Consider the following 71,762-nt stretch of genomic DNA (forward strand, 5'->3'; position numbering starts at 1 on the left):
CGTCTGCCGACTTCCCCTGCCGCCGTCCTCCTCGACCACACCTTCAGCGGGTGCCCTTACCACACCCGAACTAGACAAGCAGGAGTACACACAAACGGCGAGCGATCCAAACTCCTCCACAGACGTAAAGGGAGTCTCAAGTTTGCAAGTCAGCGGGCGCAAAACCCCACAGCCGAAAGGGGTTCTAACTTCTAACGTGCAGGTTGGCTTCCGGACACCGAAATCAGGGTGATGCTCACGGCATAGTGCACGGGCCCCAAGTACAAGATCTCTGCGGCCCTTTTCGCGGCTGCTTATATTGGGTTTAGCAGCATACTGGTGCCGTGTAGGCAACCATCATATGAACAACATCACACTTGAGATAAAACATAATCTGAACATCACACTCGAGACAAAATGAATTCGAAACCAACACCACAAGCGCAGGCACGTAGAACGAGCGATCAAAAGGAAGTACAAAAAAAGATTTAAAAAAAATGCAAAATGCACCAAAACGAACCCCACGCAACACATGGACAGCACTTTCAAGATCCCTGAACCTAGCCTAGTTTTTGTTGACCGCTACCGACGGCCAGTGCTCCAGGCAGGACGGTCCGTGGACCAGGAGTTCATTAACATGTTGAAAAAAAACACGGACCGTGCCACCGACAGCCCGAGCGAGGATCTTCGTGAACCACTTCGAGGGAGAGCCCTCATACACCTCGCGGCGGCGACTAGCGCCCGACAAACAATGGGAGACACGCAGCCGTCAAAACAAGAGAAACCTGCCTAAGACAGCTGCGGACTGTCTTTTGTATGATGCATTGGCAGTCTGACCGCGGCCTGACAGCAACGAGTAGCAACTTCTATCGAACTCAAAAATCCGCTAAGAATTAACAACCGAGATCACTCACATGGGGCCAGTATCCACCGCTGCAAGCTTCCAAGCAGAGGAGCCTATTATAGTACGCTTTCTACCACTCCAGTCAATCTCGTCTACATGCGAAAGCCAAAAACCCGACGAACTTCGCCCCTTCGCCGCCTGCTGCGCGCACACGGACTCGAGCAAGCTCAAGGCCTCGAGGTCTCGTGGCTCAAGCTTCTCAAGCGGGGTCGGACAGGGCGGAGCTCAGGAATGGAAGAAAATGTAAACAAAAGAGTATAATGTAGTGAACGCGAGCCAGTGTTCAGCGACATCGGAGCGAATCAGGTACCGATAATGTGTCACGTGACCTTAAACTTCTGAAGTTTCGTGGCTTGCCATGGCACGCTCACATGGAACGCTCCTGTTTATCTTATTCGTTCGTTTTAACGTCGAAGTCCACTCTGTGACAAGTTAGTGGCGCCCCCCTCCAGTCCGCCCGTCTGAGGCCGCCAGGCTCGGCGGGCAACATTGTTCACGACACGAATAAACGCCGTTGAGCGCACGTGCTCCGGTCAGACATCGTCCACCCTCACAACCAGGCTGCGTGTCGTCTCTCCTCGGCGGGTGCTTCGGCCCCCTTCGTCCACGTTCTAGAAAGATCGTGACACTGGCGACGAGGAACCGTGGCACTGGAGGCCACCAACGTGCACGGTTCGGCCCACGCCGCCGAGAGAGTCGCAACACCGCCGCCCGCTCCTGTCGCCATGCCGCTCTACGGGAGGCTCGAGCCGTTCGACGGAGATGGGTCCGCCTGGCCAGTCTACGAAGAACAAGTCCACGTGTTCTTCCGGGCGAACGACACGCCCCAGGGGAAACAACGGGACATCTTCCTGGCCAGCTGCGGGACCCGAGTCTTCAGCCTCCTGCTCGACCTCCTCAAGCCGGCCACGCCGCACGTTAAAACGCTGGGTGAGCTGCTCGCCACGCTGCGCTCGCACTTCAGCCCGGCGCCGTCCACGCTTATGGAGCGGTTCCGCTTTAACAACCGGAGCCGCCAGGACGGGGAGACCCTCGGGCAGTTCGTCGCTGCGCTACGAGGGTTAGCGAGCACCTGCGCCTTCGGCGACCAGTTGGACTCGCTACTCCGGGACCGGTTCGTCTGCGGCATCAACAACTCCGCCATGCAGACGAGACTCCTGGAGCTCCCCGACCCCTCGCTGGACGACGCGGTGAAGGCAGCGCTGGCGATGGAAGCAGCAGCGAAAGACGCCAGCGAGATAGCGCGTGCGGCCGGCTCACCGTCGACGGAAGCGGCGGTGAACAAGATGGCGACAAGGAGCGGTGCCTGCAGCCGCTGCGGTGCTGCCCACTCCCCCTCACAGTGCCAGTTCGTCCAAGCACAATGCTTTACGTGCGGGAGAACTGGGCACCTCGCACGTGTCTGCCGAGGGGGGAGGACGAACGGCGGCCAGCAGCAGCAGCAGCCTGGTTCAAGCCCGGGTTCCAGCCAAGCCCGCGGCCAGGGTGGCCGTCGCAAGAGAACGCGGCGGGGACGAGCGGCACCAGGTCCGGGTACCTCCTCGGCCAGGGTCCACGTCGTGGCCGAGGACCCGCAGATTTACGTGTGGCAGACGAGTAAGCCTTCATAGTCTGTGCCACCATACATGGTGTCTGTCGAAATCTGCGGCCACCCCATCACCATGGAGCTGGACACAGGGGCCAGCGTGTCGGTCATGCCCGGGAAGCTGTTCAAGCGGACCTTCCCCGGCGTGTCCATCGAGGCGTCTGACGTCATGCTGCGCAGCTACTCCGGGCAGCTTTCCCAGGTCCAGGGTCGGGCCCAAGTTAGCGTTCGCCTTGGCGACAGGGAGGCAATCCTTCCCCTTTACTTAACCAAGGGGTCGTCGCCGACGCTGCTGGGCCGGAACTGGATTCACTCGCTGGGTGTTCGGCTGCCGGAGTACCAAGAAGCTGCGCTGCACGTGGTGAAGGACGTCCCGAGCCTCCTGACCGACTTCCAGTCCCTGTTCCAGCCAGGGGTGGGCACCTTCGCCGGCATGACGGTCGGCATCCACGTACCCGAGGGAGCCCGGCCTCGGTTTTTCAAGCCGCGGACGCTGCCGTTCGCCCTGAAGGACGGGGTCACCCAGGAGCTGCAACGGCTGCAGCGAGAGGGAATCCTGGTGCCAGTCAAGTCTTCCGAGTGGGCTGCACCGATTGTTCCAGTCCTCAAGCGAGACGGCCGCGTCAGGATCTGCGGGGACTTCAAGGTCACCATCAACCCCGTCGCTACCGTCGAAAAGTACCCGCTGCCACGGGTAGAAGATCTCTGGTCAGCTCTGTCCGGGGGACAGAAGTTCACCAAGCTCGACCTCCGAGATGCCTACCAGCAGCTGGTGCTCCAGGATGCCGCCCGGAAGTATGTCACCATTTCGACTACTATGGGACTCTTCCAGTACACGCGCCTACCGTTCGGCGTGGCCTCAGCCCCAGCCATCTTCCAGAGAGAGATGGACAACCTCTTCAGGGGCATGAGGCACGTGGCGGTGTACTTGGACGACATCCTGGTTACCGGTACCGACGACGGGGACCACCTGCAGAACCTGCGCAAAGTCCTGACACTACTACAGGACGCCGGTCTCAAGCTGAGGCTGGACAAGTGCGTGTTCTTGACCCCCAGCGTGGAGTATCTGGGACACATCATCACCCAGGCTGGCCTGGCCCCGGCACCCCGCAAGATTGAGGCCGTGCTCAAGGCGCCGAAGCCCAAGAGCAAGAAGGAGCTTCAGAGCTACCTCGGCCTCATCAACTTCTACAGGAGGTTCCTGCCCAACTTTTCGACGCATCTAGAGCCGCTGCATCGCCTACTTCGTGATGGGCAGCAGTGGGCCTGGAAGAAGGAGCAGGACTTGGCCTTCCAGCGCAGCAAGGAGCTGGTCGTTAAGGCTCCAGTGCTGGTGCACTTCGACCCGGCCAAGCCTGTAGTCCTCACCGTGGATGCGTCGCCGTACGGGGTAGGAGCCGTCCTGTCGCACCGGGGTCAGGATGGTCAGGAACGCCCTGTGGCGTTTGCTTCTCGTCGACTACATGCGGCGGAGCAACGCTACAGCCAGCTCGACAAGGAAGGCTTGGCCCTCATCTTCGGGGTCCAGCGCTTCCATCAGTACCTGTGGGGCCGGCAGTTCGAGGCAGTCACGGACCACAAGCCGCTGCTGGGGCTGCTGGGGCCTGACAAGGCGGTCCCAGTGCAAGCATCGCCTCGTGTGGTACGCTGGGCCTTGACGCTGGCAGCCTACAGGTACAAGCTGGTCTACCGCCCTGGGAAGGGCTTGGGACCTGCTGACGCCCTGAGCCGCCTGCCCCTGCCGGAGGTGCCTGCTGCCGTTCCAGAGCCAGCTGACGTTTTCCTGCTAGAGCGGGCCTACCCGGGGGTGCTGACCAGGACTGCGGTGGCGCAGGCAACCAGCCGGGACCCGGTCCTGTCTCAGGTGGTCAAGGCGGTTGCCCGAGGGGAGGAGCTACGTCACCAGGCGTACAGCCACAAGACCGCCGAGCTGAGCTTGGAGCAAGGCTGCCTTCTGTGGGGTTCCAGGGTGGTGATTCCACAAAGTCTGCGGGCCAAGGTGCTGCAGCTGCTGCACGCGGGGCATCCTGGCATTGAAAAGACCAAAATGGTGGCACGGTCGCACGTTTGGTGGCCTGGCTTGGACCAGGACATCGTGCACCAGGTGCAAGGCTGCCAGGTCTGCCAGGAGAACCAGCGAGCCTCGCGCCATGTGGAAATCACCCCCTGGCCGTTCCCACAGAGGCCGTGGTCCCGCCTGCACGTGGACTATGCGGGACCCTTCAAGGGCCACTACTTCCTGGTGGTAGTGGACGCCTTCTCAAAGTGGGTGGAGGCACTGCCAGTCACCAGTCCCTCGGCAAGCGCGACCATTGCGGCTCTGCGGCAGGTCTTCGCGGCGCAGGGATTGCCGGACATTATCGTGTCTGATAATGGTCCCGCTTTCGCCAGCGCCGAGTACCTGGACTGGCTGCAGAGGAATGGAATCCGCCGGATGCTGGTTCCGCCGTACCACCCCGCTTCCAATGGTGCGGCCGAGCGAGTGGTCCAGACCATCAAGGACAAGCTCAAGAAGAGCCAGCCCGGGGATTTCCGTACTCAGGTGGCCCGGGTACTGTTTCAGTACCGGACCACACCGCATGAGGTCACTGGCCGTGCCCCCTGCGAGCTTCTGCTGGGCCGGATGGTCAAGACACCCTTGGACGTCTTGCACCCAGACCTCCGGTCCTCGGCGCTCCTGAAGCAGCTGAAGCAGAAGCTGGCTGCTGACCGAGGGTGCCGTCCCGGGCGTTTGCCGGAGCCGGGAGCGTCGGTGTACGCCAAGAACTTCCGTCCTGGCCCACCCTGGTCTGCCGGGCGTGTGGTTTCACCAGCGAGTGCCTCATCGCTGCTCGTCCGCATGCCCGACGGGACCACCTGGCACCGGCACGCCGACCATGTCAGGCCTCGCCTCGGGACCTGGCTTCCACCCTCGGTCGTCGCTTCAGAGGACCAGCCTGCAGGGGGCCCAACACCACCAGTAGCGGCCGGCGGAGCGCCATCCACCCCGGAGGCGACAAGCGTCGCCACTCCTGTGGCACCAGTTGGACCGGTGCCACTCCCCAATCCGGTCCCTGCAGCTCCACCGGGTGGAGCGCGACCGGTACAGGCAGCGCCCGGCGTTGCCCCACCTGGCCCATCGACTCCAGTGCCCAGGCGGAGTACGCGGCAGCGAAGGCCACCTGACCGCTACTCGCCTGGGTGATCTTCGCCGTCGACCAGCCAGGACTTGGTACGAGCTGACGCCGAGTTGGTGTCGGCCGTGTGTGTTTTTTTTATATTTATTTTGTTTTAGGAAAAACAAACTGGGGGGGAGGAGTGTGACAAGTTAGTGGCGCCCCCCTCCAGTCCGCCCGTCTGAGGCCGCCAGGCTCGGCGGGCAACATTGTTCACGACACGAATAAACGCCGTTGAGCGCACGTGCTCCGGTCAGACATCGTCCACCCTCACAACCAGGCTGCGTGTCGTCTCTCCTCGGCGGGTGCTTCGGCCCCCTTCGTCCACGTTCTAGAAAGATCGTGACACACTCCATGTGAACGAGGTACGTCATATAACCCGAATAGAGGAGGAGAAGGAAATTCGCTTGTCTTCCAGGGTCCAAGGTCCACAGCGCTGCTTGTGGCGCCCGCGCCAGACGTATCGGCCGGCCTCGTTCGTGCTGGCCCTTTTAACTTTCGCGTTGAGCAACGACCGAACTGACTGAACGCGAAAATAGCGGAACAAATCACACAGATCTGTGATGTCGGTCTTAGGTTTCCTTGCATTCGTTTTTCTTCTTTTTTAAAATATACTGGCACAGTGCTTTCTCTCGTTACATGAAACTGGCGTGAGGGTGAGGGTCATTGGAGCCAATTCAATTCCGTGGGACTCTCAGGTGTTCTTCCGTAGTGGTGGAGCGAGGAGCGACGTACCGAGCACAATGTCACGTGGTATGCTGGCACCGCTTGGATAGCTCCTAGGGTCCGCAGTGGTCCAGCGTAAGATGAAACAGACTCTAAGAGTACTTCATATTTCTTATTTTATTTCTATCATTTCGTGTTTCTTTTCCTCTTTCTCTCCGAGTTCTCCTTTCTTTTCTCTCTCTTTTTCCCTCCCCCTCTCCTCCCTCTCCAAATTATTCTTTCTATCTTGTTTTTCTATTGTCTATCTCTTTCTCCCTTTGAATTCTCCTTTCACTCTTGTTCTTTCTTGTCTTCGTCCTGCAGTTCGCTGTTGCCACGTTCTTCTTCGACTGAGAAATTACACCGATAAAAGCTTCCAACGCATCTGGGAAGTCACTCGTCCGCTCCCAGCGCACACTGAAGTCTTTGGTGAGGTGAGCCCTTCGGTGTACCAGTTTTGTTCTCTGCAAAAGCTTCTAGATGTCATTGCAACTGGACATCTAAAAGCTCAAATATCAGCATTTTTTCTTTCTTTTTTCGGGATTCTTTTTTTTTTTTGTGTGTGTGTAAATGGCTTTAACATGTAGCATTTTACCGTCCGCAAGTTTCCAGGCGGTAATGTTTCGCCGTGAAGTCCTTTTTCGATTAGTTTCATTTTCGATTGTGACAAAAACACTTCCGCTCTGTGTGAAGCGCTGATCTAACGGTGCCACGATTTAGGGGCACTGAAGTCGATTCTGAGGTCGTCCTTTTGTGGTGAAAACTCACTGTAGACGCTCTAAGCATCCTAACAAACCCGAAGTCACAATCGTGCGTAGCTTATTTCCTCGTTAGAAGCGTGTTCAAAGATCGGGACACGCCCTTTTTGGGTAGAATTTTCTTCCGAGTGAAGCGGTCGACGAAGGGCGCTTGTCGGCGAGTTGCAAGCGATGGCTTCGCCCGCGGAAAAAAATAGGAGTCTTATCCGAATGTGTACTTGTCAGTCTCTCTTCAAAACGAGTTATAATAAAATCATTCGGAATATTCACGTCATTGGTTCACACAATGTAGTCGGGGGGAAAAAGAGTCCACATGTTTTTCTATTGACCCGAGATGAATAGGCGGGTTTGTAATATAGGACTTGGTAAATGTGGGAACTAACACATTTTGAACAATATAAGATCAAAAACGACCTTTTTCAAAAATGACATTTAACGCAACCGGGTAGAATGAAACCCAGACCCATGTAACCGAGAAGACGCGCGTAAGATTTTCTCTCCATCGCAGAAAAAAATGAGAGAAAACGAAACAGCGTTCACCCCCCTCGCAGCCAGCATTAATGGGAAGATAGCCAGCATAGACGGCCAAGTGCTTTGGATGTTTGGTGCACCCAACCGAGGGTCCCCCAGTGTTTGTCGGTATTTTTCCAAAAATTGATGGTTCGTTGGCATGGTTCGCGTCTTACTTGACATATTTATGTCCTCTGGATTTCGGATCCTCAGTTTCCGCAGCCATCGCCATTGTGTGTGCGTAAGCGTTGTAGTTGGAAGAAGGGGGGAGGGGGGGTATGAGAGATAGTAGTGTATGTGCACGGGGCGCATACATTATTGGCTCTTATCCCCAACACCCCCCCCCCCCTTTTTTTCTTTTTTTTTTTCCAACTACAACGCTTACAAACTCCCCGTATACCGCGTTTCCCCCTCCGCAACGAGGAGGCCGCTACGGCGCATGCGCGCCAATGGCCTTGGCTATAGGGTTCCGGCTATCGTAGCGGGCCACGGAGGGCGTTGCGGGACGGCGAAAACGATCTAGAAAAACTCCCTAATGGCGACGGCTGCGACTGCGAAAGCTGAGGATCCGAAATTGAATTGCGCTCGAGGACCAAGAAAGAGCCAGAAAGAAGAGAGGAGAGTAAAGAAGAGAGGGCGCGCAAACGGTAGAAGGTAGACGGAAAGAGAGAGGGTGATGCAGGGGTACTTACGCGTGCACCAGGCCTTCCCCTAGAGGAGCAAGTAGTCGGATGGATGCAGAGGATGGATGGATAGATGAATACGGCGCCAGTGTTCTGCGGCAAACGGGCGGCTCCGGTGGCTTATTGCCCCCGACCGTTTAGCTTTCTTCACTATCACTTTTTTATATTTTATTTTCATGCATGAAGACACGTCAGCATGTTTATTCACGTGACTTTTATTCATAACTTTTTTTCGGGAACGTGGTACCATAAAAATTATTGCACTGAATTATTGACATACCCCACAGCGCACCAAAGGATCACAAACATAAAATAAAATTAAATATTTGATTAATTTATATGACATGAAATTATTTACACACCACGTGACATAGCAAGGCTTAACTCACCCCTCCTAGAAAGTGCTGTTGAATGTGAGATCATCGATGGTATTTCGGACCATAAGGCAGTTCTTGTTTCAAACGCGTATTCGGGACCGAATAAATGTGTTCTTTATATTACTTTTCCTGATTTTAATTATTTTGAAAATATTGAAGAGCTTGGTGCTACCAGCTATGTAAATTCCTTGGTTACGTTTTTTGAAAACTTGGTTAAAACATGTGTGCAGCGATTTGTGCCTCTTAGAACAAAATAAACTTTATTGATGGTTAACGGGTCTAGGACTTTTCGGTATTCGCGACTCCAGCGACCTATAGGGGGCGCCACCACCAAACAAACATGGCGGCTGAGTCCAGGTCGCGGCGGCTCGGCCGGGCCGCCTGAATAGGTGGCGCGTTCAATGTAACAGATTTTCTTTTGTTTAATGCCCAACTTCATAGGTATTTGAACTGTGACGGTTAAGTGTAGCCGGTGCATATAAACTTGCAAAGCATAGTTTTGTTTTGCCGGTGTTTTTTTGTTCTTTTCGTGTCAAACTTTCGTTGCGGAGATTTCGTTCAAAACCGAAACTATGGGCTCCGGATAGACGGTAATATACTAATCAGTTTGGATCATCTAAGGAAAGCGGCGATGACTATAGAATTGTTCCACAGAGAGTAACTTTTCAGCTAACTCGCATGCCTCGACCATGCGACTTATCTGTCCGCGAAATCGAGCTTTTGTGCGTATACGCGTTTACGAAACAGCTCCAGTCGTCTGTTCGGCCAACAACACAGGCTGCAGGAAAATTACGAAAATTAAGCAACCGCTTCTTGAGCCAAGGACCATGTTAACCCGCCAGCGCCCCACTAAGCAGCTGATACTCGTATTTCAATTCAGGTTTTAGTAGCAATCGGGAAGTCATTTTGACGAGCGGGTTATGTATTATATTACGTACATGGTCCCACTAAAGCGATATTAGTATATCCTTCGGGTTGAAATATGAGCTTAGTTGACTAGCTATTAGGTGAGCTGCTGAATAAAAGTATATTTGACTTGCGCAGACATACTACTTAAACTTAGCCAAATGGTTTTATAGCCGGCAGCACGGAGACAAACTGAAGAGAGTCTTCATTGAAGATCCACGCAGAACCTCTCTGCATTGAACTTTGCTTCGACCAATGTAGACTTATATTGCTGCTGGCTTCGACGTCCTCGTAATATAAATATTGGAGGCGCGATAGGTCAAAATGCCGTGACAGCATCTAACGTTGCGAGACTTGTCTCCCACGTTTTGAAAACAGATAATTTCCCTCATTCATCATTTGCAACGAGCAAGTTTTCCTGAATCAAGTAATTGCGAAATCAGTCCAACTCCTTCAGTGTGGTCCAGAGGCTTTTTCGGCGAAAAGCAGCCGAGATGAATAGCCAACGCACCGACCGGCGTGGGTGGCTCAAACTTGAAGCTAACCGAACACAACCAAACTCAAGAAAAGCAGCTATCGAACCTTCCCATTCACTTGACTGCAACATTGATGCTCCCTCCAGTATCAGTTACCAAGTAGTCGTCACTTTGAATGTGACTCGAGACAGACAAGAAATTAAAAAGTTTTGCCGTGATTCCTCCCCATCCAAGAAATTGAAACCACGCGACCGTGTGCTGTGGAGTAAACGGGCTTTCAAACACGTAGTAGAAGAAAACAATCTACTGAGGCTTCACCACACTAATGATCACTCAGGCAAACTTAAGAAATATTCGGACCTTCGTCAAATTACATCGTTCGCCACCGCGCCGACAACACGCGTCTCCGCGAAAGCCACCAAGACGCGGAGGGGCGCGGAGCGACCTGGACCGGCTGGTTCCCGGTTTTCCCGTTTGGCGGCGTCCGTTTTGCTGGAGTCGCGAATAGGGCGTTTCGGTGTATATGTTTTGGTGCGGACTTTTCGGCGGACGGACTTTTCGGTGTACGAACTTTTCGGTGCACGGACTTTTCGCTGTGGGACGTTTCGGTGCGCGGACATTACGGTGCACGGCCAATCAGAATCACGAGTCTTTTTTTCTTTTCTTCTAAACGTAATAAGCGCTATATTAGCTGAAAATTAATTTTTTTCGCACTTCGTGATCTTTTAGACTTGGACATTCATTTATGGCCACTCACTGATATACCACCTAAGTTACTTTGTTTGTCGCAGTACCATCCTACGTGAGGATTGGAGATGTTGGACTTTATGGTTCGTTTTGTCGGTGTCTCTTTTCCAACGTACGCACTAGTCGCATCAAATCTCAAATCAAATCAAATCAAATCAAATCAAACCATCAAATCTCAAATCAAATCAACAATCTCAAGCTTATTGCTATTGGGGCCTTTCCCACACAGATTGCCAATAATGAAGCCCACACCTTTACAGAAGGCGCCGAGAACGCCTGTATTATACCCAACGCGTAAACACGATGTGGTGCGTCTAGTGCGTACGTTGGAAAAGAGACACCGGAAAACGAAACATAACGTCCTACGTATCCACACTCTAAGAAAAAATGGAGGAAAAAAGTAGAAACGGCGCGTATTCCTCCTTTCTACTGACGCGCCCCCAAGCAGACACGAGAAAGAGGGAGGAACGAAACGTTTTTTCTCCTTCTCCAGGCAGACGGGAGAAAGCTTTCGCCCTCCCGACTCATCTTCATTCGTTTTCGTTTTTCGAGCACGTCGCGCACGTTGTTTCATAAATTAATGTTGAGTTTATAGAGCTTCAGCGGCAGCGAAGGCCGCCTGTAATTCCGTCTTCTGGTCCAAACGTGCATAACATTTCGGTTGCATTGACGTTTTTACCACTAATTTTATCAAACGAAGCCGCTAGAAACAGCGAAGTTTCGGAGACAGTGCCAGCAGCGCTACGTTCACTGGACTGGGTAAGATGACCGTCTTCCGATTGTGAGACCCAGGCCCACGCCGAACTACAGTAGCGGAACTGCGTCGACGTTTTCGACGTTATGGAAATCGCAGCAACTACGTCCAAGACAGGCAGGTTTTGCTGCCTGGGTGCCTTCCGTGCCGAGTTCGGTTCTGTTTTCCGATACCGAGTGCCAACCGGTGTCCAACGTGGTTTTGTATTTCTGCGTGTCAGAAACATAGCAGCAACTTCGTGATGGCATGTGTTGTGCGTTGTGAACATTTGCTAAGGCGAGGCTTTGCTAAAAAGATTGAAAAATAAAAATGCCTCAACCGGTACGCCTCGAGGGTACACCAGATTTAAAGCCAATTCAAATAAAACTGAATTCGATAGTATGATCAAGTGGGAATATTCAGGAAAAGCCAATTGGAGTTAAGATGGGATAAATGAAACCAACTATTGTAACAGCCAGTGGAACGGCCCGGGAAAACCAACGGGTACTAAATGTACCCACGTGCTCGACTCACTGTCCGGCTCCGCTAGACACGAGTGCGTCCCACAGCGGGTCCGACGGTCACTGAAGGGCAACCATGAACCACCCAGCCCCGTCGCAGTCAAGGAGGTTATAAGTAATAGGAGGGGGCACGTTGCAATATTGGTGAAGCCTAGTCATAAAAAGTTTAAACGAGGAGAGGAGAAGCGTTGTAATAGAGGTTGGGGGGGAAAGGAGAGAGCCGATTTTGTGCCCAGCGTGACCGCAGATCTCTCTGGCGATTGGTGCGCATGAAATGTCACGTGTGAGATGGATGGTTGATTGTAGAAGGACTCCTTGCAGGCTTGCGCGCGCTCCGTCCGGTAGGTTTTATCAGGACGAAGACTAGACTGTGGTGTATTCTAGTACCCCATAGCAAGACGAAGGCTAGCTTCGGTCACGTGATGTGGTCACGTTGGCATGGTAAGTGAGGAAAGTAAGGAGGAAAATGAGAAAAGGCGGGGCGTCAAGAAAGCATGGCTTGTGGAGGCTACGCGGCTGACATTATGCCCTCTCCTACCCTTCTATCCTCCTTGGTCGCAGTGATCACTTTTATATCCCTCGGCTCCCCTGGAGACCACCCCCGCAATCCTGCGGGGTGACCAAGCCCGCCATCCTGCGGGGGCGCCTCCCTACCTGGGAAGATACGAGAGGCACCACCTTTATGACAGCCTTCCCCTTGTATGGATGCCTCGTCTCGGATCACCACGAAGCGTCACACGTACTGCGTCACACGTCCCGACTCACGTCACCCACTCCACGTCCTACTCCCCACATGTCAACACGCTTCACGTCACACTTCCATTCCTTTTCAGTTCAGGTCGTCACACGTCATGCGTCCACACATCTGGGTCGTTCCGCGTCATGCGGTCTCACATCGTCCCCACGTCCCACGTCTCACGTCACACGCTGCGTTCCCCGCCTCAGGGGCTCCGTCTTCCATTGGGGTAAGCTAGGGTTTCCAGGCCATTTTTGTCCCCCCCGTCCACATAAGGAACCCCAATGCTAGGGTTCCCCATCCCAGGTGGGGGGGGGGGGGGGGGGGGGGGGGGGGGTTTCGCCAGAGCCTCCGTTGCAGCAATGAAGCTGGCAGGGCGCACCACGAGCAGGGGGAGGATGACTCCTCCACCTGCTCGTGGAGGTTGCCGCGGTTGTTGCCCACGCGGCAACAACCGCGACGGCTTGCGCCCCTGCGTTGTGAACACAAGAATTATCGCCGATGTGACTGTGCGTTCGGGTTTCAGTGGTGTAACAACAAGATGAGATGACGAAAACTGTCGGGCATTGATGCCGCTGGTCGGGCCGGGATCGGAGGGGGCGGGGTGTCGCAGGTTCACATTCCTCTTTACATTAAACTGTTTAAGACCACTGGAGAGATTAGGCACGTGCAATCGATCGATTTGTGGATAGTCATGTTGGAACGCTGGTCGGAACAGTAAGCCCCTGTCGTTCAGTGACCAATGTGACTGTCAGTTGTCTCCTCGCCAAAAGCGATTGCGCTCTGGGGAAAGGACTGGGCAGTACAAAATTATGACGGAAGGTACGTATATTTACAGTGTGGAATTTTAGCATTAAAAAAGAATAGTAGGTAAAATCGAAAAGAAGCTACGCTTTATTTGCTGTTTAAATATACTACAGTTCCTCGAGAAACTGCCTTATAAGTGGCGCGCTGGGATGAGCGCTAGAAGTTTTCGAGCTCGCCACGGCGTAGCTTCGTACACTTAACACCTGCCGCAAGTCGCGGCTTTGATTGCATTCAGGTTGATCGAAAAGCGGTATGTCTGCATGTGAAGCATCACTTCCAGCTGAGTGAATATCCGCTCTACAGGGGTTAATTCAAGACGGCAATTGCAGCCAGATAGAAAAGCAAACGCTAGAATAGGAATACAGGCTGCGACGTGCCGTACGGGGAAACAAACTAATGGCTTCGAGCCGCATTGGAGCGGCTTGATTTATTGGCTTTCAAATAATTACGGCATGATCGAGTATTTACCTTTTAATAAGAGAATCTTCCCCTGAGCCATTCAAAATACTCTCAGAGGTATGACATTCTGGAAAAATAATGAACATGCTGGGAGTATGTTTTATTGCTTAGAGAGTCACCGAGAAATTCCCTATGTTCAAAACGACCAGTATAATAGACGGCAACGCAGAGCTTGGGTGTAGTGTTCGGGTTAGTGTGCCGTTGTATGCATATGCGCTCTTTACACGTTCACCTGAACATGTACAGAGCAAGGAGGTTAGAAGTACTAGGAGGGGGCACGTTGCAATATTGGTGAAGCCTAGTCATAAAAAGTTTAAACGATTTTGTGCCCAGCGTGACCGCAGATCTCTCTGGCGATTGGTGCACGTGACAAGTCACGTGTAAGATGGATGGTTGATTGTAGAAGATCTCCTTGCAGGCCTGCGCGCGCTCCGTCCGGTAGGTTTTATCAGATCGAAGGCTAGACTGTGGTGTATTCTAGTACCCCATAGCAAGACGAAGGCTAGCTACGTTCGCGTGATCTGGTCACGTTGGCATGGTAAGTGAAGAGAGTAAGGAGGAAAATGAGAGACAGGCGAGGCGTCAAGGGAGCATGGCTTGGTGTTGGTGAGGCTACGCGGCCGACGTCATGCCCTCTCCTACCCCTCTATCCCCCTTGGCGTAATGTGTCTGCATGTGTGTATAGTAGAGGTTTCCAAAGATCCCGATGCGTAATGGTGGCCTGAGAAAATAAAAATATTTTTTGTAGAACATGAATTCGGCGGTACCTAGCGCCACCCAGGCTAGCTACTTGCAATTACTCTAGAGTAACTGTATAGGCTCTGCTTGCAGAGCCAGAGTAGCGCGTTCCTTTTCCTTTCGCCGCCATCTCCGTATTGGCGGAGGAGTGGTCACGTGGGCAGAACTGGAGCCGACCTTCGTGCGGGAAAGCGGCCTTCCAGAGTGCCGAGTTTCGGGGGAACATATTTTCCGCTTTGAGTTCGCAAAATATAGATCCTATACTAAACTTAAACGAACCGAAAGCTTCCTAAGTCATTGAACATTATGTGCGTCAGCTGGGTACAATACAACTCTGTTTTTATAACGCGAGCGATGTTTTAGGACATCCGTTTCCAAGGTATGGGAAGCAGACGACACGGACGACGATCGCGTTGCTCGCGTCTGCGGCTCTCGCGGAGTGATACGCGATACGCGACCGGCGCATCCGGCCTTCTTGGCGAGTCGGCGAGCTCTCGTCCGAAAGCGAGGGGACGGTGTTTTCGTCAGCCGCTGCGTCGTTTACCGCAATGAATTGACAACTTCACTTCACACGCGACCCGGAGGATTCGGGGGTGCGATTTTTGCAATCGAGAAGGAAACAGGAAACGACGGAAGAACGATGACGGCGCATGCGCGGCTCGTCGCCGCACGCCGCACTATTTTCCTTACGCAGCGCTCCGCAGCACGCCACAGCACGCTACTCGCGTCTGCACCTTCCCTCCTTGGCGCCTTCGCGTCCCCTGCAAAAACCGACCTTGGCTTCCCGCAGTGCTTGGCTCCAGAATGGCACCATTGCGGTACTCTGCTCCGCAAGCGGAGCATATACAGTTACTCTAAATTACTCTGCCTGACCCTGCCATCTGGTGGCAAGCGATTTAACCGATTCAACCTTCTTTCACGCTACGCGATCAAAAGCGGCTTCGAGTTTGTTCTTTTGAGAGCAACTTTTCGCGGATTTTTTTTCCATTCCTCCGTGATCTGCGATTGGCGAAGGCATTGTGACTCGAGGAACTGCAAAGGTAAGACGTAAAGGGCGCGAAGTAACTGGGTATCGGTAGTCTCCGTTTAACATCGCAGTGCTGACGACGAGAAGACTGAGTAACTGCTTTCGAAACGGAAGTTTCTGTACCTGCGGGGGGAATCTGGCTTCGGAAATAAACACAGCTCGCGGAAACCTCGTGTTAGGCTTTTATTTGCTGCTCCTCTCGTCCCGTACAAGAGTTCTCGTTAAGCCTCAAGCTCGATTTGCTCGATTCAAGGCCGCCATAATGAGATGCAGGCAACGGAGGAACTATTTGCTCCACTGCTTCAGGGACGAAAGTTTCTCCCTTTCTAAAAGAATATAGGCTACAAGACCGTTCCTCCCCGTAGGTAGGACTATCCATACCCTTTTTCCAAGAGTGCAGCCCTGCCTCAGGATGGTGCTGCGCCTGACGAAGTCACTTAGGTCGTATAGACCGTTCCATTAGGGTCATAGCAGAGAGGGTAAAAGAAAAAAAATGCACTCCCCCTCTCACCCCGGATGTCGTCCGCTCCGCCGAGTGGGCTGTAGCTAGCGTTCGGCTGGCGTGCAAGCTCTGTTTAAAATCGCGTCCTTTTGGAACTTTCAAGCGCAGATGCGCAGATTTTGATATGCCAGTTGTCGTGTAATATTATGCTAGATAAAAAGACTCACAGGGTCCAATTGCGCTGTTACCTGCGTGCAAATAAAAAAAATAGGGAAAACTGTGTCAGGTTGGTCGGTCTCTTTGGCGAAAAGTAAATCCGGTTGCTGTACCTTTTTTACTATACAAAAGTTCGTACTGGTGTGGGCCTTTAGCGACCATGAGTGGAAGTCTGAAATAATAAATAAAACGTGCTCTCCTGCCGCAATACAAGCAGTAGTTGAGGGTATAGTACTGCCGGCTGACTCAACTGCTATTTAAATAACGGAAAAAAGATATGCTAGTTGATCATTTAGCAAAATAGAGTAACAGAGAGCTATAGGCTGATTTTAGAGTAGCCACAACTATTCTAAGAACGGGAACCACTTCACAACGGCAGCTACGAGCGAGAGTTCGATGTTCCGTACAGCCCGCCACAGCCCAAAGATGGAGAACGGCAACCTCCCGGTTTGTCGTCTGCTAGCGGAGTCTGGCGCGTGCCCTCTCTCTCGTTTTACCCCGCCGAACCCGCTGAACTTCCCGGATGTGTGGAGAGGGCGCTGCGGTCGAACAAAATGGTGCCGCCCCGAGAGCGCTAAATGGAATGGTCTATATGAGTAGGTGACCGTAAATGGATGACCAAGTCTACAAATTTATGAAGTCCGAAAAAAATCGTTTCTAGCTAAAATAGTGCGTATTACTTTTGAAGAAAAAAAAAAAAGAAAAATCTCGCGTTTTTGAATGGCTGTGCACCGAAAAGTCTGTGCACCGAAATGTCCGCGCACCGAAAAGTCCCACACCCAAATGTCCGTGCACCGAAATGTCCGTGCACCGAAAAGTCCGTGCACCGAAACGCCCTACACCGAAACGTCCTACACCGATATGTCCGGATCCCTTGGTTAACACAAGAAATATTGCATCTCTCGCGTCGCGTAGGTAATTACTTAGGCGTGCCAAACGTGGCGGTAATCCTGTAATTCGGTTGCACGTGTGTGAACGGGCCTTTACACCTCAACGTTAGGTCGAGGTGTAAAAAGTAATTGGATTAGTGTTTCTTGTTGTTGTTGTTTTTTGTTCACCAAGCAGGGTGCGAACTTAATTACATTTTAACCGAATCCATTGCAGAACTGTGGGTCATCATCTGTCGCTTCGACTTTTCTCTGTACTCTGACACTCTAAGAAAAAATCGAGCCTCTGGGGAGCAACGACAGCATTTGGACCCTTGAGTTCCCATTTGCACCTCGCGGGGACCATCTGGTTGGAACTATGTGCCGTGTGCAAAACTGGGGGACCAACCGCGGTCGACTGGGACTAATTGAGAAGTGGGGAGGAGCATAAGCAGCAGTTGCTCTCGCCAGACGAGGGTGCATCTTCACCACATGGTCCCCGAAATGCGAAATGCTCGCACCATTGCCCCAACTAATTTATCATTCGTTCTGTGGTTTGCGGCCCAGCGCGGTCGTCGATTGAAGTGCTAAAGAAACTGGCAATCGCTGAAACCGCTGAAATTTTGTTCAAAGATATTGGTACGTCGAATGGCGTGCGAATGCAAATTATATCTATCGATTACATCCAATGACCGGCCGACTATCTGGGCGGGACTCTCAGATCCCATCAAGCTGCTATTAACAGCTTTTTGTCTGAGTCCCTCCATTCTCTGCAAAATAAACGAAATTGAAATTGAAACGATCTACTCACACGACGGAATTTTTTTATGGTGCTTAAGTTTTAGTATTCCGGAGGAGACGGCGAAGTGCTTTTCACGATTTCAAACTTTTCCTTACCGGCTGACTCGATCACTCTGTTTTTAAGACGGTGCACGGAAAGTTGAACCATCTGATCTGTCGCGGACGCGCGTCGAAGAACGCCGGCATGGAGATACACCTTGCTGCCAGTTCGATGTATTGCGACCGCGCTATGCCTCGTCCACGCGACGGCAGCAATCGCGCGCCGATGGAGCGCGGAGTCGCGCGGAATGGATCGCGGACGGCCAGTCCCGATTTTGCTGTCAGCTGACACACAAACCTCTCGGCGCTGCAGATGGACATCGGCGCGGTCACCGGGGCGCAAGCGCGGAAGGGCAGAGTGTTTTGTTTCCTTGGCTATGACCGTGCGGCGACAAGCAGCTCTGGAAACGGTGTCGCAGTAGCCGCTTGAATTTGAACACGGACGTGGAGTGAACGAAGTAACAAATGAGTGGCGTTTTGTAAGCGCCCAGAAAGCTCGTGTGTCGATACAAACACGGAGACACGGGTCCCTATCGTTTCATCGATAGCGTACTCTCGGATACCGGCGCCGTAGTAGGGCGCCCTTCGGGTTCGTAGCGGTAAGGTAGACTACCAAACAGACCGCTATTTCGCACGGTGACCCCTTGCTTAGCTTCACTACGCTCGGTTCAGTGGCGTTGCTGAGGTCAGTGGCACCCGGTGCATAATTCTTTGTCATTGCACCACCCCCCCCTCTTCACTGCCCAGCTGCATCCCCCCCCCCCCCCCCCCCCTAGCTCCCCCGAGCGCAGCACCCGGAACTGTCGCCCCCCCCCCCCCCCCCCCCCCCCCTCCCTCCCTCCCTCTACCCCTCCTGGTGATGCCACTGGCTCGGGGAGTTTCAATTTAATCTCATGCTCGAGTTATCGCACCGCACCTAGTCTGAACCGCCAATCATTAAGCAAACTGGGTTTAATAATGAGGGAGTGTGCCGCCGTTTCGTTAAATGAGGCCCCCGAAGCCCTCTTCACATGCTCGCAGTATGAATGCCACCGAATAGTATATTTCCAAGGCTATGTCGCAAAAAAGAAGCTGTCGATGAAACATCGCGTGTCAGGGAAATTAACTGTCGGGGAAACGTCATTCAATGAACTGAGTGACACCAGTTTTCACCCCCAGTGAGGTGGGTTACACTGTTCTCCTATGGTGTATTGGCCCCGAAACGACATCTCTATCTATCGGCGATCAAAGATGTGCGGAGGTTTCCCTCTTTAATCCCATTACTCAAGGTGGGGGAAGGTATGCCTGTGATGCATTGCCACCAACACAGGCCTAACACCTGTGCAGAAAAGGAATATTTACAGATTGCACGACGAAGACGACCCTGGTCTCAACCTTAACTGCACGACATGCGAAACCCCGGCTACATGTAAACATCTAGTCTATGAATGCAAGGTAAACAAGCCACAAAGGCACGACGCACTCCTCATCATTCCGCAAAATGCACGACTTCAAATGTATCAGGACTGGGTAACTCCAAGCAAAGACCCACGCAGGATCGAGATCCTGGACTCTTCACCCACCTACCTTAACGCAGTGAACTTCACACACCTCATCTAACCACACCCTCTCCCTCTCCATTCATCCGTAATCATCCCATCTCACCTTTATAAATAAACTTTTTTTGATCTGATAGACAGCATGATGTAAACATGCACCACCTTTTCATATTCGGTGAAGCATTCATTCCTTAGTTTTTTCTGGAGTTGATGTCTCAGGTTGAACTACATCTTTCTCACGGGTAGACTTTGCATCATCGCTTATGTCATGGAAGGTTTGTCAACCAATTAAGGAGACATTTCAAATGGGACCCCCACATCTTCTTCTTGGATATTTTAGTTGTATTATGGAAACGAGTATCTGAATGTCAAACATTACTGATGTAGCTTAATGAAATGATTTTAAAATCTTTTTTTCCCTAAACTAGCTATTAAAATTTTTCCACAAAACAACTTGCTAGAATCCAACGCAGCAAATACTGTTTCTTTTTTGTTTGACTGGCAGCCTTTGTGGCGCTGAGGCTCTGTTTCGGCTTCCAAAGCGCCGGGTCAAGGGCTCAATCACTGGATGCACTCAAGACGATTTGCCTCCTTCTATTTTACATCCTGGGTTTATCCTCAAGACGTCGCTGCATTGAGTGGAAACAAACAGTTTATTGGAGGCATCATGCAGATCGATGTAATGATGATGGTGTTGCAGTTACTTCTCAGACAATTTCAATACACTGTGCTAGTTGAAGGTATTCCCATGCCTACAAGACTAGACAGATAGTGAAGGTCACGAGCCTGACATAAAGGTTGTTCCTTTGTGACCACGATAGGAAGCAAAAATCGAGGCGTGGGCCTGCACTGACACTGGGGTCTAGGCCAAATCGTCGAAAACCAATTCGTCGAAGAGCAATTGGTTGAATCGGGCTATTCGAAGTAGGGTGCTCGTTGAGGGGCAATTTGTCAAAAAGTCCAACTTGTCACCACTCGTCTAAAGGGCCATTCAGTCGCTGCATTGCATTTAGCTCCTATCACAGAACACAGGCACATGTTAGAAATTTTATGTGCAGAAACTCCATCACCAGCAAACAAGATAAGACCAAACTCGAACTTTGATTGTCTCAAATAGTGTAGAAGGAGCTAGATGGTGACCCTTATCAGGTGCGGCGTACCATCCCATAACCAGCTACAATTCAAAAGACTGCAGCTGAAAACTGTTCATAATAAACAAAACCCGAAGGAGGACAGAAACTGGACAATGCACATTGTCCCCAAACTATGCAGAAATCTATATAACAAGTAAAATTATATAAATTTCAACAACAATCGACAGAAAAGAAGAAAGCTCACGCAATTACAAGAGAAGGAAAGAGAAACAACAAAAACATCTCCTTCCCACAGGCATTCAACTAAACAAAAATAAGTTGAAAGTAAGAAGGAGAATATATAATGGTGGGATGAGACAGATCTCTACTTGTCTCATCGTCTCGTCCTGTCTTCACTCTCTTGTGAGTTCCCTTTCAACTTGGTAACCTTGGGGGCTATGTTCGACAAATGTTTCGTTTCTCCTAAAAAGAAAGGGAAGTGACAGAAGTGACGATATTGCGTCTGATTGGTTAGAGGCCCAAATGACAGAAGTTCCGTCTTTCGTCATTTGAGCTTCTAGCCCAGGGGTGGCCAGGCTGACCCGGCCTAAGAGTTGCAAACAAAACCACGAAACTTCCAAGAGCCGCAGGGGGGAGGGGGTGGGGGGGAATCTTGTCCAGAACAATAAAAGATAAATCTATCCAAGTCAAAAGCAGTCCATCTGTACGTAAGGTACCAGTAGCACACGACTACCAAACTGCAACCTGTCTTTCGATTTAAATTGCGTTCCATTTCTCTTTTTGGGGAAGTGCTCATCTGATCGGGAGGGAGGGCGGGGAGTGTGTGTGTGTGTATGGAGGGGGGGGGGGTAGGGGGGTGGAGCTGCAAGCCGCACTTTAACACACGAAGAGCTGCATGCGGCTCACGAGCCGCAGCTTGGTCACCCCTGTTCTAGCCAATCAGACGCGATATCGTCGCTTCCGTTTCTTTTTACGAGAAACAAAACATTTGTCGAACATAGTCCCTCTGATCAGGACATTCTCTTTGCAATGAAAGGAAATGAAACTTGGGGCAAATGTAGCAAGAAACAAGCTTTACCTTGTACCATGTACTGGACAATTCGACAAATCTCATTTCAACAGGTTAGCCCTTTCGACGAATCGCCCTTCGACAGGTTGCCCTGTACAAATTGGCCCATTCGAGCAATTGTCCTTTGACGACTTGTCCCTCAACGACTTGGCTGGATCTCCTGGCATCCTGATAGACTTAAGTGGATGCAAAGCTTCTTGCTATCAATCTCTAGTTTAAGAAAGAGCAGAGATGTGTGTGTGTGAGACAAACTATTCAGTGCAGACAGTTTATCAAAGGTCATGAGTGGTCCAGAAAAATTTAGTTGAATGTAGGCAGCTTCTGGAGTGCTTCTAAAACTTTTGTGAGTTTTGAAGGCAAGTGCTACCGAATTGATTGCTAGGGGTTCACTTAAGTTGTGTTATCATTCCTGCTTCCTAATATCTGAACGCCACAAAAAGTGCAGCTTGAGCAATTTAATTGAGGGTTAGTTCGATGTGAGCGCGTTTGTGAAGTTAAATAAAAACAGAAAGAGTAAACATAGGGACGGACAGAACAGCACCTCTTTCGACTATCAACTCAAATAGCTTTATTAGGCACCGGCACCAACATTTGGGTCTCTTGGGCTGGGTGCCAGTGCCTAATAAAGCTATTTGTGTTGAAAGTCGAAAGAGGTGCTGTTCTGTCCGTCCCTATGCTTACTCTTTCTGTTTTTATTTGATTGAGGGGCACTGCAGATCTCTTCACATATGCCACCGAATGTAAGAAACATGAACCCTAAAGCTCCAAATTGCAGGTGTGCTTGCCGTTCCGTTTTAGCAACCCTGGAAAGTGGCATGTTCTGATAATGTCACTCACCAGCACCAAGTCCTAAATTGAACAAAACCCAATGTGGTGTTGTACCTAACATATTCTCTAGGCACTGCAGGGATTCCATCACACATTGTTTTTATCACTTTGGAAATGTATCAATAACAACTCAAGTTGTGGCTCAAAGGTGTATGCAGTGAGGAAACAAATGTTGGCTGAATGGGCTAGCACCGTTTCCCACCATAATGACCTCCCTAAATACAAGGTAGACTCCGACGAGTTGCCTTATTTGACCAGTTTACCTGAAAATCCCGAAACGTACCGCACACCCAAGAGGTAACCCACACCTATTTTTGGCTTGATTTGCAATTTTCTTTTAAGCACCGAAATGTAGCTCACCCCTCAGTGTTGGGAACAAGTATGACCTCGGCGTAAATGTTTCTAGTTAGGTATTGCTGGATATAAGCGAACATTGCTGGCTGAAGTACAGTCATCTTTGCTTCATTGCCCCTCGCCGCGATAACAGTTTGACGGAAACCCATTATTTAAAAATTGAACTGTTTTAACCTTTCTTGATTGCACACCGGAGGTTAGCCCACTCCTGATTTTCCGCAAATATCCTCTCAATTTTAGGTGGGATATTTCTCGGGATGTTACGGTACGCAAGACGAGTTGGCTCATGATGAGATTTTGTAGAGCCCCGAACTGCTGTGGTGAAAAAAAAACAAGACAATTGACCATGGCTCATGCTTTATATTTATTACCGCTGCCACATATATTTACAGTAATTTTAGCACCAACAATAGCATACAAATATTAAACCACCTCCCATTTGACAACAACTTCCTTGCCGTTGTACAAGTCCAGAGCACAGTGTAGGGTGTCGTCCTCCTCAGCCTCCACGAGTTTTCGGTGGCTAGACCTACCCACATTGTAGCAGAACCTGTGTCTGTCAAACCCTTCATTGGTCAATGTCTCAACCAAGATTAGCAGTCTGCCTGAGGCAACATACAGAGCCTCAACTCTCCAAAATTCTGGCCCATCATTCTGTGCAGCTCTGACAAGAATGTCACCACACCTGTAGCTGCGGTGGTCCACTGCTGCATGTGTCACCTGGTGTGCATCCAATGGTAGCACACCCTGAGCACAGGCCGGCAGGGCATTCTGCTCGACCGGTTTGCCAGACGAGGCCACGAGTTCAGCGGCCAACGACATATCCTTCAGCTGGTGGCTTTGCAGCAGTTGATGTCGTTTCGACAACGTCAGTGTCACATTCCGGAAGTTTTTGATACGCGAGGCAAGGCTCTTGAGGTATTGGTGCTTAGCCTCAAACCGCATGGACCAGAACTGTGGCAGTGGTCCAACTTCACGGATGAACCTTGCATAGTGAACAAGAAAATGCAGCTTGGGAATTATAGCTGCAGTTCCGTATCGCTCTGCGAACGCCAAAAGAAAAGCCTGCACAGCCGTTTCCAGGTAGGGAAGGTATTCACTGGGAATGACTGTTGCAAAGCAGATGTCTACAATTTCACGGAACTGAAGGTATAATTCCCAGTCAGCATTCTCTTCTGGCACCAGGTCACCAAGGATTATGCTCATGAGCCTGAGAAGACACCACTTCTCAGTTGCGGTGCCTTTCAGGCTTGCTTTGCGAGTCAAGAAGGACCTGTTAATCGCAACAGGTTTGTTTTTGCTGTCATTTGCCCCATACTGAAACGAAGTGATGCGGTCCAAATCACTGTACGACAATACATCATCCTCGATGAGCGCATTTAGAACCGGCCGAAGCACACACTCAAAGCCCCCTTCCAAAATGTCGTGCATGAGGTCTGGGGGAAGTTGTCGCGTCACATCAAAATATGGCACTTCCAGCATGGGAGAGCGTTCATTCACGCCATACAGTTTCTTGTTGGCCTTGGGGTTGAGAGAGACGGCCTGCAGGTGTCCCTCATGGGCCTGAGCTGTACGTATAGTACAAAAGTCCTCTGTGGTTAGCTCTGGCAGACGTTTAGAAGATGCCATACAGAAGCGGCACACCCTGCCTCGACTAAAGCAGCACGTGAATCCTCCAAGTCGATTCATGGAAAGGTTGTCACCGCAAACACAAAACACGAAGACCTGTGCATTCTGTACTTGCCCTCTGTCAATGAACCTCACTCCACACATTCCTAGTTCGTTGATATCCTCAATCAACGGGCTCAGAACCTTCTCCAGGCCATAGGTCTGGACGTCATCATACTTGGCAAGAAGCACCAAGTGAATAAATCTCAGCTGGGACCTGTGTTTCGCATGGAGGTTTAGCAGGGTAAAATAAACTGCCAGCAGTTTATGCACCCCACGCTTTGCCCCTAATGGGTTGCAAATTTCAACCTCGTCACTGTACAGCAGGATGAAGATGGTGTACTGGGTGCCATCGGGGATGAGGTCCTTGATGCTTTGGAACAGAAGACCATCCGTGTAGTCTCTGTACACCTTAGGGTCGTCGCAGCGCGCTTGTCGTGTCATGAGCTGGGCAGCAATGTCGGGCACCTCGCAGAGCTTTTCAAGGACTCTTGGTAGTGGCACATAGTGATATTTGTCACCATGGGAACCGAGTTCACACTTCCTTGGTTCTACATAGGGGGAATGTGCTTTGGCATACTGCTCCCGCAGATGTCTGCTCTGGATTCCTTTGAAGAGGTCCGGCAGGAACGAACATCTGAGCAGCGAGAGCACATCGGGAGACATGGCGGACAGATCAAGCTTGGATGCCATTTCGTTAGCAAACGCCTTCATTATCTGTTCAAAGACGAGTTGCAGATCGCTGAACACCTTTTCTGCTACAGTGTGGGGCAGCTTGCAGTTCTCGGTCACATTAAAAAAAAAGTTCCAGATCGCGCCTCGGGCTTCTCCTAAAAAATCCAGGAACTCCTCGTTGCTTTCCGATGAAGCACCCATTGTGTCCGTGTCTGGAGCTTGTGCCATGTCGGCATCACTGCCGTCGTCTCGAAAGTTCTGAGCGTCCTCATCTGTCTTTTCGGTGCTTAAGTTGCTTCCAGTCTCACGAAGCACTTGCTTGTGACATCGATAAATATGAGTTCGGTATGACGAGAACAGCTTGTAGCTGCTCGGGCATCCGTCGATTCCACACAAGATTGAGAAGTTGTTTTCAGCACCATGCACAAAGCCAATATGGTTAAGGACTTTAGTAAATTGGTCGGAAAAGTAAGGACACCTGGGGCAATGCCTTATTACCATTTTTAGAAAGAAAAACAAAAGCACCCCGCAAACACCCGCGCTGCCAAAAAGGTTCTTGCGCGCTGCGGAGGGCTGTTCAGCTCAGCTCGGCTCGGTTTCGGTTTTGGCTTGTCAGCCTTTGGATTATATCGGTGATGTGGTGCACTGATGTGCGAGTCTCTCGGTGTTTATATACGTAAATACAGTATTGTAAATACACGTTATTTTGTCAACACATGGTAATAAAAAAAATATTGGAAACTGTGAATTTCTATAACCAACAAAGATGATAAAAAAAAACATTATCTGCAACAAGTAACAATCCAGGCCAATCCAAACCTAAAAACCTGGATGGATGGATGGATGAATACGGCTGAGCCCTTTGGATCGGGCGGTAGCTTACGCCACCTAGCCATTTTGTTTTACCATTTAAGCTTAGAATATTTAAATGTGAAATCTATATTCACTCCGCAGTGCAAAGAAAGTGAGGCTATGAAACCCCCTTGCCATCAGTGATTAAGAAAATACCTAGTTTTCTCTCGATTTCTGCCACCATTCACTTAATCTTTGCTTGGTAATCTCTACAGTCTTGAAATCCACTCTCCCTTCGCTGTCTCTAAAACCCAATGACTTTATTAAATCTATGTTGTCTTCGGTAGGCATAGGGTGAAGCCCTTTACAGTAGAGTATCAAGTGCTCAGCCGTCTCGTCCTCCTCTCCACAAGCAGTGCACACTGTATCAATTTCCTGGTACTTCACTCTGGTACACACTTCACTTTCCCCTCCCCCCCCTCACACACACACACACACACTTTTTGTTTTTCGTAATTTTTACGCACGCTGTTGCTGGTGGAAAGGAGACTAAAGGCGCTAATGCCTTGTATTCCCATTGCGTGACTGACTCGGCTGATTCTGGCCCACTCCCGGAGTGATCACGTGCCTCCGCCGTGCCCCTTCCGCCCTTGCCTTCTGCTGTGTCCGTGACTGACTCGGCTGACCCTGCCCCACTCCCGGAGTGATCACGTGCCTCCGCCGTGCTCCCGCGCTGGCCTCCTGTCGCCCCTGTTACGCCTGCGCCCGCCCGTGTGTGCCCGTGAACTCTGTGTCGCGACTCGCCTGTGTCTTCGGCCCTCCACGGGCGCTTTCCGCCCGCACCTCTGTGACCACTCCCGGACCTCTACCTAATCTCACTTCTTTCTACTGATCTTTCACTCCCACCCCTCTCACCCAAAGATAGTTAGCACGACTCCCATCAGTGAGTCTACCGGTCTACAGAACTATCTCTTTCTTTCCAAACACCTTCTCTCGCCCTCTCTCTGTAATACTGGTCTACGGGTCTACTGCCTACTCATGTGCGCGTTGTGCGAGCCAGAGTCGGGAGAGAGTGGTTCCCACGTATCGGACCCGCTGGTGGAAAGGATGGAAAGACTGGAGCTTAGCATTCTGTGTTCCTGTGCGCGTCAAATACTTGTGTGCATTGTGGGAGCCAGAATCCGGGAGAGAGATGAAGTTCCCTTTGTACGGATTGCGGATGTCGGATTGCGGAGTCACAGAGTTTGTCACTTTCGTCGTGATTGGCATGTTGAAGACTTCGCGCAATGGACGTAATCGAGTGCTTGGTGGTCTACGGCGCACACAAGGTGGTGGTTAATGTGGGAGGAGAGCGGAAGCGACCCGATCTAATTAGTAGCCTTGCGCAAAAAGAACTCTTTCAGGGATTCGATCTTAACACAAGCCACATTCTGGTACGCACATGGATCTTCCTTTTTTGTGCGATCAGTGTTGTGTGTGTTGTACAATTATGCTTTTCGATTTTTTTTTTTATTTTGGCTGTGTCTACAGTGCCGTCCGACGGCACTCCACTCGCGCCAAGAAGTGCCTTTCGAAAGAAAGTCGGACGGCGCGTGTATCACTGGGAAGCTCGTTAACCCACCTGCGTTCACGCCGCTTCGCGGCGACAGTATGCGGCCGCTAATTACAAAACTTATTAACCCACTTGGCCCCGCTTCGCGGCGTCCAGCCGGCAAACCAAGTCCCGCTGTCCCCCATGGACCCGCGGAAAGAGAGTCTCATACCATTTTGTTTAGCGAAATTTTGTCGACAGCATTTTTTTATTTATTGTGTTAATTGTAAAAATTAAATGTAAATATCGCCAAATGCCTAAACAAAACAAAATGTTCCAAGAAAAAAATAAATAAAGTAAGCCCACATTGGGAATCGAACCTCGGTCCACTGCGTATGAGGCAGACATCTTCCCACTAAGCTACGCCACAGCTTGGATGAACTCGTTTTTACAATCACAGTGTCTAGCTTTACGTCTGACGGAACCCAAAATAAAAATTAAAGTTACATCCGACGGTACCCAAAATGAAAATTAAATTTATGTCTGACGGAACTTGACATAAAATTGGTTACGTCCTATGTAACCTATGCAACCTAGGTTTCGCTTTACATATGATACCATGATATAAATACAAAAGAAATGTGAATTATTACTGCATTACATCCAATGCAGCATTCGTAAATTGGATAAAATCTACCTCTATTCGTACCTCCAGATTTGTTGAGGGGGCTGGGGCACTGGTCTCAATGACAATTGCTGGATTGCGCTTCCCGCTCCTGCAAGTGAGGTTACCGGACGGCCATCCTGCCGGGAGACGATTTGCGGTTTTGGTAGCGTTCCGCTGTGGTTTTCCAGCATGCTATAGACACGTTTTCTACTCGTTCATTGTCGTTCGCCAAAGAAGTTTTTTAAGACCCTGTGTACCGTTGAGACTTGCCATTGTGAACACGTGGAAAATTTTACGGAAGCGCAGTGCAGCAGGAAAAAGCCACAACTCGTCGAAAGAAAGTGTCGTTGGTCTCTACTTTTTTGCACAAGTAAATTGAGCAAAGCTTCCTTGGTACGCCGAGTGCTGCATCTTTGTGCGTTTGCACGCTTGGATACCGATCAAGAATCGACACCGCACCGAAGTTCTGAAGGTGTGTCGCTCGTAGGTGCCTTTAGATCAGTGGTTCTCAACCATTGATGTTTCGCGGACCCCTTGTGGATCGGCGGAGATGATGGAGGACCCCGTTCGGGGTGAGGGGAGGGGGAAGGTATAGGGTAACTATAATAATAATTGAATAAATATATTTCAGTAAGGGCTTGTGTAAAGTAGACCTTTCTTACTGGCATGCACACGAGGAAACTCGCCCAAAAACTGAAACATTTCTTCTCGACCTGGAAAAAAAACTTTTATTGCCGGGCTTGACTGATGAATGCGAACCCCTAGAATGCCTTCGAGGGTCCGCGAAGGGGTGCGAAGGCGGGTCAAATGGGGGTTCGCGGACCCTAAAGGGTCCGTCTCCCCCATTTGGGACCCTTTAGGGTCTCAAATGGGGGTTTGCGGACCCCCATTTGAGACCCTTTAGGGTCTCAAATGGGGGTCCGCGAACCCCCATTTGAGAACTACTGCTTTAGATCATATATATATCAGCCACGGAGTTCTGGATCGTCCAGCGGCTTCCAGGAGTTGCTATCAATAAAGGGGGGGGGGGGGGGGTGGATTTGCAATTGCTCCTATGTACTATTAACCATGGCTGTGTTCCAAATCTGCTCTAATGGATTTTGTGGGAGCATGAATAGGGCAACGTTGTGGAGCAAGGAGGATTTTCGAAGGCAAAAGTACAAGACGGCGAGAATGAAAATCTTTCAAGTGCGGCCGATATGGTCGTATGCAATCTGTTGACCAATTACAATTAGGCGAGCCACGCTCAAACGTCAAGTGCAATTAAGTAGGTTGATAATGAGCCAGCACTGATCAGTGATGAGGAGCTGTTGTGCACGGTATTGTGTAAATCATCTAAGGACGAAAAAAAAAGACGTACCTGGCCCCCCTCTTCTATCGCCAGTGGATGCTGGATTAATCTCGTTTCTGGACCACAAGGGCCGCAAGTATACAGTCGTCAGAGTAAAGTGAGACACTGATTCAGAGGCACATACGGCTTCACGCACATTGCACTCGCAAAACACATTCACATGACGTCGGTTCTTGGTCAGTATCCAAGCGTGCGAAGACACAGAGGCAGCACTTCGGCGTGCCAAGGGAGCTTTAATCCTGCCGCGAGACCGGCAAAACTTGCTTTCAACGAGTTGTGCCTTTTTCCTGCGACACTGCGCTTTCGTAAAATTTTCCACGTGTTCACAACGGCGAGTCTCCACGGTACGCAGAGTCTTAAAAGCTTCTTCGGCGAATGACGACGAACGAGTAGAAAACGTGTCTATAGCATGCTGGCAAACAGCAGCAAAAGTCTAGCAAAACCGCAAATCCTATCCGAGCAAGATGGCCGTCCGGTGGCTTCACTTGCGCTGCAGAGAACAAGTAGGGAGGGCGCGATCCACCAATTGTCAGTGAGATCAGGAAAATGACGAGCACTGACTACATTTTTTCCCTCAGAGGCTGACTGCCAGCGACTCACGCTCTCTCCAGACGTGACAAAATTCACGCATGTGCATTAATGTTCCCCCCACCTTTCCCCTACAGGACATTGTCAGCACTTAATTTTTTTCTACGGAATAAATTCAGGTCGGACTCTTTTTGAACGCCCCTCGTGTAGTGCTGATTACCTCATCTGGGGAATCTTTAAACCCGGGCAGCATTGAGCTACACTTTCAATCACACAAAGGTGGCTGCAATTCTCAAGCAAATGGCCGACGAACATATTGGCAATGTTTCCAGTGGCCTAATAATTTGTAGGCAATATCCACTTTTATTCAGTTATGCTTCAGTAGCATAGTTGTTACTTTATTTTGTTTTAATTAGGGCAGAACAATTTAGTAGACTTTCACGAAGCTTAAGCTCCATTAACCGTTGTGCTTTCAACCTTGTAGGTTTGGCAGGTTTTAAAGTGCGGGGAAGAGATAAATTGGAATAGAATTTGAAAACAATTTGCAGTCTGGAAGATTGAAGGTAGAATATATGGTGCTTATGAGGAAGATGAACTAAGCTGATTAGGGAGAACAGGAGGGCAGCTGCTATTGTCTGCTTTGGACACTTATGATTAGGAGGCTGCAACAAAAATGTGGCATCTGTAGAGTAGAGATGAAGAGTTCCATGGGCCCACTTGTGCAAATGGAATATAACTTATTTACCATCATGCTAATTAGCTGCTGGTTATTTATTTGTTTTTAAGATTTACCATGCTGGCTTTGACACTGATGTCGACATGACCGAAGATGTTGTTCTGGAGAACAGAGCACGCATCAAGATCAGGATGGACGAGGCACAGTTCAGGTGGGTTAAAATGCTCACCAAGACTGAAGCGATGAGGTCTAGTTTGCTCAAGCCATGATGCTCATGGCAGGGCTAGTTTTAAAAGAGCTTGCCAAGGAGAGGCATGTTTGACCTCTGAAAAGCAGTGGAAGGTGGGATTATGAAGGAAACATTATCACATGTTTTCATATGCTCTGCACAGCACGTGCACATTCTGAAGCTGTCGGGGTTTTCAATGGTTATGTGAGACATCTCCAAGCGGGTTGATAGACTTCTGCTACAAATTATACTTGTTAGAATTTTCAGGCCATCAGACATAATTATTTCAGATGAGATTTAATCCTTTATGCTAAAATGTTTGAGTGGAGGCTTTCAGGGGCATTTTTATGAGCTGGATTGGTGCATATACCAATTATGCTCGGGGACAACTCAAGAACACATGGCAAGGGGAGAAAGAAAGAGCACAATGAAGGCCAAAGGGGAGAGGAGGTTTCTCCTCTGCCTTCAGCTTTCCGTGTGCTTTCTCTTTCTTCCCGCGTCCTGCATTCCTAGTTGTCCCCGAGTATAGGTATCTATTTTGACAATATGGCTTATATGTTCATCATTGTGGCATATCTAGGGTCATGGATGTCGTCAATCAGGAAGAACATGGTCCATCTAGAGCTCCGCTGAGGGACCTGTCGGAGTACAGGTTCCCCCAAGTTCCGCTGGACATCAAGCAATCATTGGCAAAGCACAAGAAGGGACTCAACCTGAAATCCAGGAATCGCATAATTCAGTGGTTGTACCACGATTTATGCCAGTACACTCTGTAAGTTAATTTTGAGCTGAATTGACTTTCTTTCTATAAGAGCCCCCAAAACTAACTTAGAGAGAATTCTACTGGTCGTTTTGGTGCGCGCCGAGATTTCCTCGTCTTGACAGTGCCTGTTACACTGGGTGATGGGAGGGGTAGTGGTCCTGAATGAATTGTTTGCGCCGTCAGGTTTGTTCCAAGGGCACCAGTAGTGCCAATGTCTGGCACTTTTTTTCCGTGAATGATAACTGATGTTCCTCAGCAATTTCGTCTGCTCTTTTTCCTACAGGTATCCAGACAAGCTGTATGCAGAGGCTGCCAAGGGGCTTATTAGAAATTTCCCCGTCCTGGAGGACACCACAGGAACCAAATGCGTGAGTGAATAAATATTGTAATGGGTTGCTTGCTGGGCTGGTTGGTTGAATGACATAGTGAAAAACAGTGCAAACAAAATACTAGACACTAAGTAGAAGATGGACACAGGACATACTCTGACTAGCAAAAGTCAAATTTGGGGGTTTTACGTGCCAAACCTACGACGGGCATCTGGCACGCCCCAGCGGAGGGCTGAGGATTAATTTGGACCTCCTGGGGATCTTTTGACGTGCAACCGAAAGCTCGGTTACACGGCGCCTCCTCTGCAATAAGCCTCCGTCATATTGCGGGCACCTCGGTCGGTATTCGAACCCGCCACCTGGGGTACATTGACTAGCAATTGAAGGTTTACTGGAACTTTCACGCGAGCACAGTGGCCCGTGCAAGTACATGCTCTAATTCTTCTTTCGACAGAGGTAAATGTGAATAAAGAAAGAAGAAAATTTGAAAAAAGAATGTGAGAAGAGAAGAAAACTCTACAGCGGCACAAGAAAACCTTAGGCCCAAATGATGCATTTGCACCACAGTTAGGACCATATTGGGACGTTGTGAAACACCCCGATATGGTCCTAAAATTAATAAAAAAAGACTTGTAGAACTTTTTTTTTTTTTACAATGGCATGGAACCCAATAAGCTCATGGACTGTGTTCACACCGCGTTCAGGACGCATTTTTTACCTTTACGGATTGCGTGTGACACTATACTAAGGACGTTCACAATTGAAAAATTGTAGTTCCCTGTTTGTCAGATGCACTGACGCGACACTGATACAGTGATCGTGTTCTGGTCTACAGGCAAGCATTCATGCCGCTTCCATGATCTCTCTCTCCAGCTTGCCCCTCTTGCATCCCACCACCCGGGTGTTGTCCAACGCAGGGGAACGCCCATACTCCCTCCCGTGTATAGGTATATGTGAACTGTGGCCACTGCCAAGCGAGGCCGCTTGCACGTGCAGTCACTCGTTCAAACAATGACTGGTCTTTCCAAAGTAGACCCTACCACAGCTCAAAGGAATCTCGTAGACGACCTCCTTGACACAAGGCACAAACTGCTTGGCATGCCTTGTATCAGAAGAACCATTCTTAGGTTTGGTCTTGCTTGACATCACGCACAGTGGACAGCTTGCAGGAGGCCGTGAAGGCAACGTTGACGTTGAATTTCGCTCTTACGTGCTTCAGATTATGCAAGATTCTGTGAACATAGGGCAGCACTTCAAACTTGTTTAGCCTTTTAATAGTTGCTGTATCGGGATTTTTCATCATCTTAAGCAGGGATTCAGCCACCCCTCTCACCAGGAAGGAAGGAAAACCCGAAAGTTCCAGGCAAAGTAGCTGACGGTTGAAGCTCTCACGTACAGCGTGGGCGCAGGACTTTTGTAAAGCCGAGCGAAGGCATAGGTTGGCGATACCCAATTTTACTAATTTAGAGTGCCCCGAGTTTAAAAGTTAAAATGGTCTTTTTGGTTTGCGGCGAGCACATCCAACAGATGTGATCAGAACCATTGAAGGACAAACGTAAATCCAAGAACTGCAAGAAACAGTCCACCGGCAACTCTAGCGCGAAACGTAAGTGGCTCGAGCACCGTACGAAAACTTGTCAAACAGACTGAGTGAATGAGTCCAGGCGAGTTGCAGAGGGTATGCTAACGAATACGACCAAGTCATCCACATATGTGCAGATCTTAACAACAGGGACGTTGGTTCCTGTTATTAAGTTCGACCGCATTGTTTCACATGCTTTGACCGACGTCCCTGTTGTTAAGATCTGTAGATATGTGGATGACTTGGTCGTATTCGTTAGCATACCCTCTACAACTCGCCTGGACTCAGTCGCTCGGTCTGTTTGACAAGTTTTTGAACGGTGCTCGAGCCACTTACGTTTGACGCTGGAGTTGCTGGCGGATTGTTTCTTGCAGTTCTTGGGCTTACGTTTGTCCTTCAATGGTTCCGATCACATCTGTTAGATGTGCTCGCCGCGAACCAAAAAGACGATTTTAACCTTTTGACTCTGGGCACTCTAAACTAGAAAAATGGGGTATCGCCAACCTATGCCTCTGCTCGGCTTTACAGAAGTCCTATGCTCACGCCGTACGTGAGAACTTCGACCGTCAGCTACTTTGCCTGGAACTTTAGGGTTTTTCTTCCTTTCTGCTGAGAGGAGTGACTGAATCCCCGCTTAAGTAGATGAAAAATCCCGACATGGCAACTAGGAAAAGGCTAAACAAGTTTGAGGTGCTGCCCTATGTTCACAGAATCTCGCATAATCTGAAGCATGTAAGAGCGAAATTCAACATCGACGTTGTCTTCACGGCCCCCTGCAAGCTGTCCAAACTGTGCGTGATGTCAAGCGGGACCAAACCTAGGAATGGTTGTTCTGATACAAGGCATGCCAAGCAGTTTGAGCCTTGTATCAAGGGGTCGTCTACGAGATTCCTCTGAGCTGTGGTAGGGTCTACTTTGGAAAGACCGGTCATTGTTTGAACGAGTGACTGCACGTGCACGCAGCTCGCTCGGCAGTGGCCATGTTTCACATTTACCTATACACTGGAGGGAGTATGGGCGTGTTCCCCTGCGTTGGACAACACCCGGGTGGTGGGATGCAAGAGGAGCAAGCTGGAGAGAGAGATCAAGGAAGCGGCACATATACTTGCCTGTAGACCAGATCACGATCACTGCATCAGTGTCGCGTCAGTGCCTCTGACAAACAGGGAACTACAATTGCTCAGTTGTGAAGGTCTTTGCTATAGTGTCCTGAACGCGGTGTGAACACAGCCCATGAGCTTATTGTGTTCTCGTGCCATTGTAAAAAGAAATAAAAAATTGTACAATTTTTTTTGTTGCACGTTTCACAACCTCCCAATATGGTTAGAATCGTGGTGCGATCGCATGATTCAGGCCAAAAATTTTCTTGTTCCGCTGTAGATTTTTATTGTCTTCTCACACTATTTTTCCAATTTTTTTTTTTTTTTGCATTTTTTGGGTTGAAAGAAAAAGAAGAGCATGTACTTGCGCGTGTCACTGTGCCCGCGTGGAAGTTCCAGTAAACCTTCGGTTGTTAGTCAGCGTATGCCCTGTGTCTGTCTTCTACTTTTTGTCCCGCCTTTTTTATGCTGTTTTTCACTATGTTGAATGAATACTATTTTATTTGAATGTATTAGCTTTTTCACGACTCCATTGAACTTTACACATCTCCAGCTCACTGCTCGCCCTCTTGCAGCGGAAACAGGAAGCACTCTAGCAAGTGTCCTCCGGCTGCTCCGCCCGCAACCAAGGCGTATTTGTTTGGGACCTTGTCTTGCACCGAACCATTTCTGAATGTAAATCGCATTATTGGTTGCTGTGTTCCAAGGTGAACGAAACGTGCCTAGTGACTGGAATGCAAAAGGATATGCATTCTTCAAATATGAAGGGCTCTGGCCAATGGAACAAATACTGCTTACATGGAATTTTTCAATCTTTTTATCCTCTTTCGACCTAAATGCGAGAGAAAGTGCCATACTTATATTCATTAAGTTCATCAACAAGCGGAAAAAAAAACAAGCCATGCAGCAGTGAGTGTGGTGACAAAATGTTTTTTTTACGGGTCCATTGTTTTTAGCGCTTTTCCCCTCGGAAGTATGGATCACCACCTAGCCCAAGTGCATACCCTTCGACAAAACAACTCGTGGGCTCCAAAACTATCTCTATTGTTGTCATTCCTCTTTTCAGTTGAATCAAGTGGTGTGCGGAACATGTGTAGGTTTGAAAGAAACAGTCCTGAAAATAAATTGCGGAATTTCTCACATTTGAAAATTGCAAGGTATAGATTTATTATCAATGTCTTGATATTCATAATACCAAGGTATTGATAAGGATAGTCCCAATTTCCTGGAGATTGATAGCAGTCCAGAGAATAAAAATTATTTTAAATTATAGTAATAGGTGGAGTTTTTCATAAGTTCTGTACCTCCATCTATTACATTGCAGGATGTGGTGCTCCCAGCCGATGGAGAGGACACAGAAATCTTTTGAGTTCGTCGTACAGTAGCAAAATCGTTCGCGGTTTGTGGTGATACAGTTTAACTTTCACCAAACGTTCACTTGTGCGAGGCAGTTTTCAAAAATATCCATCTAAACTTGTTGTCTTCATATATTGTTCACACAATCTGTAATCACCAGTCTGACATTTTTAATTCCAGGAGATTATTTCAACACAATGTTAAGGATGAACCACCTCCGCCATTGTTTTTCTTTTGTTTAATAGGGAGTTGTTTATCAATAGCATGACGTACGCAGCGAATCCAAAACTACAGTGAAACCCGTTTAGAACGAACCCACGTACAGCGAGTTATTGTCAATATCTAGCTCACGAAAAATTTAAATAAAAATGCACGTAAAAAGTACTTCTTATAACGAACAATAGATTGGCTATATATAGGGTTCTGCGTTTTCGGTTTCTATTTTTTTTCAAAATTCGGCATACTTTTTTTGGTGTTTATTTTAAAATTGAATTTTCGTTTTTTTTCGGCGTATACCTCTGCCTAAAAAGTTTATCGTTTCTTTTCGGCAAGTATAAAATAAACACCAACGGACACCGGATCCGATGATCCTTGTACGTAGCTCTGATATTTGTGATCACTCAAAGAATAACGGCACAGATACAGTGAAAGAGAAATGGACCCTTTATTTGGCAAATGTGTGCAACTGTGAAAGAAACAAGGAAAAAAAACAACACAGAAGTACAAACAAGTCAGATATGAAGCCTATGCCCAAAAAACATGAAACTTCCTTCACCTTCTGTACATCAGGATTATGTGATCTTATTATAGTACACGCACATGTACTTTCCCAGGTCCTCCTCCTTGATCTGCACTCTTTGTTTTTTGGTAATATGACCCTGAGCTTCGAGAATGCACTCTCAACGCTGACACTGGCAGGCTGAGGAGATGAACCGCTGCCTGAGCCAAAATTGGACAATGAACCGATTGTGACCTTCAAAAGAGACACGGTGCGACGTTTTGAGGCACAACACAACATGCAGAGCTAGCATCAAGTCAGTCTACCTTACAACGAGTTTGGAAACACGTTCGGTCATGGCGAAGTCATGGGGCATTTCGTAATTCATGTTACAATCGATGATGCGCACATTAAACCAAAACATTGTGATGACATTCGTGTATCCCATACATCTGGACACGTTTCGATAGACACTGTCACTCCACTTTCTCGCCACGGCTCTGCGGTTCGACTGACCTTTTCCGGTTAAAACTGAATTTTAGAAAATGGATTCGGCATACTTTTATAGTTTTAAACTGAAAACTCCGAACCCTAGCTATATCAAACTTTTCCCTCCAGGAAGGCTCCCAAAAACGCGCAAACAATCGTCTTCTAGCCTCTTCCTCCCCCCTCCCCAAACAAAAATAAAAAAAAGTAGGAAAGAAAGTTCCTAAAGCTCAAGCCCCGAACAAAGTTGAGCGAAGTGAAGCAATTCAGAAGGAGAGAAAGCTAAAAAAAAACAAAAAAACTGCACGCACGCAGAGAAAAAAAAAATATTTTCAGCCCAAAGCGGTTGCCCACGAAGAGAAGCGATTCAGAAGAAAAGATAAGGTAAAAAAAAAATCTAATCGCATGCAAAGAAAAAAGAAAAAATTCAACGCGTCATTACAAGGCAGAAGCGAAAAGATGAGAAAGAAAGAGAAGCTCTCGCCTTATAACGAACGCATTGTGGAAGTTCGTTGTAAATGGTTTTTGCTATATTGAACTACTTGCTATATCAAACTTGTTGTATCGTTTCCTGCTGTTCGTTATACACGGGTTTGACTGTATTGGTGGTCTTGGAGGCATAGGCGTGATGAGAAAGGGAAAAATTTTGTTCCTTGCGGACAATTATAATGCAGGTAACAGTGCAAAAGTTTGTTTTTCAACAATTCGAAGCTTCGCCATTTCGCTCCTTGCGTACACGATAGCATAGAGCAGGGGTGGCCAGGTTGGCAGCCTAAGAGCCGCAAACAAAACCTCGAAACTTCCAAGAACCGCGGGGGAGGGGAGAGGCTATATTTTGTTTAGAGCAATAAACGAAACTCAAACTACTTTCAATCTATCCGAGTCAAAAGCAGTCTAGCTGTACGTAAGGTAGAAGTAGCACAATACTACCAAACTGCAACCTGTCTTTCGATTTAAAACGCGTTCAATATCTTTTTGGGGAGAAGTGCTCGTGTGACCGAAAGGGAGGCAGGAAAGTGGCAGGGGGGGGGGGGGGGGGGGGGGAGCCGCGAGCCACATTTTAACACGCGAAGAGCCGCAGCTTGGCCACCCCTTGCATAGAATCTCGCCTCGTCCACCGCGCTCCACCACATGGCCACATCAGTTGGCTGAGCAAGGAGCCTTAACGTGGCACCACTGTGTTGTCGCATGCTTCAAAAAGAGAGGGATCCAGATCACAAAATACCAGAAGCAGTATAGGATCTTAGAAGCTGTCAACAGGATCACTCTGCGCTCGTTGGCAATAAGGCAAATATAGCAACGTAAGGGCCGATCGCTGATTTTTTCCCACATGGGAACATGTGCCCTTGTTTGTCTAGTTCTACCTCCTAGAAGCGGTATTACTTTGTGTCGCCTAGTAAACCCAGAATACCAGCAAATCTCGGCAACTGCACCCACCTAGCATCTCCAACCCTCCCTATGTCCACCATTTTGGAAATCGGTGGCGCCACCTATAGACCGTTCAATTAGGGTCATAGCAGAGACGGTAATAGAGAGAGAAAATGCCCTCCCCCTCTCACCCCGCATGACGTCTGCTCCGCCGAGTGGGCTGTACCTATCATCCGGCTGGCATGCAAACTCTGTTTAAAATAGCGTCATTTTGGAAATTTAAAGTGCAGATGCGCAGATTTTGGTTTGCCAGTTATCGTGTAATACTATGCTAGATAAAAAGACTAACAGGGTCAAACTGCGCTGTTACCTATGTGCAAATAAAAAAAAAAAAGGAAAACTGTGTCAGATTAGCCGGTCTCTGGTGAAAAGTAAATCCGGTTGCTGTACCTTTTTTACTATACAAAGTTCGTACTGTTGTAGGCCTTTAACGGCCATGAGTGGAAGTCCGAAATGATAAATAAAAACATGCTCTCCTGCCGCAATACACGGAGTAGTTGAAGGTAGTACTGCCGGCTTACTCAACTGCTATTTAAGTAACAGAAAAAAGATATGCTAGTTGATCATTTACCAAAATAGAACCACATAGAGCCATAGGCTGATTTTGTAGTAGCCATAACTATTCTAAGAATGCGAACCACTTCACAACAGCAGCCACGAGCGAGAGTTTGATGTTGCGTACAGCCCGCTGGTACAGCCCAAAGATGGAGAATGGCAACCTCCCGGTTTGTCATCTGCTAGCGGAGTCGGGCACGTGCCCTCTCTCTCATTTTACCCCGCCGAACCTGCTGAATTTCCCGGATGTATGGAGAGGGCGCTCCTGTGGAACAAAATGGTGCTGCCCAGAGAGTGCTAAATGGAATGGTCTATATAGTTGGAGTCCCGAATGGAGGGCGCGGTAGTCGGCGAAAATGGCAGACGAAAGGAGGCCTGTTATACAGTTTCGGTTTCAAGTTTTAGCGTGAACCATGTGTGCTGTATATTTTAAGTTTATTTTATTATTGTTTTTTCAGCACTATTATTTCTGCAGCTGTTTGAGATTCTTTTTTTGCTTGTGCACGCAGGACTCTTGGCACGTTGCCTTGCGTTTCAAAGCAAAACGGGAGCGCAAGAAGCTCCGGGATCAGGAGCGAGCTGCGGAAGAGGGCGAGGAAGAGGCACCAGCGCGACCGAAGCAGCAGAGGGTGCCGAGGACTCCTTGCCCAAAACGCGTGATCAGGCCTGGCACGGTATGAAGGATTGTTTGAGAAATATTATTTTAAATTATATTATCAAGTGAAGTTTGACACAAATTCTGTACTTCCATTAATTATATTGCAGAATGTGGTGCTCCCAGCGGATGGAGAGGACAAAGAAAGCGTGGACGGCCATGTGCTAGAAATGCAAAGAGAACTCTGCAAAACCAGGCCCAACATGGTTTATGTGGCCGACGCCATGGCGAGAACGTTCGCCTCACGGCGACTCTGGGTGACGACGGAGCACCCGACTGTCGCCGCTGTCCTCTCTATGTACCCAGCGTATCAGCTTGGTACCATCGTGAGTACTATTGAGATTGAAAACTTGGGTGCCAGAGAGGAAGAGTGCCATTGTGTTGACTGTATTTGGTTTGCTTTGGTCTTCTAGCTGCAGCAGGAGTTCACTGCTGCTACAGGAAAATCAATCCAGGACAGCCTCACAGCCGCCCTGGCAAGGAGCAGCCTCCGGATCCTGGAGGCTGCTAGAGGGAAACGCCATCTCGGCGAATTTTTTGAAGACCTGGACCGCAGGATTGCCATAGACGACGACGGTCCATCTGATGGTAGGAATTGATCAAAGTAGTCAAGGTGGACAGAAGGGATATGGATTGCAGGAAACTGCAGTGCTCAATGTCGCTACGTGCGAGTTTTAAGAACGAAGAAGAGGAATACTGATTGGTCTACACAATTCTGCTACCTGAGGCCAGATTTACAAAAAAAATGTCTTATATTACGACATCTTAGCTAAGAAATTTGTAAGTTACGAGCATTGTAAGAGGCGAAATCGGTATTCACAGACGCATTCTTAGGGGAGAGGAGGAAGGCGCCGTTTTCGTTCAGGAAAACTACAACTTCCGGCATCTCGCCAGTCTCTGAACACCGCAAGAGCAGACTGTTGCTATGGTGATGGCATCTTGAGCGTCCCAAACAGCCAATCAGGAGGCTTACCGTGCTGGTGCAGACAAGCATTTCGAGAAAAACAGAGGCGGCGCCAGTCGCGGCATGCTCGTCTCATTATGCTTGTTTGTTTACTGTGCTCATGCAGTATGATGCCGGTACCTACCGAAGGGGAAACGGTCTCGAATGCTCAGTTTTATCGAGGCCAAGAAAAGATTTGTCACTGGCGCCATCAAATGACATTAAAGCAAAAGGAGACGGGCCGCATTTGCTTACTTAGTCATGCGCAAGGAAACAAATTTTCACATAGTTTTTCAAGAACTCGTGGATCTAAAAGGACGTAGGCGATATTGAAAAAGGGACTGCATCACGATCATCTGGTGGGCTAGTTGGTTAATCATATTGTTGAATTAACAGCGCAAATACGACAGGAAGGAGAGATAAGGGAGACAGGATGGAGCGCTGAACTAACAACTGACGTTTAATAAAAAGAGAAAGAGGATGAAGAACCGAAGAATGCTTTTAAAACATGCATAATGAAAACCTGCAAAAACATATGCTATAGCTTGAGTTCCCTGAAAATGAATTGCTAAGAATACCAAGCTTTAAGCTGGTCGCTTAAATGACTTGTTGAAATCGATTGAGTCCTGGGACGACGTGAATAGAAATTCCGGTAGAAAAAAGAAAGAGGAAGTTTACGTTTAAAATATTCACTGAATCTAAGGACCGTTAAAGATCGCGACTTAAAAAGTAAAGTTCTTTTTGTGACAAGGCCACGGACGGCGCGCTTACGCAGGCATCCCCACAGGACAGAATAACCTGTGCCTCGTAGAGCTCGCAAGTTCGTCGTTCCCCTAAACGTTTCAGGATTTTTTTTTTCCTGAACAAGGCGGAGCACTGGCAGTCCCTGACATGTATAACAAAGTGGCCTGATGGCGACGACTTTAGTGACACGGCATGTTCTCTTAGACGATCGTTGACACACCTTCCTGTCTGACCCACATACACTTTCCCACAAGTAAACGGTACTTCGTAAACGACCGCACATTGGCATTCGACGTATCTTTGTTGATGTCGAACTCCGCGAGTTCGACATCAACAAACGGTACTTCGTAAACGACCGCACATTGGCATTCGACGTATCTTTGTTGATGTCGAACTCCGCGAGTTCAACATCAACAAAGATACGTCGAATGCCAATGTGCGGTCGTTTACGAAGTACCGTTTACTTGTGGGAAAGTGTATGTGGGTCAGACAGGAAGGTGTGTCAACGATCGTCTAAGAGAACATGCCGTGTCACTAAAGTCGTCGCCATCAGGCCACTTTGCCATACATGTCAGGGACTGCCAGTGCTCCGCCTTGTTCAGGAAAACAAAAATCCTGAAACGTTTAGGGGAACGACGAACTCGCGAGCTCTACGAGGCACAGGTTATTCTGTCCTGTGGGGATGCCTGCGTAAGCGCGCCGTCCGTGGCCTTGTCACAAAAAGAACTTTACTTTTTAAGTCGCGATCTTTAACGGTCCTTAGATTCGGTGAATATTTTAAACGTAAACTTCCTCTTTCTTTTTTCTACCTTAATTTCTATTCACGTCGTCCCAGGACTCAATCGATTTCAACAAGTCATTTAAGCGACAAGCTTAAAGCTTGGTATTCTTAGCAATTCATTTTCAGGCAACTCAAACCATAGCATATGTTTTTGCGGGTTTTCATTATGCATGTTTTAAAAGCATTCTTCGGTTCTTCATCCTCTTTCTCTTTTTATTAAACGTCAGTTGTTAGTTCAGCGCTCTATCCTGTCTCCCTTATCTCTCCTTCCTGTCGTATTTGCGCTGTTAATTCAACAATTTGAAAAAGGGAGTCGCGCAAAATGCTCACAAATCTGCCCACCAGACATAACATGGATTGTGGAGTCGTAACGCAAGGATGAATGCTCGACCTGCCTGCCCGTTTCTACATACTACATGCTTCAAAAGAAATCTGTACGGCATTTATTTGAGCTCTATGTCGAATGAAACGACGCATCCAATGTGCTGGACCCTAATACCACTTTGCGAATGCGTCCACTACCAACACACATTACCCGGGACGCCACCGCAGTCCACCTTTTTAGAAAATCACTACCGAGCGTTGGAGGGGACACTTCTAATCACCAAATCAATATCACGCTATCCATACGAGAACGGTCCACCAGGTCCGCTCAAGAGTCATACGGACGGCCCCTTCCACTGATTCACTATGGCGCGTCTAGCCGTCTCACCCTTCTAGGCCTTGTAGGACAAATTTGGTTGCTAGGCTGAATCCTGAGCTATGTCCTGAGAGCGTATTTTTGCATCCTCCTTTCTCTTCTCTTGCTGCTTGAAACCGGAACGCACGATAACATGCAAAACAAATGGCCCTCGCTTGTACCTTAAACTCTTCGGTTGTCGCGGGATCACGGCAAGGTATCCAATTGACGTGCAGCCATGTTGACTAAAAAGTTAGTAAGACACCTTGGAGGTTGTTGTAGGACTTCATCGCACATCACACAAATTTTACGACAATTTTGTTTGGTGAATACGGATTTGTTCTCAAGTTTCGTTGTAGAGACTTTTTTCATTGTGAGATCGTTTTGTGAATCCAGCTTCTGCTCTTATTGGAATTTCAGTTAAGCCGATCTACTTGGCCTTAGATTTTTCATTGAGTCACCCGTATCTTGTGATAAAAATCCCCTCAAGCTACAGCCAGCTTATGCAACCATTCAATCACTGTCATATTTGAGTCTGTGCCATATTGTGACAGGATGGATGCAAATGCAACAGCACTGGTTTTATACCGCTCCCTGAAATTTCTCTGGAGTGTGCTGCAGAGCCATTCAAATTCAAGTGTCGAGTAACAGGTACCAGCCGTCCCGAGTCTTTTAAGTTTTCTGCCCGTCTCCCGGCAGCAGCCAAACTGGCCAGGCTCCAATTCAAGTAGTCCAACGCACCCGCCTTAACGGACCTAATCAACAAGTTGTAAATATGCCATATCTCTTGGATTTGCAAGCCAGCAAACATTTTCAGTTTGGAGACTGGGCAACGACTACGCGACCTACCTGTCTGAATTTTTCATGCTACAATCTTACCTTTGCGAGCATTCTAAAACTTTGTTCTGAAAGCTCTTGGTTGGTCAGTTCAGCATCTAAATCAAGGCTGTACTATCAGATTTAATGCAGTCACTCATGTACACTTCTCACACTGGCAATACATTTATCTTGCCACCACATCGTCCAGCATTATGAAAATGACATTCACTTTCCTCCGGTGATTGGTGTTACATTTTGTATTCAACATATTTTTGTCATATTGATGGCCTTTAAAGGGATACTTCAACGAAATTTGAAATATTCCCGTCGTGTTCAAAAATAGGTTGAATATGATCCACAATATCCGTAAATGACAATCGCACGTTTGTATTTTGATCCTGGTGGCTGTATTTTTCGTTATAAACGGCCCACTCTGGCAAGCGCTCGGAGAAGGCCCAGCTTAGAGCACGTGACATCCAATGCAATCGTGACGTAGGTCGTCTCAGGACGAGCAAAGCTACGGCGAGGCTGACGTCGAGAGGATGGCCTAGTCGTTCCAGCCACCGAAGCGGCTGCTTTTGTACGAATTTTGAGTGACGGGTTAATCTTCTATAATCTTCTAGGGGGACAATAGCGACTTCTGCGACACACAAAAGGGATTCTCGAGAAGAGGGGAGTTCCTCCTGCCCCCCTTCTCTCGTCGTGGCCGGAGTCGAGACAACCTCTGTCACTAGCTGTCAAGGTTCCTAGACGAGCATTAGAAATGAGGCGTTAGCGACATCCACCAGGTGCTCATTGCTAATCGTTTAATTCGTTTTAAAATTCCTTTTCGAGACTTTTTTAACAAGATATTGGTATGTTCCATGTGATACTGCTCTTTTGAACACATATAGACAAAAAAATGAGCGCCGAAATTTCGTTGTAGTATCCCTTTAAAAGTAGGTTTCTTGCGGCAGCTACTGACAACATCCAGTACATCTTAACTTTTACGAAAAAGCACAAAAAAGCTTCCAGTGCGGCAAAGCAAATGGAACAAAATTTTGTCTCTTAGGATGGCACATGGAAAGGCTTACTTGTGGTTTTGGGGAGCATGGGACCATGAGGAGTGGAGCAATTCACGTGACTTCCAGCGTTCTAACCACAAAATCTTTTTTTTTTTTTTTTTTGGTGTAGACATTTGCAGAGCGCTAGTGATTGCACTTCTGGTTATCATCTTTTGGAAAGGTGTGGCACCCCACCATACTGCATGAGTGCCTTGGTTTCGATTTGATCTATTTGTTATAAAAATATATATGTAACTGCAGTGAAAACTTTGATATGCAATGTCCTGACATGAGGGTTTATTGTGTCGCACAAAGAAGCGAATAGTATCTTTGGTGTCTAAGCTAATATGACTGAACAGTTTTGCATTTCCACATTTCAATTTGATTGATGTGTGCACAGGAAACAGCCAGGATTTTGTAATTTAATTTTAACAAGGGAACTTTTTTACACTGTTCGACTTTCGAAATTTCTGCAGCCTCATTTCTTGTTTGATTTTGTACTAATTGTCTTTGTGGCTTTTGTTATTGCAGAAATGTTGACCAAAGCCGCACTGTGTGCACTGCCAGCTCTGGTCAATGAAAGGAGTGTGGCATTCCTCCGGCCAAGTGTAAGTTTTGGAGACCTGCTTGCCCCTTCAACAGCAACCTTACTTCATTTTTCAATTTTGGGGATATGATGGAGTTGGTGATCATGATACACGAGATATGATTTGTTTTTCGGTAGTGTTTATAGCTTTGAAGATATCAGATGTCAAAGGTTTATGTCGGCGACACGGCAAAGCTAAAACTAGCGGCGTAGCACATTGACATCACTGGTAATGAACTGCGCGTTTACGCCGTGACGTAATTGTGATCCCGTGGTAGCCACGACTGACTCCGTCACACGAGAACTTTTAAGACTAATTAAGCAGCACATTTCTTTTTTATTTTACCGCTCTGCTTCGTGTATGTGCACCAAATACAATAAGTGTTAGTGTGTATTTATAAACCTGCTGGTCTAAGAGCGAATTCGACTGTTATGAATAATAGGACGTGTTCAGTGCCAGCGCAGCGTGTGCAGCATGGCTCTATTATTTGTTAGTTGCTTGCGCACAGCAAAGAAAAAGAATAGGAGACAGATGCTGCTCACAAGCAGGTTAGCTGGCTACCTGCCATCAATCAGCGACTGTTTAGGTGCCACAAATTTTACGTATTTCAAGATGTTTCCATAGGCGTCCTACACTTATCACATACTTTAAGAATTTTCCTAGGTGTTTTGGAGTTACATAGTATGCATAGTACGTAAGTCCGAAACAATTACGACAAAGTTGAAGTAGAGCACGACACTGTTAGCGCGAACAAGTGATCGCCGGTTATTCCAGTTTTTGTCTTAGAAACCAAGTGATATCATCAAAACTTTTTATTGCAACGGAAATAGCTTATTTAGGTCTATAATATAGGTGATAAAATTTCGTAGTCGCCAATACTCTTTCGAAGTAAAATGCAAAAATGTGCCGATGTCGTGTTCGCGCTAACAGTGTTGTGTGTATGTGAGACTCGCACAATTTCACCGATATAAACAAGCGCCGTTCGACTGTCGGCCGCAGCAACTCTAACAAGCGTACACTACTGGGGTGGCATGGCTGCGCCATTTGTGCCATTTTGCGCCAGACGCATTTGTCTGCGCCATCCTGCGCCATGTTGCAGAAACTGTGCCACAACCAATACCTTGCGCCATTATGCGCTAAATCACAAAACATGCTTCAAAAAAATAGTATTTTGTCTTGGTTTCGGTTTTTATCGACTCGATTGGCAACAATGAGCGTGTTTAGCTTGGTCGGCCTTGCAATCTTTTGTACTATTTATTCTTCCTGTGTATCCCGAGTCGGAAGCGCGTGAAAAAACTCGCATTCTTAGCGCTACACAACCTGCGACTGGATTGTTATTCTTGAACCATAAGTGGTTAAGAGAGTCGGCCGAGGTGAGGTCGAGTCGTTGAGCGTCAGATTGCCGGAGGCTCTGCGGCCCAAGATCCGGACGTCAGCCAGTCGAAAACAAATGAGCAAACAATTCCTTTTAGTACTTCATTGTTAGAACTTGGAACCTGCATTCCCGCAAGATAAATCATGATTTGATAGAATTGAAATGCGGTCCGATCCGAAACCTTGCGGGCCAGCAGCCCTCACGCGAGCGGTAGATCTGCTCGGCATACTTTAACCTTGCTCATGCTTATCGCTTCAAATACGATAACTCTGTTAATCGTAGCCTGCTGCTTCGATATTGAGTTGCACAATAGGATAGACTCAAAATTCGTTGCCCTGTTCCTCCGTGCAACTGCACGTCCGTTGCTTACGCACGTCACGTGGTTCGCACATATAATTATTTTGTAGAGCACTTGTGGGTTGTGCGATAAGCAGTGCTGGTTTGCATTTTGAGCAGCTGAAAGCCACTCAGAAATTACCAACGACACTATCTTCAGAAACATATGGTACTTGCTTTTTGGTTCTCATTAGGGCTCACAAAGTTTCAAGTTTTCGCATCTGTTACACTGTTATCCCATTTACCTAGGTCTCTAACTACTCATGTTCATTTATGCTGCTAAGCACAATTGAAATTTCTCCCGTGCTTGTCTAAGGCACAAGCTGAAGTGCAGTGAAAACTGATCTGAGTTGCTCCGAGCCTGCTCTAGAACATAGTTTTAGCTGCTCCCCAACCTCCTCCAAAACAGCTGTTTCAGCTGCTCCCAAGTACATTTTAGAAGTTCCACCCCTGCACTAGGGTGCCTTCATGAGCACACATGAAGGCACCCAGCCTTCATGTGTCTGCTTGTGAACAGCATCTGTCTCCCATTCTTCCTTCTTTTTGTTCGCGAGCAACACACAATTATACCGATACAGCCGCGCTGCACCTGCACTGCACGTGTCCTATTATTCATAGCAGTCGCTTTACAAGCGGAAACTTTATAAATACATACTAACACTTACTGCATTTGATGTTCATTTACGAAGCGGAGCAGGAAGAGAAAAAGAAATGAGCAGCTTACTCTATGTCTTGAAAATCCTCGTGCAACTGAGCCGGTCATGCGTATAGCGGGACCGCTGGATGACAATTGCGTCACAGCGTCGACGGCATCTCATTATAAGTGTTGGCAACGTGCTACGCTGCTAGTTTTGGCTTCGCCAAGTCGCCCACACGAAACTTTGACATCTGATATTTACAATACTATACACACCACCGGAAAAATTATATCTCGTGTTTCGGGGTCGCCGACTTAGTTAAATTAATTGTAACCCAGTAGTCGTAAAAATGGAATGGAGTTGCTTTTTAACAATTAGCAATGTAATTGGAACAGGACATTAATACTCTTTCATAGCTTTGAAGCCTAATATCCCGAGAGAAGACCCATCCCCTGAAATATAGCCCATCCTTATTTTCTGCATGAATCTCCATTTCTTAAGGTGGGCTAAATTTTGCACACTGAAGGTTAGCTCACCCCCTATTTTCACCTAATGTGCCCTCAGTTTTGAGTGGGCTATCTCGGGATATTGCGTTACATTCGCGATTCCAGCAAAACGGATGCCGCCAAGCACTCTGTGGCTCTCCTGTTGGGCGACTTTCGTGGCTGGATATTGCCGGTGCGGTAGCAAACAAAATGGATTGACAGGAGTCCAGAGATTTTTAGTTTGTACCTCAATGTTTACTAGCAGTTTCACAGTACTTAGCAGTGTGGTGGAGTCAAAACAGATTGTATCCTCCAATCATTTCTCCAGAAAAGCCCAAGTTTCCTAAGCGCTCTGACGACAACAAGCCGTCCCCGGCTTTGGGTTTGTGGAGCAAGAATCTGGTAAATAAAAGTTAAAAGGGCTTGTGCACCTTGTGGTGCTTTTAAAATAAAGACTACTTGCTAGTTGATAAATAATTTGTATATAAGAAAGTTAGTAAAGTGATGGACTGACACCACATCTCTAGCTTAACTCTAAATTATTTTGCGGAAGGGATCAAGGGAGTTGCAGCCAAGGGAGGGTTCGAAAATTGCTTCCCCTGAGTTTGGTTGTGATGAATTAGCTAGTATCAGGCCGGTCGACGCGCTGGCTACCCTTCTTGGTCACTTCTCGCCGCGAATGCCCCTCTAGTGCATTGAATCACTTGGGACTTGAACCAACGTCAAGTTTACCTTATATTCTGAAAAAGCTCTTCTGAGCAACCTCTTCACTTCGCCCTCTGCATACAATCACTGTTTGAGTAAAAAAGGTGGGGCAGGATTTCACAAGCTTTAAATAGTTTTCTCTTTTTGCGCTTAATCTTCTTATTGAAGTTTAAAACTTGATGCTGTGTATGTGTGTGTGTAAAAGAGGGGAAGGCAGTAAAACTGGTTTCTTACTGGTTACAAGACATTTTATGGCGTGAAATGAAGGCTAGGGAAGCTTACTCCAGCCTTCACTAAAAAGTTGCGGCACAGCCTGTTTCCTAATGTGCTGGCTCAATCTAAGTCTTATCGCCCGTGACGTCACGCCACTGGTAAGCACGCAGAACCTTGAATGTTGATTTTGGCATCAACTGATTATGCATTTTCTCAATAGCTATGCTGAGTTTAAAGAAACTGAGTAGCGGGCCTGGAAGAGCAAAGCCTGGGTATTTAGAATAAGTTATTAGTCTGGGTAGCTCGAAAAATTGGTGGAGTACCCTCTTAAGAATGTATTTACGTAATGTTGTATGCTTTATTTGTTGCTTTTTTGGAATTTAATATCTTTGTTAAACAAGCATATGTTTTCATGGGGAGAAAAATGTTTGTTCTGAGGAAGTGGAAATCTACAAGGTTGTAGTGATGCAAATGGATGTGCTTGGTATGCAGCAGCTGCCCAAAAATTCTCTGTTAGGCTAGTTGCTTATATGTTTATTCATTATAAACACAAGCGCCAAGAGCAAAAACGAGGGAGAGTGACCACAAGCGCTTCTTTTGTGTACTTCTTTCTCTCTGATCCTCGTCCTTTCGACTTATAATGACAGCTGACCTTCTAGAGCAATAATTAAATGTAGTAGGATGGTAATGAAGGTATGCAACAGCACACATTTCACTGTGGGATGTTTTGTGTTTTGGTGTCATGGCCAGAATGCCATCTCATGTAAGGCATGTGGGGATGCAATCTGCGTGTTAATTTTATAAAATCAGTCTAAGGGCTGTAGTTAAAAAGAAAACTGCAATCTCAAGAATTTTATGAACTTCAGCGCCTCTTAACATAATTTTGTCTTGTTTCTACACTTTTTTTAGGACCCTGCAGAACTTCCAACATATCCAGCTGTGGGCTACGAAGGCAGCAGCATCTATGATGCCACCTCACTTGTTGTGTCTGTTGATGAGCTGCAAATCGCAGAACCAACTCTTCTGGCTGCAGTGAGCACAATGACTGCGCTGTATTGGGCGTTGAATATGGAATTTCCTCCAAAGGCGACCAGAACGTTTCAACTCTTGTCCCATATGATAGGAGTTGACAGTGGGCTCGTGGCCAGCCCCCTTGTGCTGATGGCAATTGGCATAATCAATGGCTAAGCTGGTGCTCAGTTTATTTCAAGAATACCTTCCACATGCTTTTCCTGGGATATTGAATAAAGCAACAAAATGTGGTACAAAAATGGGACGAGACATCTTTCCAACTGGCAGCAAACACATTTATTGCTGGTCCATCTACGACAACCATCGCAGCGGATACCCAAGGAGATAGGGGAAAGGAGGGGAGGATGAGGAGGAAGGAACATGTTTGACCCACAGCTACCGCGGTAGCCGTGGCGACAGCCTGCTTCAGAAAGATAGGTAATGATAGGCGGGGTGCGGGGGAGGGGGGGAGGGGGGGGGGGGGGGAAGGGAAGGGAATGAAGGAACTGACCTCGAAGTGGGATGAAGGGGGAGGCTTCTCTAAGCTTTCTAAGCTGTAGTTGTGGACAAACCAGCAAAGATGTCTCGTCCCGTTTCTGTCCCATTTTCTTGCTTTCCTCAATATCCCATAACTCGACGAGCACGCTCATTTTATCAAGTTTCTGCTTTTATTGTTTTGCCAAATGTGAAATTAGACTTTTTTTTTTTAAACGTCTGTATGCCATGTGGCAGAAGAAGTAAATGAGGATTTAAGGTATATATGAAGTCCAGTTTCCTGGAAAAGTAATACTCAATTTTTTTCGCCTTAGTTTAAAGGGAAGTGCTGCGCCATGTACTAATTGTTTAAAATGTCGAACACATGTTTATGCAAAAATAAAGCTATTCTTGTCTTGAACCACACAATGTCATTCCCAACACTGCAATATTGAGTCCATCATTAGGGGAGCTAAAAGTACTTGTTGTGCTAGTTGGTGATGAACGTTTTGAACCATGGCTAAAAGTGCTAAAAGCATTAACACAAGAGAGAAGCTCCTTTGTTTGTATTCTCTCTTGTGTTCGTCTTTTTAGCGCTTTTAACCACGGTTCGAAACAGGGGAACATTTAGTCCCAGGAGACTAAGCATTTGGTCCCTTGGGATCATATGTAAAGGATTAAAATTTAGTCCCCGGGGACCAAATGTCTTGGAGTAACATTTACTCCCACGGGTCCTAGTGCAAGGGCTCAACAGTTGGTCCTCGGGGTTCAATTGAAATGGTGCAACAGTTAGTCTCAGGGGTCCAAGTGCAAGGGCCTAACAGTTAGTCCCAGGGGTCCAAGTGCAAGGGCTTAACAGTTGGTCCTCGGGGTTCATTTGAAAGGGTGTAACAGTTAGTCCCAGGGGTCCAAGTGCAAGGGTCTAACAGTTACTCCCAGGGGTCCAAGTGCAAGGGCCTAACAGTTAGTCCCAGGGGTCCAAGTGCAAGGGCCTAACAGTTGGTCCTGGGGGTGCTAGTGTGAGGGACTAACGGACGGGGTGCAACAGTTGCTCCCGCTACAGTTGCTCCCCTAGGGGAGCGATGGTTGTGTCAGCGTATTTGCTCCCCTAAGGGAGCAAGTCACGCTCCCTTTTTTCTTAGAGTGTGAACAGATGGCTGAGACAAAAGAGACCACAGAAACAAGGATGCTGAAGGGTTTCTCGAAGGCCCTAGATTTCAGACCCATCCCGTTCTCGAAACCGCTGCCTCCTCAACCCATCTGTGGCCTGTGCGGCGTGGTTTCTATGGCGCCCGTGCTTCCCGGATGTCGCCACTCCTTCTGCAGCTTGTGCTATCAACTCGTCAGCAGCGAAAGTCCTCCGAAGTGTCCTCGCGATCAGACGACCATATACTTGACGAATTTCGCAACTGCAATGGATGGATGGATGGATGAATACGGCTGAGCCCTTTGGATCGGGCGGTAGCTTACGCCACCTAGCCATTTTGTTTTACCATTTAAGCTTAGAATATTTAAATGTGAAATCTATATTCACTTCGCAGTGCAAAGAAAGTGAGGCTATGAAACCCCCTTGCCATCAGTGAATAAGAAAATACAAGCTCCTCCATGCAGAGCGCCATCGTGAGATACGGCATGCGATGTCCTAACTTCCCTCACGGCTGTGCGTACGTGCTGAAGAGCGACAACAGCATCGCTGATCTCGAGGGTCACTACTCAGCATGCGAGTATCACGCGGTGTCCTGCCGGGTCTGCGGTACTTCAGTTGTTCGAGGCAAAATCGTGGACCACTTGATGGATAGTTGCAAGACTGCGGCGGTAGACAGCGTGGAAGCGATGGCGAAGAAAGTCGTCCTGGATGACGTCGAGTGAAGTTCCTGGCGCATTCCCTCCTGCTCTTGTCGCCACATTCATTTAACGCGTGAAAGTTCAATAAAGCGCGACACCCTAGACCTTCTGGATTAGTTGCATTTTATTTGTTTCCTTACAACGTCCCGCCGAAGGTATGAGTGGCACAGCAACCTTGCAGCACGTGGAGTGAAGGTTTGTACGCTAGACACGTATACCTTAGTAACATGGCTACTCCAGCGATGATAGTGCTGCGCCATTCGAGCCAAATTGCGCCATGAACGAGTCTGCTGTATCTTGCGCCAAAATTCCGTTTTTGCTAAGAATTGCGCCACACCTACGCCGAAAAGGGCTTAAGCAAAGCAAAAAGTTAGAATACTCTAATATTGGTCGATTTTAATAATTAGCGATGTATAAGGAAAAAATAATGGTACAAATATGTATTTCACAGCGTCACACTACCATGTTTTTTTTGTTTTTTTTTTCTTTTTTTTTAGGTCACAGCAGTGTATGAAAGTCATTTAAAGGGGGGGTACTCCGGTCGTTTTTTGAGCTGCCCAAACAAATTGCATTTTCTGAATATGCGGACTTTAGTCTTTACTGTATGCTAGTTATTGTCTCGAAATTCAAAATAGCTATTGAGAAAACTGCAAATGAAGATGATGCCGAAACCAACATGAAAATTGCCGCCTTGGGTGAAGCTGGACAGTGAAAGTGGAGGGCCGGGGGAGGTGAGCCGGGGGGACGTTCGCGGCGGGGAACACTCCGTGCGACGCGACTGGCGCGCCGCCGCGCGGCCGGTACCGAAGGTAGGCAGTGAGCATCCCAGAGAAAACGAAACCGAAACCACGCCGCGTACGTTGGTACGCGTTGAAGTCGGAGTGGTGCTGTTGCACTGGGTTAACAGCACGAAGTGCTGCCTGTGCGGCGTCATTAAGTGCTTCAATAGTTATGCGTCGTATCTCGTGGAGACAAAGTTTCACAGTTTTTCACCTCGCCGATGTTTTGTGGGACAGCGACAACGATGGAGCCGTGCCGTACGACGCGAGAAATTTGGTCTCCAGATCATGTCTGCATGCACTGTGTCGGCACGGCTGACATATTCTAACTGCCGCTTTGCTCTCTGCGTTTGTTTTCGTACCAGTAACGCCTACATGTGTCAGCGCCGATGGGACGAACTGAAATGCCATCCCACACTCGCGGGTATGCAGTGCCAATTCCGTTGGAGGAATGCTTTCCAAAGAAGTTTCGTCCCCATCGTACGTGTCGATGATATTTCCGGACAAATATGGCACGCAATCTGTACTTCATGAAGAAAGATATGAACGGTAAAAAAAGTGACAAATATAAATCTAAATAAAACAACTATGAAACTCGGAATCACTGGAGAATCGGCGTTTGAGTATGGAAGTTTATGTGGTGTGCCTTCTTTCTTGATCAGCCTCCTTTTGGATGTGGAAACACTGACACCCCGAGTTCTGTAGACAACAATTTTTTTTTTCTCGGCTTTTGAGCCACCTATTGCAAAGTAGTTCGAACTGGAAGTACCGTCCACTGGTCCCTTCCTACCTGTAAAGTGTGGACCTTCCACGATGAGTGGTATTTTCTGACAGCCTATGACGGTCAAAGCCAGTTCCCATTTAGTTACGCCGCACAAACTAAATTTCCACCTGGTTTCGCTATGCCAACTATTTTTGTTATAATAAGTGTTGTGCCAAGTGACGGTTATGTCAAAGTACCTGTGGGCCAAAAATCAGCACCTCGCACAACAGGTTATTACACAACAGCTGACCGCAAAAGCTCTTGGCGGCCAAACCGTGTGTTGACCGACAACTTCGTTTTCTCGGCTTTGGAACCACCTTTCGTAAAGTTGTTTCAATTGGAAGTACAATCCACTAGTCCCTTCCTACCTCTAAAGTCTCCACCTCCCCCGACCAGTGGTATTCTCTTGACAGCCTTTTCATGGTCAAAACCGGTTCCCATTGAATTACGCCGCCCAAACCAAATTTTCACCTGGTTTCCCTATGTCACCTTTTTTTTTTTTTGTATAATAAGTGCTGTGTCATGTTAATGTCAAGTCCAAGCAGGTGTGTGCCCAAATCTGCACTTTGCACAGCCCGCTATAACACGACATTTTCGGTTGAATATTGGATTAACCGTACAGCTTTATTTCTTTATTCGTTAGAAACAACTTTCACACCTGCTGTCTTAATGAAACTTGGCACACTTCGTGCAAAACTTAGTGGACATCTCACTCGCCTCCAATATCATCGTTCCAGCAGTCCTATACGTTTACAGCGACGAGCGAAATAAATTTCCCACTCAAAGCAATTATGGTGGCGGCCGTCTTGCTTTTCGGAAAATTGCTCCAACTCCTTTTTTGGCCGCAACTAGAGAAATTCCCCCGAATAACGACTAAAACTCAATATATAAGAAGAGGAGAACAGCTAAATGCCCTTCTTAGGTCTGCCTCAGCATTCATGCAACGTCACCCTCAACGTATCGGCTCAAAAAGTAAAAGTTTCGTCCGTGCGCGCTTCCGCCGCCACAGCTTGGCATGCGAAAAGGCGCCGCAGGCTGCTGAACGCGCCTCACGGTCGAACGCCAGCTCCTCCGCTAGCGGCGCTGCGCGCGTTTTTCAAAGCGCCCCCTATAGTTCCCGCACGGAGTGTTCAAACTCTGGCGTCCTGCATTCGGCATTTGAACGCGTTGGTGTCTGACAAACGCGATGATCTTTGTTTTCTCGTGCGAGGTCAAACACCGTCCTTCTTTAGTGCAGTGCAATAAAGAAGAGCAATAGTCCCTTGACAATTCAGTCGGTAAACAACTTGGCTCACAATGTCCAAAAGGTGGTTTCAAAACCTGCCGGAGAATTTCCTCTTTCAAGCCTTTTGTATCATATGCTTGCCTTTCCGCGCAATGATTTTCGAGACCTCCACGATAATCTGTTGATAAAACACATGCCTTGTTAAAAGGGAGATGTTGTTTTCTCAACGTTTGCATATATGAAAAATCAAAAGGGGCTCATCTGTTTGCATTGGCTGCAGTATTGCAACAGATAAAACTTCTTCGCTGACCAAACGAAATCAAGCTAATTCAAAAAAAAAAAAAAAAGCTATGACGCACTTTTTACAAAAATTGAGTTATGCCTTAATCTTTCAACACCCAGAAAGCATCACCTCAAAGCACATCCGGTGAAAGTTTGAGCTTTCTATGTGCAGGCGCCGATTTTTTCGACTCGTTTTGCTGCGTAAGGTCCACTGGGCCACCCCTGCACAGAATGTATACTTTGTGTCACTAGTTGTGTGCAGTGCAGGCGAAGGCAACGCCAGGCGAAGAGAGAAAGGGCGAGCAGTAGGAAGGCGAAACGGGAGAGGAGGACAATGGAGGGCGAGGGAAGAAAAGGAGAGCACTAGGAACGTTAGAGAGGAGAGGAGGTTCCGCTCCTCCTTCCTAGCCTTCCTAGTGCTTGTCCTTTCTCCCCTCGCCTGGCGTTGCCTTGGCCTGTACTGCACGCAACTATACTTCGTTTCATACATAGCGTGCAACGCGGTCAAAGCTAGCGCACCGGTTTGCCCTGCTAACCATGCCTACGTTCGCCCCATAAAATAATGCGTCCCCCACAAAAAAAAACAAAAATGTCGAAAAATGTGCATTTTTAGAGCTAGTAACTGAGAGTGGCGTTATGATTTCTACGGAAAACAGGCTTTCTTTTAAATAAAAAAGACAAGATAAAGAAAACTGCTTCAAATTTCTCTCCGTTTTCGTCTGTGCGGCAGCCGCAGTGGGTTTTCGGGTTGTGCGGCTGCCCGAGAAGCTCATGCAGCTCTCCTGCTTGAATATTTTCGAAGATTCATTGTACGAAAATCTCGAAAGGGTGCAAGCAGGTGATCGCCAACGAGTACGCGAGTTCAAGAACGCGTTTCCCGGAGAAGTCGGTCCGTCAAGTCCTGGAGACGGTCAGATAACGACACCGGAGTGGGCGCCCGTAGTGCCGCGAAGTGCGAGGCGCAGTCGGCGCAGTGTCTATCTGGAAGGTGGCGTCCCCAAAGCGAAGACCTCGCAACGTGAAAGTTTCGAGCACGCGGATCGTCAAGCATGACGAGTTCACACTCAACGCCAAAGTGTTTTACCATTATTTTTTTCTTTATTGGTTGTTTACATTCTTTTCTACAATGATATGCGAGGGGAGCTATAAAATTAAGCCTCAAATGGGAGCATATCTTTAACAAACTGTGCTAGCTTTCCAATTATGTTTAAAATAGCAAGACACGAGAATCAGATTTGCCTAAACCTCGAAGCAGTAACTTGTGTGAAGAAATATGTTGTCGGTATGTAATGAAGCACCTGATGGAAGAAAGGTGTGGACACAAATGAAAACAGCTACCTCAAAATAAACTGTTCAGGCCACAACTATTGCCGATTAACGTCTTATTATAAGCTTTGGGACAAGGCTGCTATTTATGCGATTCCGCATACCACGCTGCACGAAAGAAAAATATAACTCGGTGCTGGAGGCAAATAACGCTTGCAACGCGGCAGAGCAGATGGTAGAAATGTGGCCTCTCGGTAACTTATAAATAAAAAGCAAGAAGAAAAGAGGAATTGAAATATGCACTTCCGTAATGCGCACAAGCTTGCACAAAAAAAAATTGTCTAAAAAGAAAAAAATCTTCGCGCGTCAAGTGGATTCGAAGAACCGCCACCGAGACGTCGGTATCGCCAGAGCAGCGCCTTATACCACTCGTCCACGAAACGCGCGGAGTAAGACATTTTTTGTGTTTTTTCGTGCGCACTACTTCAGTACTTTTCCCAGCGTTGCACGCTATGTATGAAACGGAGTATAGCGACACGAAGTATAGATACATATTCTAGCCACTTCACACAAATACCGCACAGATTAAGGCAGTTATTATGATATGGCGCAGGCGTTTGAATGGCCTCCCTAAAAAGGGTTGCCACCGGAGCTCCCAATTATTCCATCACAAGTTCAACAAGTCCGTCACTCGCCATGTGTATTGTGTGGAGGAAATTGCAGGAAACTTCGGGAAAGACGTGCAGATGTCCTTGATGATGGGTGTCAGGAAAGAACGTCTGTGGCGACTGACAGTCTTGTGTAATTTGTGATTAACTTACCAAGAACCGAGATTGTAAAATATTTTAGGCAGAGCACCCAAATGGTTGTGCCACGTTATCACTGCCTTAATCAGTGTGGTGACTATGTGTAGTAGTTGGAAACTTGGCGAAGGAACAACGCTGCGACCCCCGCGAGTCAATGAAAACGATGGAGCGTAGCACGTGATGGCTCTCAAGAGGCGATGACGTGTTGTCACGTGCATCGGATCAATGCTTTGATTGGCTTGCTGGGGCTGTAGCGTTTTTTATTTGCGATGTTATACCGAAACGGAGTAGAGCAATTAGGCGTTGAATTCAGTGGTGTGCGTGTTTCTAAGCTACACGTTACTATGAACTTGCGTCCCCCAGATTGTGTCTTGGGGGACGCAATCTGGTGGACGCAACTGAAGTCACTGGATTCTGGGAAGGTAGCGTCATTGCGTTCCTTGCCTTTTAGTCAGACTTGTACCGTACGCATTACAAGTAATCAAATTACTTGCAATCGATTACTTTTTGGAGTAATTTTGTAATCAGTTGATTACTTTTATTAGGCAGTAATCACACGAGTAATCTGATTACTTTGTGAAGTAATAAAATTACTTGTAACCGTTACAATTTGTCCACGCCCCCCCCCCCCCCCCCCCCGGGCACACGCCTTTTTTTTATGAAACCACAAAAATAAAATTTGCTTTTTTTTTCGAACGGAAAAAAAAGAAAAGAAAAATGTTTGCGGAGCTGTAGGAAACGAGGTCAATCTCTTTCTATGTACAGTTTCTGTGAAATGTCCGGTTTTTTTTGTTGTTTTTTTTTTTCGCGCTGGGACTGGGAGTGGGAAGCCCCAGGAAAGCCACAGTGCGTGACAAAGGCCATTCAGGGTGAAGTTTGAGGAAGCAGAATGTAGCTTTGTGAGTCCTTCGTTCAAACTAGCCCCCTCACGCGCACACAGACAGAAATAAAAAAAAAAAATTTTAAAAATCCTGCTTAGGGTACCTACTCGCAGCCCGTAGGAGAACCAGAATCGAAGAATGCCTAAAGCGGATGCAAAATAGAACAAAGGCAGTTGAAATATTTTCCCATTTCCCCTACCTGGTCTTTGTGACAAGCAATGTTTCGAGTTGAGAAGTGGTCGGGGCGATCTCTTCCGCCAATGGATACTACACATAATCCGTTTCAAATCCCGGAGCTGCTGCTCTTTTGTATAACATGCGAGCTCATCCACATGTGAATAATAAAATGAGCGACGCAAACTTTGAGCGACAACCCTTGCTCAAGCTTAACAAGATCTAGAACCCCCTCCGCTCCCCCCCCCCCCCCCCCGCCCCCCCCACACACACACACTGGCGAACGCCCAAATCATTAAACGTCTTCAAACGAATTCTATGCTTGTGTCCGCATTGTGAAGGTGCAACGACCACGAAGAGGCAGCCAGTTTTTCTTTTTCAATACGTGTGCAAATGTGAAATATAGGTTGGAAGTAGTTCATTGTTATGAGCGCTAAAGATGTGTCTTGACACAATAAAGCAATCGGAAAAGTAACGATTCATTCTTTAAGTAATGTCCAATTACTTTTGCCGTCGAGTAATCAAGTAATCTAATTGAATACTTTGTAGCCAAGAGTAATAGTAATTGTAATCGATTACTTTTTTTAGTAACGTGTACAAGACTGCTTCTAGTCGGACGCAAACTGATACTAACATATAGACGACCAAAACCTCGCAATGCGATTGGCTGATCGTATTTGTTTTCATAACAATTGTCATTTCGGTCCCTTTCATTTTTTTGTTTGTTTTGTTTTGTTTTGTTTTTGTCTTGAAAGGGTCGTTTTGGACGGTGCTGTGCCAAATACTCAACAAAAGTATTTAAGATACTGAATAACCATTTTAAATTGTATTTAGAGTAGTATGTAAGTTACAGTGCGGGTTCGCTTGGTCAGCTTGCGCCGTCCGGGTTGCCAGGTCCGGATGGAGTGACGAACTTCATTGTGTGAAACTGGGCTTGTCGAAGACGAATCGGCTGCCTTGGGCCGTCGACAACTTACTCAGCTGAACTTGGTAGTTACTTTTCAATGACGAGTTTATTACTTTCGTACCGAATAATATACATTTAAAAACAAAAAAAAAACAATACTGCAAAAAAAAAATAGTTTTTTTGTTTTGTTTTTTACGGGGTTAGGGAAAGAGGTTTTTGGGTGTTAGCTTATCCAAGCTCAAGAGTTGGCTGGCTCGTTGGATTACGTCCCGGGACAAAGGTCCGTCTGAATCCCACGACCCGACTCGATTACGGGGCGTCAACTCTCAAGCCCCAACACAAACCTCCTGCTACGTTTCAAGTTCAACCAAAAATCCCTTGTTGGCCCGACCACTTTTGGTGGACCGGCTAATCCTCGACGGGTCGTCAGAAGCGTCTCCCACTGGCCGAAAGCCCACAACCAATAGGCTAACTTTCTCACCATGGTCCACTGCTTACATTCCCGCGTGAGACCCCGCGATCTGCGTGTATCTCACGGCCAAAGGTCAGGCGGGTTCGGATGCAAGCAAAGTATATCTAGAGCTCGCAAGACGAGTCAGACAGCTGACCCCGGAGTGGAGAGCGGCCACTGGGCCACGCCGTCATTCATTCTACGAGACGCGGTCTGACATTGCCATTCCACCGTGCTCCCGTAGAGTACACCTGTCTCTCGAAATCGCCCACCACGGGAAGTGTTTACGCCAACGCTTTCCTACCAGACAAGTCTCCCTGGTGCTAACGGCCCACCCGGGGAGCCCTCGTCGATTTTTACACCTCCCTACTTAAGTCTCTTGCTGAACTGAAAGAACTGCTAAAAGTCAAACATATAAAAATAGATCGATGACATCAATCGTATATCTACATACGGTGAGAAAGAAGCCAGTAGCGTTCTAAAAACAAAGTTATATTCGTAAATATGAGCGCATAACAATGAAGATAAAGACGTATACACATAACCGTGCGCTTCATCGTTACAGAAACCAAAGTACAAAACAAAAAAACGCCATGAGACCCACGCTTTGCAATGTTCAATTGCAGTACGTCACTATAACGGAAAAATACGCGCACCTGTCACAAATTACAATGCACACATCAACGTATACGCGAAGAACCTCCGCCCCCGTCTCCCCCGCTCCCCCCCCCCCCCCCCCCCCCCAAAAAAAAAAAAAAAAAAAAAATTAAACGCTGAACAGAACACGCCCGCTGCAATATCCGCACTTCAAACACACAAATAGAAAATGTTGCACTGAAAAATCTCAAGTCACAGGGGTCACGAGGTTTGGCGATGTCTCTTCACGCACGGACACAGCAGCAAGGGCACACTCCTGAGATATACGAGTCAGGCCGCGCGGCAAGTGGAATCACACATGCTCTCGGGTGGCCGTAGCGCCGAGTCAGTGGTACCCGAAACTCTGTTTCGGGCACCACTGACTCGTTACCGCTAACGGTAACGCGTCCACGTTACCGTTAGCGGACCCCTTTCTGTGTGTCACGTCCCCATCATTGCTCTGTATACCGCTAGAGCCCATCTTGACAGTTTTGCCCCGTGAGGGCTGGAGGACGCCAGGTAGGACAAAAAGCTGCGGTCCGACACGACATGCACTTTGGCGCCGAAGAGCCCGATATCAAATTTGCCAAGCGTCCAAACGATAGCGAACGCCTCGCGCTCAATGGTGGACCATCAGCGTGTTTGAGTTGGAGTAAATTTATGACTCGCGACTGGTCTCTCAACCTCGTCTCCTCAATTTGTACAAAGCGTGCCCCTGACGCCTCTGCCGACGCGTCCGTGAAGAGCCAATAAAGGATCCTGTAAGTTCGGGGTCGTATAGGGCTCGCCGCCCCACAGAGCGCCGTCTTGAGCTCTGCGAACGCGCTCGCTCTCGGCCCCCTCCGGCCAAGGTACTGCGTTCGGTAGACCCTTTTTGGTAGGGGCCATGAGAGGCTCGGCCATAGATGCGCAGTCTTTTATAAACTATCGGCCAGTGGCACACCCACGAGGGTGGGGCGGGGAAGGGGGTTAGCGGTCAATCGGAACGCCCCCGCACCCGTTGCATTGACGATGATGTACACGGCGTGACAGAGTTAGTACAAAGGAGTCGCTTCCGGATTTTTTTTTTTTTTTTTTTTTTTGTACGTTGACAAGTTACACCATTTTCGCAATTACTTATGCGGTCAAACGGGCTCATGTCAGGCTTGAACCTAGGTGTTACAATTTTGCGTTTCTTGACACGCTGTTTGAGCAAAATGCAAAAACCGTCGGTGTCACGGTGTGTACATTCGTATATTTTATTTTCCTCGAATTTCTTTATTTACTGTAGGATATATGAAATAATTATTAATTCTATGCTCAAACATCTTTCGAATTTGAAGGAATAACTCCCCCAAAGAACAAAGCGGGACGTTGGGTTCCAGCAGTTAAAGGAGCGATGCAACAATTTTTGTACTGTGCACAAATACCGCTTAAATCGGATCCCTAACGTTAATGACCTATGAAACACGCGTTCGTTTTTCACCCCACGCAATAGAAGTCCCAGAAAAAAATTTAAGAAAAACGAGCGGCGTTCACCCCCTCAACTCGCAGCCAGAACAAGCGGCCACGTGATCTGGAGCCGATTATATGCCGCCAGTGTTGATCATAGCCACGCGCAGGGGTTGGCAAAGCGCAGGACACGCGCTGAGTTCCAGACATCGTTATGGCTCGGCTGTTGTCGTCGTTGCAGCGATTGGACACGGGTCACAACCCGAATGCTTCTCGAGCTAGCAATTGTCACGAGCCCAAGTCGAGTGCCCACGCAATGCTCGGGTCCAATCTGTGAACCGCATTCAAATATCGTCACTTGGGTGTACTGCGATCCCCGAGTTACGTCATCAAATTTTGCAAAGGAGAGATTGAATGAAAATGATCGCTTTTGTCCTTGAAATTACACCACAACAAAGGAGTTTCTTGGCCAATGGTGTTGCGTGTGAGTATCCTTGAGTCCGAGGTGTGCCAGTAAGCTAGTGTAGAGAGAAAAACATTCCAATTGAATATCGTTGCACAGCTCCTTTAACCGCTGTGTCGTGTTTTAGTCGCGTTCTGTCCCCAACTGTAAGAGGAAAAGCCTCGGCATTTTAGGTTATTTTAACGCTTTCTTATTTTCGTGTAGCGCAGGCAGTCTGGAATGTTGTATATAAAAAAAAAGCTGAGATATGCCTTACACCCGAAAGTTCAGATTTGTTTCCAAAAAGGGTTTTCAGGAGGATTTCATATGAATTGCTTGCATGGACTGCGTGCGCCATCGCATTTCGAACCATCTAGGATCGAGTTATACATTTATTGTGTATTTTTGCGAGAAATATTCTTGAAGGGGATAAGTTCGGTAAAGCACGCTGATAAAGGCGCTTTTACTTTCTTGAGTTTTGAGACAAAATAAATATCAAATAACGGGCATTATGAAACACAACCTTAGTTCATGCGTCGTGCTGTGCGATATTTCATTTCTTCTTTTGTCTCACAGACTCAGACGATGCCGCCTCAAATAATGACCTTGTCACGGTCGGCTCCACGGAAAGGCGAGGCGGCAAGAAAAGTTTCCTTCCGTTAAAGCAAGTAGACCAGGGAAACCCTTGAACGAGGGGACATAAAAGGAATGTATGACTCCCAGCATCGAGAAGTCGATCATTCAGCAGGCGCCATCATCCTCATCGGATCCCTCTGAGAAATCCGTCTCTGACCAGCGTCTTCCCGTTTCTGCAGCGACTCACCCAAATGACTTGGGGATCTACGTTGGAAAGCCGGTAACTACGACTAGATTTTGTTTTCTAAGCTTTGTCATTTTGTTGTCTACATACATAACGTCCAATATTGTATGCTGCATCTAACTAATAAAATTACCTGAAAGTCTATACCAACATTGTTAAGTTCGGGATTGATAATTTTCACTTTTAGCGAATTTTAGAAATAACCTCGCTTTTTGTGTGTCTTTCTTGCTTGGTTTTTCTTTCTTGTTCAAGCTATGGCAGAGTTTCTATGTTTCAAGTTTTTAATAAAACGTGACTGCACGAGTCAAAAAAAAGTTGCAATGTGTTCAGTCGAAATGAGAATCCTTTTTTTTAATTTCTTTTCTTCGACTCCGGTGACTTCATCACTCCTCCGCGAGTTGACTAACAAGAAGAGCAAAGCCGTAACCGTATTATGATTCTTCCTTGAGACCATTTTAGCGAATATGCTAGCGACCTGTATCCCTACCGCAGGCAGGTAGAGTGTAACCTGAACAAGCGACCAGAAGAATTCTGGCGCTATGTGAAAAGACACACCACAAAGGACTCTTACAATATAACGCTGAGCAACGGGTCAGTTATCGAAACGTTCCCAAAATCTGTTTGTGAGTTTTTTTCGCATCATTTCAGTTCATGCTTTTCCAATGTCAACACCCCTTTACCCGTGAGATGTAATACTACTTTTGATGACTATTTACCCTTTACTAGATTTACAGTTCACGAAGTGCTTTTAGCCATGGGAAAGCTGAATTCTAAACTGTCCACAGGTTCAGATGTTATTCCCAACTTCATTGTAAAAGATTGTGGCGAATGTTTTGCCCCTGTTCTTGAAAAAGTGTTCAACTTATCCATACAGAGTGATATCTTTTCAGATAAATGGAAATATTCGATAGTAGTCCCGATTTTTAAGTCAGCTAATTATTCTGATGTTAGTAATTATCGTCCTTTTTCCCTTCTCAATGCATTTCCAAAGATTTTTGAGAAGCTGGTGTACAATCATTTGTATAATTATTTTAAAAGAAAGTTTGTTCTTGTACAGCACGGTTTCGTCAAAGGCAGATCCGTCGAGACAAATCTGTGCACATTTTTAAATTTTGCGTTTCCAATTATTTAGTGTCGGGGTCAAGTAGACACAATATATCTGGATATGTCCAAAGCCTTTGATAAGGTCAATCATGAGTTGTTATTGCTGAAACTCAGGGACTATAGCCTCATTCCTGAGTACAATACCTGGTTAAGGAGTTATCTTCATAAAAGGCAGCACTGTGTAAGGGTATCTGGCTTCTTGTCTCGTCCATTCATTTCTATGTCAGGAGTGCCTGAGGGCTCGAACCTTCGACCTCTGCTGTTTCTTGTTTTTTTATAAATGATTTGATGTCGTCCGTAAAACACTCTCAAGTACTTATAAGTTCGCAGATGACGTCAAGTTGTTTCAGCAGGTCACCTCAATCACTGGCTGTACTTTGCTGCCGGACGATCTTCGTTCAGTGGTAGAATGGTGCAGTTCTAACTAATATTTTCTTAACTCCTAGCAAAGCAAGTCATGTCGCTGTCGAGAAAGCGTCACAATTTATCCTGTATATGTTTTGGACAATTAAACGATCTGTCGGACCACGCAGATGCGAGACCTAGGTGTTTTTGCAGACGACCACCTTTTTTTCCTTTCTCATGTAAACTCCATTATTAGCCAGTCATTACGCTGGGAATGATGTCTCGCTTAACGAGGTCATTTAGCACTCATCACTGTCTTTTGAGATCATACAGTGCCCATGTGCGTTCAAAAATAGAATTCGCCTCTGTCGTGTGGACCTCCATCTCTGGAACACCAAGTGAAAGTATAGAACATATACAAAAGCGATTTGTCCGCGTCATTTACGACATGTAGTTTGGAAGAAAGTGTTTTTATGAATATAATTCAATCTTAGCAAAATTAACATTGGGCATCTTATGTGAAAGAAGGTCTATTCGGGATGTTCAGTTTTTACATAGGCTTATTCATAATGCAATCGCCAGCCCTAGTCTCCCCACCTCTGTTCACTTTCGCATTCCACTTAGAACAAACTCTAGATATCCAAGAGTATTTCACCCAGACCTCATTCGAAACGCATCACCGGTTTCGCGTATCCAACATGCTTTAAACACGCAATTAACTGACGTCGATATTTTTAGTACAAACATGTCTTTTGGAGAATGATAATTTTGATGCATGTGTTTTTAAGTGGCATATAGACATGTATGTGTTCTTGCATGTTTTTTTGTCAACTCCCTATTTTGTGTGTATTTCAAGTGTGTGTGCTTAACCCAGTAGGCTTTCGAGCTGTTGGTTAGCACAAGGGAAAAATAAACATTGATTGATTGATTGATGATTCGCATATTTTACTTAATTGGATTGGCGGAACTTATTAGTTCTTATATTTACGTGTATTTACTCAGACTAGTGCCGAGAGCCACTCTATTAGGTTTGTTGAAATTGGCACACTAATATGGATCCTTTTGGATCGACGTTCAATTATATTTCTTGTCAAGTATTCAAATAATCTAATGAGTACATTTCGAGTTGAAGTGGTTGTAGTCATACATGTTTTCGTAACTCGCACATAATAGGGAGTTTTAGTAGACTGTATTTCCCCCTCCCCTAACCCTCCGCTACGAAGAAACCGCCACTGCGCCTGCGTGCCGATGGCCTTGGCTGTAGAGTTCCGGGTAGCGGAGGAGCTTAGCGGAGGGGGAAACACGGTCTACTAAAACTCGCTAATAATGGATGTATGGGAGGATCCATGCTACGAGTTCGGCCACGTTTTTTCCTCCCGTTGTCCCGTGACTGGTGCCTATGTGTAGTCAAATTCAAATTTGGGGGTTTTACGTGCCAAACCTACGACGGGCATCTGGCACGCCCCAGCGGAGGACTGAGGATTAATTTGGACCACCTGGGGATCTTTTGACGTGCGACCGAAAGGTCGGTTACACGGCGCCTCCTCCGCTATAAGCCTCCGTCAGATTGCGGGCACCTCGGCCGGGATTCGAACCCGCCACATGCATGGGATCCGTAGGCCAGCGCTCTCGCCTCGGAGCCACCGAGGCGGCTGGTGCCTCTGTGTAGCTGCCGCTGTTCGGATGGCTTGCACACAGGTCGGACCTTATTTGCACGACAGGTAACCTCGTTCCGTTGGTGCAACGTGAACAACAAAAGTTTACAGACGAAACATCTTTCACGGTGACGTTCGCTTGACACCTGCGCAAGCAGTGGTTCATGAGACGTCGTCCTGTCCTTTTCTGTTCCTTCGACTTATATGTTCACGTCTGCCCCAGTCCCAGGAATTTGGTTTTGGCGGTTGGAGCGCCAGGATGACAGCTCGCCGACCATTGGAGAACAGTGTACCACGTGGGAGTGGTAGAATTTGAAGAGATTGGTCGCTCCCTGAGGGGAAAGGAGGTCCCTGCGGGCCTACAAAAAGACTCGCCAAGAGGATTTTGGATATTTGGATGGGATTTGATTGAGAGAAATTTCGGACGGAAGTTGAGCCTCTAGACTAGGCAGGATGGTCTCCCAAATAGGGGACTTGTAACTAGTGTAAATAAATGCACATAGTTCTCTACAAGCAGTGAGTCGACCCGTCACTCAACGACGTTCGTGCCACCTCGCTCCAGACCATCGGAGCGGAACCTGCCTCCCACACCACCGGGAGGAAATACAACTTAACTGGCGCAGTCGACAGGATGGTGGCGTGATTTCCAGTGAGGTGATATGGCGGCGACCTGCGGCGAAGTACGACAGTGAGCTTCGGCTCAACGGTGGATGAAGCAGCATCATGGGAAATAAGCGCCAAAAGAACAGGGACAAAGAGTAGAATAACAACGACACAGGGTGCTGTGTCGTTGTTATTCTACTCTTTGTCCCTGTTCTTTTGGCGCTTATTTCCCATGATGTACCAACTGGCGTGCCTAAGCATTTTATTGAAGCAGCATCCCCGTGAGAAGCCTCGTGGGGTCCGGCCCGAAGAGACCAATACGAGATCCCCGTGAGAGGTCTTGGGGGGGTTTCGACCCGAAGTGGACGAGGCGACATCCCCGTGAGAGGCCCCGTGGGTTTCGGCCTGAAACGAACAAGGCGACATCCCCGTAAAAGGCCTCGGGGGTTTCGACCCAAAGTGACCAAGACGACATCCCTGTGAGAGGTCTTGGGGGTTTCGACCCGACGTCAACAAGTGGACGAGGCGACATCCCCGTGAGAGGCAGTCAACTTTCCTTTGGGCCTCCTGGAGTGGTATAGGGATGGGCGCTTCCTGGTCCAGACCGACCGACGACCGATGATGGTGCTCGCCAGACCGACGACCAGACCGACGACCAGACCGACGACCGATGATGGTGCTCGCCCGATTACAGCCCCCGGGAAGTTGATAAAAAACAAAACTAAACTAAAAGTTGTTCGATCCCGCTGAACACATTGCCACGTTGGTTGGCCTTACAGTGGCCAGTGTGGGCCACGTTTATTATAAAACAAAACAACTCAACAGTGAGTTAAAATCCCAAAATTAAACCCAGTACTTTTGTTCTCAGTCTCCCAAAATCGAATCGAAGCCAATCCTCCAGAATCCTCTCGGGGATCCTTTTGTAGACTCGTAGGGGCCTTCTTTCCCCTCAGGGACCGACCAATCCCTTCAAATTTCACCACTCCCACGTGGTGCACTGTCCTCCAATGGTCGGCGAGCTGTCAGCCTGGCGCTCCAACTGCCAAATCCAAATTCTTTCTAGAGTCAACCCCTGCATTTTACGCAGACTGGCTGGCGCCAACAGCTAAATTATTACATCGGGTAAAAAGCGACAATTTTACACTGAGCGGCAGAACTTTCTATATACAGGCACATTCGGCTAAAAGCTACAAGCAAGCGCGGGCTCTCCCGGTCCCGTTCCGAGCAGACTTCCAAAACCCGAGACGCTTCTTAACGACCGCGAGGGCACCGCTCCCGCATTGCGGCCGCTCTGGGCCCACCGACACAAACCTAGAAAGTTAAAAAAACAATGCCGACGCAACTCTGGAAAGATAAACTTTCCTAACAAAAATCAACTTAACTAATAAGCAGGATTTCTACAAACTTAACAGGGGCCTTGTGGGTTTCGACCCGAAGAGAACGAGCGGACGGAGCAACATCCACGCGAGAAGCGTCGTGGGTTACGGCCCAAAGTACAATGACGACGCAGCATCGTCTACGTGAGAGGTTGCGTGGTGTTCCGACCCGAAGGACGAACTAGCCGTGCCCGAACCAAGGACCGACTCCGACGGGGGACATCGAGCGACACCAGAGAGTCATCGCCTCAATAGCGGCGCACTGACAAAGGTAGGACTCATTTTTGTTTCCTCCGGGTGACTCGGTCGATGACTAAAGGAGCTCGAGGTGCAATGAGTGAAAACGGTGATAAAAACCTGGCGATGTTGGACGACGTATCAGAAAGGGGGACAGTTAAAAGGAAAACGCGCTCAAGTTAAAAATTACAGCCTTAAAGCTCAAACTCCAGATAATCTAATTTAACGCTAATCAGGCCGAGGAGAAGTCGCGCCGCGGTGGGAAAGATGAGGGCCAGGTTGGAGCGAGCGGAAAATCCGAGGCGGTCGTCAAGACGGGCAAACAACTCCTGGAGGAGTGGAACAGTCACCTGCTGCCGTCGACGACATGCCCGGAACAGGTGAACATGGAGGCCCGCTGCGAGAGCGTGAGCGATGGTGACGGTGGCGAAGAGAGTGAGAGCGAGAACGCGTTTGAGCTAAAAATGGCAGCTCTAAAAGCCAAACTCCATATCGCCCAATTTCATGTTGAGCAGGCAGAAGAGAAGTCGCGCCGCGGTAGGAAAGAAGAGGGCCGGGTCGGAGCGGGCGGAGCATGCGATGCGGTCGTCAAAATGGGAGACCTTACAAAAATCTGTAGTTATATTCTTTTGAATTTTTGTTGAAAATTTTCTGGAGTCGTATTGAATTTCTTTTTAAACTTTTTTGATGTTTTTAGACTGTTTTGACAACTTATTTAACTCCTAGTTAAAATTGGCCACTTAATTTTTTTAGAATTCCTTCTTACATACATTCTTTTGAATTCCTTCTTACATAAATTTTGTTGAATTCCTTTTGACAAAACCGCAGATTAACGTTTAAAAAAAAAACTAAATTTTTTAATATATTTTTTAATCTCGTTAGGAAATAGTGTCTTTGTGATACATACCCATCCCACAAATAAGCAATGTAAACAAACACAAACACCATCAAGCCCTCAACACCAGAAACCCAGTCCTGTTGACAGCACCAGAGCCTTATATAGCCTATATATCAAAGGTAATCATTTGGCCGGTGACCACCTCAGCACTTACTAAGTTTCCAAGTCTCCGGTCTCCTTCTCGAAAGTCTGTCAAAGGAAAGACAGTGTTTCGAAGTTCGTGGACTCTATCTCTTACTAAAAAGCATTGGTACAACTAATAATAATTTCGTGCAGTCGCTAAAACAACATCCACAAAAACGGCTCATAGAACAAATGTTATCGCTTCTCTGCATAGCACCACTCGGGACGAAGCCAGTCAAGGCGGTTGCTCCACTTTAAAATAGTTATTTTGCTCTTCTTTACTAGTTAAATATTGTCAATAATGCAACGATAGTCATTTACAAAGTGAGAACGGCAGGGCGTGTTTTTCGAACGCCTGGCCTCCAGCACGCGCCCCATGCCTTCCGTCGTGCTTTGACTGCGCAGTCGAGCTCGAGGGGCGCGAGACGTCAAAGAGTTGTCAAGGACAGAAGGCTCGCGCTGGAGGCAGGAGAACGGAAGCTCCTCCCTACGGTTCTCAACTTGTCAGAGACTATTCAGAAACTTAGTGACTTTTGACATTTAGTCAAGATGTATTATGTTCAATAAAAAGTCAACAGAAAGTCTGTAGCTTTTCTTTTGACACTGGCTACAGAAAGTCAACTGAATAATTTAAACACGAAGTAAAAGAACGTCTGCAGTATTTCTGATAACACTTTCAACAGGAAGTCAACAGAAAAAGATCCAACGTAGAGTTAATAGAAAGTCAATAGCTTTTCTTTTGACTCAGGCAGAAGAAAATCATAAAAAAAGTTTCAACACAAAATCAACAAACTTTCTGTTGACCATGTCAACAAGAAGTCAGTCAAAATAAAGTAATCAAAGTGAACAAGAAATCAACAGATTTTCAATAAAAAGTAAAAAAAAAAAACATCCGTCAGATCGGACCCCGCACACGACCGCAGACCAAATATAAAATAATTTAAAAAAGGTCTCTTTTTATAAAATATTATAAAGAAATAATGTCAATAGGTTTTCTTTTTTATTTTTTAGAAAATAACCTACAAAAAACGTTGTTACAACTTTTTATTTTTTATAAATAAGTCTACAAAACAAAATCTATTGTTTTTCCTTTTGAATTTTTTTTAGAAAATAATCTACAGAAAAACGTCTTTAGAAGTTCCTTTTAATTTTTTTTATAAATAAGTCTACAAAACAAAATCTATTGTTTTTTCTTTTGAATTTTTTTAGAAAATATCCTATAGAAAAACGTCTTTACAAGTTCTTTTTAATTTTTTTTATAAATAAGTCTACAAAAAAATTTAATATTTTTTTTTAAAGTTTTTTGACAATAGTCAAAACAAAGTGCATTTATAAAGGAATTCAGTAGGATCGCGGAAAGTCAATAAGAAGTCTAAAAAAATAAAAAGGAATGTTGAGACCCGTTTTTGTAAGGGGCGCGCGCGGACAGTCCAAGCCCACCGGAAAGAGAGCACGGACGGCGATGACTGCGGCGACATCGAGGTCGAGCCGGCGGTCCAGACGGGCAAGGGGCACTTCAAGCCCACCAGGAAAACAAACGACGACAACGGGTGGTCCGAAACCTTGCTTGAGCGGCAGAAGGGTGAAGATTCGGAAGAAGAGCGCGAGGAGAACGCGTACGGCGATGACTGCGGCGGCCGCGAGGTGAAGCCCGTTCAGAGGAGAGCTGGCGCCGACGAGGCAGATGCACCCACCGGTGATCCGGTGACGCGAAGAGGCGAGAGCGGGAGCGATGGTG

At 47.5% G+C, this 71,762-nt stretch overlaps 2 protein-coding genes across 2 annotated transcripts; one reads left to right on the forward strand and one right to left on the reverse strand.

Moving 5' to 3' along the window:
• Positions 1–23,476: 23,476 nt before the first annotated feature.
• LOC115325323 lies at positions 23,477–25,624 on the reverse strand. The gene has a single exon (XM_040208694.1). It carries the CDS (start codon positions 25,622–25,624, stop codon positions 23,477–23,479), a length of 2,148 nt encoding a protein of 715 aa, XP_040064628.1.
• Positions 25,625–26,833: 1,209 nt separating this feature from the next.
• LOC115327577 lies at positions 26,834–50,955 on the forward strand. The gene is made up of 9 exons (XM_029988630.4): positions 26,834–27,621; positions 31,052–31,152; positions 31,751–31,942; positions 32,217–32,301; positions 39,997–40,161; positions 40,253–40,468; positions 40,556–40,730; positions 45,683–45,759; positions 50,400–50,955. Exons 1-9 carry the CDS (start codon positions 27,475–27,477, stop codon positions 50,676–50,678), a joined length of 1,437 nt encoding a protein of 478 aa, XP_029844490.2. The 5' UTR covers positions 26,834–27,474; the 3' UTR covers positions 50,679–50,955.
• Positions 50,956–71,762: the final 20,807 nt, after the last annotated feature.

This window comes from Ixodes scapularis, unplaced genomic scaffold (genome assembly GCF_016920785.2).
Source record: "Ixodes scapularis isolate PalLabHiFi unplaced genomic scaffold, ASM1692078v2 PGA_scaffold34__4_contigs__length_609834, whole genome shotgun sequence".
NCBI lineage: Eukaryota > Metazoa > Arthropoda > Arachnida > Ixodida > Ixodidae > Ixodes > Ixodes scapularis.

Bases quoted from the DNA above. Each gene is read 5' to 3' on its own strand.
- LOC115325323 (XM_040208694.1), bottom strand. From the start codon at position 25,624: ATGGCACAAGCTCCAGACACGGACACAATGGGTGCTTCATCGGAAAGC.
- LOC115327577 (XM_029988630.4), top strand. From the start codon at position 27,475: ATGGACGTAATCGAGTGCTTGGTGGTCTACGGCGCACACAAGGTGGTG. The intron at 27,622-31,051 runs GTACGCACATGG...TTTGTTTTTAAG, and splicing joins TTAACACAAGCCACATTCTG to ATTTACCATGCTGGCTTTGA. The intron at 31,943-32,216 runs GTAAGTTAATTT...TTTTTCCTACAG, and splicing joins GATTTATGCCAGTACACTCT to GTATCCAGACAAGCTGTATG.